General features: G+C 43.4%; 2 protein-coding genes across 2 annotated transcripts; one reads left to right on the top strand and one right to left on the bottom strand.

Annotated features, from left to right (window-relative positions):
* The first annotated feature begins 20,990 nt into the window (after positions 1–20,990).
* Positions 20,991–46,239, top strand: LOC101735075 (high affinity immunoglobulin gamma Fc receptor I). The gene is made up of 5 exons (XM_031891210.1): positions 20,991–21,010; positions 21,334–21,597; positions 26,631–26,888; positions 37,204–37,485; positions 44,594–46,239. The coding sequence occupies exons 1-5, from the start codon at positions 20,998–21,000 to the stop codon at positions 44,713–44,715; spliced, it is 939 nt and encodes a 312-aa protein (XP_031747070.1). The 5' UTR covers positions 20,991–20,997; the 3' UTR covers positions 44,716–46,239.
* On the bottom strand, positions 45,975–52,725 carry LOC108644855 (butyrophilin-like protein 2; the record flags this gene model as incomplete). Its single annotated transcript, XM_031891828.1, has 3 exons — positions 45,975–46,030; positions 50,435–50,695; positions 52,365–52,725. Coding segments are annotated over 3 exons (678 nt in total), but the record flags the coding sequence as incomplete, so codon positions are not given.
* Positions 52,726–54,678: the final 1,953 nt, after the last annotated feature.

Below are 54,678 nucleotides of genomic sequence, written 5' to 3'. Positions count from 1 at the left end.
GCAGACATATCACCAGGCCTGAACCCCATACCATCCAATAGGATTGTTCTTACAATGAACTTTCTAGGTGGAGTTTGTTCTTTATCCCCATCCCACTTAATTTTCACCCAGTTTTTCCTCTTAAATGGGTCATTGTCATAGGACAAGTCAGGGGTTGCAAAGAGCCTTCGCCTTCCCCAAACACTGTTCCCATCCTCCCCTCCTACCTGAAAAGACTCTACCTCAACACTTTGCTGCTGATCTGATTGGCTCTCTGCATGACCACCTTGCTCCCCCTGTAACTCCGCCTCCTGACTCACAGACTCCTCCCCTGTGTTCTCCTGTCCAGGCTGCTGAGCCTCACTCACTCTCATTTCTGTCTGCTCAGCCTCACTCACTCTCATTTCTGCCTGCTCAGCCTCACTCACTCTCACTTCTGCCTGCTCAGCCTCACTCACTCTCACTTCTGCCTGCTCAGCCTCACTCACTCTCACTTCTGTCTGCTCAGCCTCACTCACTCTCACTTCTGCCTGCTCAGCCTCACTCACTCTCACTTCTATTTGCTCAGCCTCACTCACTCTCACCTCCATCTGCTCACACCCATTCCCACCAATGACAGGTTCCAAACTCTCGGCCACTTCATTCCACACACACAAAGAAGTTTCTGTAGCGGTCACTTCCATGTTGCCTTGGGATCGCGGGTCTCCTTCTAAAGCTTTATGGGAGATGTTCTTGCCCACGGTTTGGCTCTGGGCCTTGCGCCGATCCCTGGAATCCTCAGACGTTCTCGTTCAATCCCTGGAATCCTCAGACGGTCTCATAGTTACATAGTTACATAGTTACATAGGGTTGAAAAAAGACCATTGTCCATCAAGTTCAACCCATCCGAGTAAACCCAGCACACAACCTATACTAACCAATCTATACACTCACATACATAAACTATATATATACAACCAGTAATACTAACTGTAGATATTAGTATCACAATAGCCCTGGATATTCTGCTTGTTCTCGCTGCTGCTTTAGGCAATTCAGGAAAGTCCTGATCCGATGAGATCTCATAGGCTGCTTGGGACGAATCCTCCTTACTGGGCTGAAGGCTCGCGCTGGTTTGGGGCAGATTCACCTTGAACCTTCTCTGCTGAGTTTTCTTCCTCTCCTGTGCGACAACCTCCTCCTCACTAAAGGCCACATTCTGCCAGTTTACTCGGTCGCCGCGCTTCGGCCGCCGGGGGGGGCAATGGCTTAGTAAACTCGGCTTCACTCTCAGAAGTGACCGGACTGTTGGAGTTACTGGATCGGGCTTGGCGCTGCCCAACAGCGGGATGAGAATATGCGGCTTTATAACCAGAACGCATTGATTCAAATCTCTGTTTGTTTTGGTAGATTTCTTTCCAAGGACCGACCATTTCATACAGCTGATTTATTTGCTGCTCAATGCCGGCCATTTCCTCACACAGACTCTCCTTCTTTTTCTTATTCAGTTCTTTTTGTTTCCCATCAGACATGTTTATGATGTTTATCAGACACTTTATTGAAATCTTCAATTTTTTCTTTTGATTTTGCAATGTTGCCAGCTCCTTTAAGGCTTCTGCAACCTTTTCTGCAGTGATTGGCTCGCCTTGCCCTTTAATCTTGCCTTTGCATGGAATGGCTCCCTTGCTGTGCTTTCCCACTGCTGATGTCAGTGCTGGCTCCTCCCCCTTCTTTCTCACAGGCTGTTCCCCCTGCACAGTCCTGCCCCCTGGGGCAGGTGTAGCAGCTGCAGCATTAGGTGCATTAGCAGAGGTGAGAAACTCACTTTGACTGACAGGAGTCACATGACTTGCACTGGTGATTGTCATTGCCGCCGCCCCCAATTCCATGTGCAGCAGTGTTTGCCGGCGCCATCTTGGATTCCCCATGCTGAGGCTGCATGGCTGCTGCAACAGTCTGCAAGGTTGGATTCCCAGGCTCTCCCAGCTCCAGAGCAGAGCCATCCCCCTTCCCAGGCGCCACAGACTCCAACTCCATCTGCCCCAGAGGGTCTGTCAGGGAGGGGTGGGTTTGGGGTACAATAAACGCATGTATTTCTGCACCAGGTTTAAACGAATGCATTTCTTTTCCTTGCGATGTTTCCCTCTCACTGTCAGTGCATTCCCTCCCCTCACTCCCTGCTGGGATTTGCCCCTCCTGATGTTGGTTCCCAGTAGCTGCACACACAGGGGCACATTCATGATTCTGCTGCTGTTTCTTACCTTGCTTCCCAGGGGGTAATGCCGGGCTCAGCTTGCCTTCTTCCTGGGGAGGGTTCTCACTGGGAGCCCCACGCCGGCTTCCAAACTCCTGGGCCCGAGCCACTTGCACATTCCTTTGCTTTTGTTTTCTGATCTCTGCCAGACTTTTCTCCTTCTCACTGTCACTGCTGTTCCTTCTCCTCGATCTCGGGGTACCCAGTGAAGAGGAGCGTAACTTTGGCCCTGAACGTTCAGCCCGAAGGCTAGGCCCCAAAGCCTGGGCCTCGCTTTGTCTGGTAGCCCGACCAGCCCTAGCAGGGCCTGGGCTTGTTCTGGACATTGCAGAGCTCTCTGACCCACTCCTTACAATGGGGGGGGGATCAGATAGGATCTGTGTCACTGTGACAGAATGCTCTGTTATACAGATAGCTAGAATCTCAGCCATAAAGCAGGGCAGGACTGCTGCTTACAATGGGGGGATCAGATAGGATCTGTGCCACTGTGACAGAATGCTCTGTTATACAGATAGCTAGAATCTCAGCCATAAAGCAGGGCAGGACTGCTGCTTACAATGGGGGGATCAGATAGGATCTGTGCCACTGTGACAGAATGCTCTGTTATACAAATAGCTAGAATCTCAGCCATAAAGCAGGGCAGGACTGCTGCTTACAATGGGGGGGGGGATCAGATAGGATCTGTGTCACTGTGACAGAATGCTCTATTATACAGATAGCTAGAATCTCAGCCATAAAGCAGGGCAGGACTGCTGCTTACAATGGGGGGGGGGGGGGGGTCAGATAGGATCTGTGCCACTGTGACAGAATGCTCTGTTATACAGATAGCTAGAATCTCAGCCATAAAGCAGGGCAGGACTGCTGCTTACAATGGGGATCAGATAGGATCTGTGCCACTGTGACAGAATGCTCTGTTATACAGATAGCTAGAATCTCAGCCATAAAGCAGGGCAGGACTGCTGCTTACAATGGGGGGATCAGATAGGATCTGTGCCACTGTGACAGAATGCTCTGTTATACAGATAGCTAGAATCTCAGCCATAAAGCAGGGCAGGACTGCTGCTTACAATGGGGGGATCAGATAGGGTCTGTGCCACTGTGACAGAATGCTCTGTTATACAGATAGCTAGAATCTCAGCCATAAAGCAGGGCAGGGCTGCTGCTTACAATGGGGGGGGGGATCAGATAGGATCTGTGCCACTGTGACAGAATGCTCTGTTATACAGATAGCTAGAATCTCAGCCATAAAGCAGGGCAGGACTGCTGCTTACAATGGGGGGATCAGATAGGATCTGTGCCACTGTGACAGAATGCTCTGTTATACAGATAGCTAGAATCTCAGCCATAAAGCAGGGCAGGACTGCTGCTTACAATGGGGGGATCCGATAGGATCTGTGCCACTGTGACAGAATGCTCTGTTATACAGATAGCTAGAATCTCAGCCATAAAGCAGGGCAGGACTGCTGCTTACAATGGGGGGGGATCAGATAGGATCTGTGCCACTGTGACAGAATGCTCTGTTATACAGATAGCTAGAATCTCAGCCATAAAGCAGGGCAGGACTGCTGCTTACAATGGGGGGGATCAGATAGGATCTGTGCCACTGTGACAGAATGTTCTGTTATACAGATAGCTAGAATCTCAGCCATAAAGCAGGGCAGGACTGCTGCTTACAATGGGGGGGATCAGATAGGATCTGTGCCACTGTGACAGAATGCTCTGTTATACAGATAGCTAGAATCTCAGCCATAAAGCAGGGCAGGACTGCTGCTTACAATGGGGGGATCAGATAGGATCTGTGCCACTGTGACAGAATGCTCTGTTATACAGATAGCTAGAATCTCAGCCATAAAGCAGGGCAGGACTGCTGCTTACAATGGGGGGATCAGATAGGATCTGTGCCACTGTGACAGAATGCTCTGTTATACAGATAGCTAGAATCTCAGCCATAAAGCAGGGCAGGACTGCTGCTTACAATGGGGGGGATCAGATAGGATCTGTGCCACTGTGACAGAATGCTCTGTTATACAGATAGCTAGAATCTCAGCCATAAAGCAGGGCAGGACTGCTGCTTACAATGGGGGGATCAGATAGGATCTGTGCCACTGTGACAGAATGCTCTGTTATACAGATAGCTAGAATCTCAGCCATAAAGCAGGGCAGGACTGCTGCTTACAGTAGTTATCACCTACGTGCAAGTTAGGGACAGGTGGGGTGTGAGAGGGGAATGCCTACCTGCTTCCCCTGTTTGAACCTTGAGAATACAGTGCTGTCCAACACAAAATGTGCTCTATTTTTCTCAATATGATTTTTATTGATATTTGGGTAGAAAAAAGATATCAAATAAATCAAGAATTTAACAGTATAAGAAATTTGCATCTTACATGTTGCAGTCAGTCAGATTTATACATTGTGTTTAAACTTAGAAAGAGAAGAGAGAAATTAGGAAATTAAGAGGGGGTGGGGAAGGAGGAGGTTTCCCTCTAGCAAGTTAAAGTATCGATTGCTTGTAGAAGTCCAATTCTTTGAAGGATAGCCAGTGGAACTATGTTGTGCTATAAGTGTTATAATGTTCCAGAGAAGAGAGAGACAGTTCTTCGAACTTGTGTATTTCTTCAATTCTCTTATACCAATCTTGCAGCATTGAGGTTTTGGCTTGTTTCCATCTTTGAGGCATTAATATTTTGGCTGCATTCAATAGTTGCATTTCAAGTGAATTTTTAAAAGTAGACAATGGTTTTTCCATATGGAATAGCAAGACATATTCAGGGGCATTTGCTATTTCAATATTTATGATATGGTATATTGCTTTCCTAACATTTTCCCAGAAAGGTTGAATGAGTGGACACGTCCAAAATATGTGTAGCATTGAGCCTTTTTCTTTGTTGCACCTCCAACAAGTATTGCTGGTGTGTTTATAGATAAGTTTCAATTTGGAGGGGGTATAGTACCATCTTGTAGCTATTTTATCATTTGTTTCTTGGATTCTACAACATCTAGAACTCTTAAATAATGTATTCATTAAATTGTTAAATTGTTCATCTTGAAATTGCATACCTGTGTCTCTGGACCATGATTCCAGAAATGTGGGTTTTATAGATGCGTGTGGTTGTCGCAGAATTTTGTATAATTGTGAGATGGTGTGTTTAAGGGGCAATGACATGATGCTTAAAGTTTCAAAAGGAAACAAAGGCCTACCTAGATTGGATGGGCCAACTAGGCTTTGGTAGTAGTGTTATCTGAGTGTATTTCAGATGATCTATTTTTGAAAACAGTTTGACTGTTTGGAATTTGTGTTTATCAACAAATTCTCCTTTATTTATGCAGTGAATTGTAGATTGTCTTCTATTAGCCAGTGTGACAAGTAGTTTGGTTGTTGTCCAACGGGAAAGGCTGGGTTATTAATTAGTGGCAGGAGGGGAGATGGGAATTGTGTAAGTTTATATTTTAGGCAGTATTTATCCCAGATTGAAAGAGTATTTATCAGTAGTGGATGGTCTAATTCTTCTATATCTCTTATCCAGCCATGGCAGATGTATTAAGTACCTTTAGGTTGCTTGCTGTTCTATCGCAACCCATAGCTTGGTATCGGCGTGGTGGGACCAGTCAATGATGCGTCCAAGTATGGAGGCTAATGGAGTGCACAAAGCCCTGTCCCCTTATTCTGAAACCTGGGTGGGTGCAATAAATAAATCAGTAGGCAAAGCTCTGAAACCCAGAGGTGTTTCTATACAAAAGATGCCTCTTAAGTGACTGTGGTCAAAATGTTCCATCCCTTCAATAATAGAGAAACCAGAAAGGAAGGAAATTGTAATAAATGTTTTATCATGATTTACACATCATTACATATATTGCACTCTATATTCTAACATACAGGCTGAATGATCTGAACAATCTCTGTAAAGCAGTTTGTGAATGGCACTATAAAAAAGATAATATACCTACAGTATATCTGCTGTGCAGTGCTTTACATCCAATGTATATGATTTTGGCTGCATTGCCCAGAAGGGGGTAACTTCCCCAGAAAAAATGCTAACTCAAGTGCTTTCCACTATCTTAAGGGAAATGTATGTTCTGTAGTGTATTTTAATATTCTGCCTTATTAAAGGAACATTGTGTGCCAAACATTTCCTCTGAGAAGTTTTGCTTCAAAATAACTTATTTTATTGTATTGAAAAAGAGTATTTTTATTCTCTAAATACACTTGAATGTTTGCTAAACCCAATACAAAGGGGCTTTCAGTATTTCTTTAAAAGATCTGTTACCCTATTTTGGCTACGGTTGTACTTTTAACCTTTTTAGTGCCATAGGACGTAGATTCTACGTCCTAGGTACCAAGGGACCAAAGTGCCATAGAACGTAGAATCTACGTCCTACAGCACTAACGGGTTTACAAGCGCTGCGCTCGCTTTTAAAGCAGCGCAGCGCTTGTAAAGCCTGCACAACCCCCTAGGCAACGAGCAAGTAAGGTCATACTTACCGATCCGGGTCCCCCAGCGCCGCCGATCCGGGTCCTCAGCCAATGACAGCAGTGGACACGCATTGATGACGTGTCCACTGCTGTCCCTTTAATTGTCGCCGCCCCCGCCGTCGCCTCTTCACTCTGCTGCCACGTGAGACTGCTGGAGCCCCCCTGCTGCCTTCCTGCTGCCTTCCTGCCAGATTGGTCGCCCTGATCGCCTGCCTGCATTGTGTAAGCTGAACTACAACTCTCTAACCACTGTTTATTTTGCTTATTTCTATCTCAACTGTCTAAAATTTTTTTTTTTCCATTTCTTCTTCTATCTTTGTCATTATTACACTTTTACACACATACACACTTATTTACAACTTTCCCAAGCACACACAGACACTTACACACACACTTACACTTTTTTTTTTTTTTTTTTTCTTTCTTTCTTTTCTTTTCTTTCTTTCTTTGCTTTCTCTGGCAGTCTTTTTTTTTTACTAAAACTTTATTTCTGATCTTGCTCTATAATTATCTGATTTATTTGGTTGCATTTTAGTGTTTTTTTTGCATTTTCATAATTGATTTCTGTTTTTGAATTATTCTATTGCACTATAACTTTTGTATTGCTATTGGGTGCTGAATTTGCAGTGACGTTGGTGGATCCAGGGCTCTGACCACCGATTTCATTGCAATAATTGTTCTTCTGTTGGTTTGAGCGGTTTTTATTTGAATTTACTGATTTTATGGTGTTTTATCTTTGCATTGTTCTTTATTGTGTATTTAGTGCCCCAAAAAGGTTGCTTTTGCAGTGACATTGGTGGATCCAGGGCTCTGACCACCGATTTCATTGCAATTATTGTTCTTTGATTGCTTTTAGTGGTTTTATTCCATTTTAACTTCATTTGATTTCAGATGTTCTAGAAAGGTCCAGAGGTGCTAAGATTGTTCTTGTAGTTTCTATTGCCAAGGGTTAGGCTGATGCCACACATGGCGTAGGGCTGATTTTTTCAGCAAGTGGAAAAACGCTTGCCGAAAATTCAGCCCTACGCCTGCTACTTGTGCCTGCACCCGAATGAATGGAATACGCTCGGGTGCAGGCACATGTAGCCGATATACGCATGAAAACACGAGACTTTGCATTCTCACGCGTTTTCATGCGTATATCGGCTACATGTGCCTGCACCCGAGCGTATTCCATTCATTCGGGTGCAGGCAAAAAAAAAGGGGTGCATAGAGTGCAGCCCCAATATTATGCATTTTCAGGTTTGGCGGCCATGTACTTATGTGCACCCATACATATGGGGTATCGTTTTATTCAGGGGAACTTGCAGATTTATGGTTAGTAAGTTTTTGGTAGTTGCCATGGAGATTTTGGGGAGAAATCTAGGTTTGTATCTGGTTTTTCCTTGATTTCTGACCAAAGCGTGACTTCTGCAAGGGACTGCGGCCACAATTTTCCATGTAGAAAGAGAAGAGTGGTGTCTTTGAATAGCTGAAGCTGTGCACTTTTCATAAATATATAGTTTGCGGGGGTTATTTCACAGGTAGGGGGGTGTTTAGACTAAATAACTGCAGGTAGAGCACATAGAGCACAGACCCCCCTTATGCATTGCCCCTGTTTGGGGGCATTTGGTGGCCACGTTTTTATGTGCACCCATACATATGGGGTATCGTTTTATTCAGGGGAACTTGCAAATTGAGGTTTAGTAAGTTTTTGGTAGTTGCCATGGAGATTTTGGGGAGAAATCTAGGTTTGTATCTGGTTTTTCCTTGATTTCTGACCAAAATCTAGGTTTGTATCTGGTTTTTCCTTGATTTCTGACCAAAGCGCTGACTTCTGCAAGGGACTGCGGCCACAATTTTCCATGTAGAAAGAGAAGAGTGGTGTCTCTGAATAGCTGAAGGTGTGCACTTTTCGTAAATATATAGATTGTGGGGGTTATTTCACAGGTAGGGGGGGTTAACACTGAAAAACTGCAGGTAGTGCACATAGAGCGCAGCCCCCAAAATTTCAACTGAAATTGCCCTTATGCATTGCCCCTGTTTTGGGGCATTTGGTGGCCACGTCTTTATGTGCACCCATACATATGGGGTATCGTTTTATTCAGGGGAACTTGCAAATTTAGGTTTAGTAAGTTTTTGGTAGTTGCCATGGAGATTTTGGGGAGAAATCTAGGTTTTTTATCTGGTTTTTCCTTGATTTCTGACCAATGCGCTGACTTCTGCAAGGGACTGCGGCCACAATTTTCCATGTAGAAAGAGAAGAGTGGTGTCTCTGAATAGCTGAAGGTGTGCACTTTTCGTAAATATATGATTGTGGGGGTTATTTCACAGGTAGGGGGGGTTAACACTGAAAAACTGCAGGTAGAGCAAAGCCCCCCCTTATGCATTGCCCCTGTTTGGGGGCATTTGGTGGCCACGTCTTTATGTGCACCCATACATATGGGGTATCGTTTTATTCAGGGGAACTTGCAAATTGAGGTTTAGTAAGTTTTTGGTAGTTGCCATGGAGATTTTGGGGAGAAATCTAGGTTTTTTTATCTGGTTTTTCCTTGATTTCTGACCAAAATCTAGGTTTGTATCTGGTTTTTCCTTGATTTCTGACCAAAGCGCTGACTTCTGCAAGGGACTGCGGCCACAATTTTCCATGTAGAAAGAGAAGAGTGGTGTCTCTGAATAGCTGAAGGTGTGCACTTTTTGGAAATATATAGTTTGCGGGGGTTATTTCACAGGTATGGGGGTGTTTAGACTAAATAACTGCAGGTAGAGCAAAGCCCCCCGTTATGCATTGCCCCTGTTAGGGGGCATTTGGTGGCCACGTCTTTATGTGCACCCATACATATGGGGTATCGTTTTATTCAGGGGAACTTGCAAATTGAGGTTTAGTAAGTTTTTGGTAGTTGCCATGGAGATTTTGGGGAGAAATCTAGGTTTTTTTATCTGGTTTTTCCTTGATTTCTGACCAAAATCTAGGTTTGTATCTGGTTTTTCCTTGATTTCTGACCAAAGCGCTGACTTCTGCAAGGGACTGCGGCCACAATTTTCCATGTAGAAAGAGAAGAGTGGTGTCTCTGAATAGCTGAAGGTGTGCACTTTTCGTAAATATATAGATTGTGGGGGTTATTTCACAGGTAGGGGGGGTTAACACTGAAAAACTGCAGGTAGTGCACATAGAGCGCAGCCCCCAAAATTTCAACTGAAATTGCCCTTATGCATTGCCCCTGTTTTGGGGCATTTGGTGGCCACGTCTTTATGTGCACCCATACATATGGGGTATCGTTTTATTCAGGGGAACTTGCAGATTAATGGTTAGTAAGTTTTTGGTAGTTGCCATGGAGATTTTGGGGAGAAATCTAGGTTTGTATCTGGTTTTTCCTTGATTTCTGACCAAAGCGCTGACTTCTGCAAGGGACTGTGGCCACAATTTTCCATGTAGAAAGAGAAGAGTGGTGTCTCTGAATAGCTGAAGGTGTGCACTTTTTGGAAATATATAGTTTGTGGGGGTTATTTCACAGGTATGGGGGTGTTTAGACTAAATAACTGCAGGTAGAGCACAGCCCCCCCCCTTATGCATTGCCCCTGTTTGGGGGCATTTGGTGGACACGTCTTTATGTGCACCCATACATATGGGGTATCGTTTTATTCAGGGGAACTTGCAAATTGAGGTTTAGTAAGTTTTTGGTAGTTGCCATGAAGATTTTGGGGAGAAATCTAGGTTTTTTATCTGGTTTTTCCTTGATTTCTGACCAAAATCTAGGTTTGTATCTGGTTTTTCCTTAATTTCTGACCAAAGCACTGACTTCTGCAAGGGACTGCGGCCACAATTTTCCATGTAGAAAGAGAAGAGTGGTGTCTCTGAATAGCTGAAGTTGTCTTTTTTAATCAATATACAGTTTATATGGTTTTTTTCACAGGTAAGGGGCAATTTTGTCTGAAAAGCTTTGAGATGTGCACATAAATTGCAGCCCCATTATTATGGATTGCCCCTGTTTTGGGGCATTTGGTGGCCACGTCTTTATGTGTACCCATACATATGGGGTATCGTTTTATTCAGGGGAACTTGCAGATTGATGTTTAGTAAGTTTTTGGTAGTTGCCATGGAGATTTTGGGGAGAAATCTAGGTTTGTATCTGGTTTTTCCTTGATTTCTGACCGATGCGCTTATTCTGCAAGGGACTGCGGCCACAATTTTCCATGTAGAAAGAGGAGAGTGGTGTCTTTGAATAGCTGAAGGTGTGCACTTTTCAGAAATATATAGTTTGTGGGGGTTATTTTACAGGTAGGGGGGGTTAACACTGAAAAACTGCAGGAAGTGCACATAGAGCGCAGCCCCCAAAATTTCAACTGAAATTGCCCTTATGCATTGCCCCTGTTTTGGGGCATTTGGTGGCCACGTCTTTATGTCTACCCATACATATGGGGTATCGTTTTATTCAGGGGAACTTGCAGATTGATGTTTAGTAAGTTTTTGGTAGTTGCCATGGAGATTTTGGGGAGAAATCTAGGTTTGTATCTGGTTTTTCCTTGATTTCTGACCAATGCGCTGACTTCTGCAAGGGACTGTGGCCACAATTTTCCATGTAGAAAGAGAAGAGTGGTGTCTCTGAATAGCTGAAGGTGTGCACTTTTTGGAAATATATAGTTTGCGGGGGTTATTTTACAGGTAGGGGGGGTTAACACTGAAAAACTGCAGGAAGTGCACATAGAGCGCAGCCCCCAAAATTTCAACTGAAATTGCCCTTATGCATTGCCCCTGTTTTGGGGCATTTGGTGGCCACGTCTTTATGTGTACCCATACATATGGGGTATCGTTTTATTCAGGGGAACTTGCAGATTGATGTTTAGTAAGTTTTTGGTAGTTGCCATGGAGATTTTGGGGAGAAATCTAGGTTTGTATCTGGTTTTTCCTTGATTTCTGACCAATGCGCTGACTTCTGCAAGGGACTGTGGCCACAATTTTCCATGTAGAAAGAGAAGAGTGGTGTCTCTGAATAGCTGAAGGTGTGCACTTTTTGGAAATATATAGTTTGCGGGGGTTATTTTACAGGTAGGGGGGTTAACACTGAAAAACTGCAGGAAGTGCACATAGAGCGCAGCCCCCAAAATTTCAACTGAAATTGCCCTTATGCATTGCCCCTGTTTTGGGGCATTTGGTGGCCACGTCTTTATGTGTACCCATACATATGGGGTATCGTTTTATTCAGGGGAACTTGCAGATTGATGTTTAGTAAGTTTTTGGTAGTTGCCATGGAGATTTTGGGGAGAAATCTAGGTTTGTGTCTGTTTTTTCCTTGATTTCTGACCAATGCGCTGACTTCTGCAAGGGACTGCGGCCACAATTTTCCATGTAGAAAGAGGAGAGTGGTGTCTCTGAATAGCTGAAGGTGTGCACTTTTCAGAAATATATAGTTTGTGGGGGTTATTTTACAGGTAGGGGGGGTTAACACTGAAAACCTGCAGGAAGTGCACATAGAGCGCAGCCCCCAAAATTTCAACTGAAATTGCCCTTATGCATTACCCCTGTTTTGGGGCATTTGGTGGCCACGTCTTTATGTGTACCCATACATATGGGGTATCGTTTTATTCAGGGGAACTTGCAGATTGATGTTTAGTAAGTTTTTGGTAGTTGCCATGGAGATTTTGGGGAGAAATCTAGGTTTGTGTCTGTTTTTTCCTTGATTTCTGACCAATGCGCTGACTTCTGCAAGGGACTGCGGCCACAATTTTCCATGTAGAAAGAGGAGAGTGGTGTCTCTGAATAGCTGAAGGTTTGCACTTTTCAGAAATATATAGTTTGTGGGGGTTATTTTACAGGTAGGGGGGGTTAACACTGAAAACCTGCAGGAAGTGCACATAGAGCGCAGCCCCCAAAATATCAACTGAAATTGCCCTTATGCATTGCCCCTGTTTTGGGGCATTTGGTGGCCACGTCTTTATGTGCACCCATACATATGGGGTATTGTTTTATTCAGGGGAACTTGCAGATTGATGTTTAGTAAGTTTTTGGTAGTTGCCATGGAGATTTTGGGGAGAAATCTAGGTTTTTTATCAGTTTTTTCCTCGATTTCTGACCAAAGCGCTGACTTCTGCAAGGGACTGCGGCCACAATTTTCTATGTAGAAAGAGAAGAGTGGTGTCTCTGAATAGCTGAAGGTGTGCACTTTTCAGAAATATATAGTTTGTGGGGGTTATTTCACAAGTAGGGGGGGTTAACACTGAAAAACTGCAGGTAGTGCACATAGAGCACAGCACCCACATTTTTAGCTGTAATTGCCCTTGTGCATTGCCCCTGCTTTGGAGTGTTTGGTGCCCATGTCTTTATGTGCACCCATACATATGGGGCATCATTTATTCAGTAGAAATTTGTCTTTCAAATTTGCCTTTGTTAGAAAATTTTTATGAGATTTTTTTTTGTCAAATCCACATTTGATCATGCGTCCAAGTTTACGTTTTAGAAAAAAAAAAATGTCAAAAAAACTTCCAAATTTCACAATGCACTGACAAAAGGTATTTGGCTTTTGAGTGAAAACTACATTGCACCTAGAAACCTGAAGGTCTGTAGTTTCTAAAGATACCAAACATGAGGGGATATTTTAGATTTACATATAAGTTATGCTGCATCAACTGTTACAAGCGCTTTTCCGCTTTGTTCTGGTGTGATATTGTACAAAGTATTTCTTTAGTTTGGGGGTTACTTCTGGACAGGAACTGTGGGGTACCACCACATATTTGGTATCATTGGACTTGGGAGTATCAGGGCTTTTACAAACAACAAAAAAAAGTGTGTAAAATTAACTTTTCTATGGAAAAAATACTCAAAATATACAGAAATTTTTCATAATTTTTTTTTTTTTTACATAATTCACCCAAAATGCACATCATATCTCCAGAAAAGTTATAAAATTTGGTATGTATGTCGAAGCCCAATTAGTGACGAAAAAAACGATATATAATTTCCCTAGTTTCATGGAGGTTTTCCTACCAAAAAACATTGTTAAAGCGAATGAGTACAAAATGCTTAAAAAACGTCTGGCACTGGGGGGAACCGAAATGACGAATTCGGCTGGCACTTAAAGGGTTAACACGCAATCACCTGCGTGTGGCGCTACAGGAGCCCTGAGCCCCCGCTTATTATGGGGGACAGGTATGATATAAATGAATGGCGTGCCTCCACCCAGGGTAGGTATAGGTAGAACAATATGTCTCCTCCCTGGGAAAACTCTATGGGGTCCTCCTTGGACCCGGACTCCCAGCAACTCCCGGTACCTTGCCCCTCCCTTGGGGTAGCTGTTTACCAGGCAGTTGAGGATCCTCAGTATATGAACAGCCAAGACACTGGTTAAAATGGTGAACCAGATGAACTTGTTTATTGATGCAGGCAGAACATTCAGAGGATGTCATGCAGACGGCTCAAGTCACACACTCTCTCTTTGGGCTACCCCCGGTACTCCCGCCGGATGCTTCCACCTAGGAACTCACCCCGGTCCACGTGTAGGGCCCCTTCACTGGGAGCACTCCCAGGTGCTGACTTGGCTCCTCTTGCTACACACTACAGGCCCTTAACTCCAGCCATGAGTGCTGGGGGGTCTTAACCCCTCTCTCTCCTGTTGGGGCTATCTCTGCCCGTTCTCTCTAGCCTGCCTGTCACTCCTAGAGTGACCTGTTACAGTACCTCCTGTACTAGAACACTAGCCTGTTGCTGACCTCAGAGGGGTCCCAGGCAGAAAGACCTGCTGAACATGGGAGTCATTCCCTATTATACTTTTAGCACAGCGACATCTAGTGGTTGCTGTTAACTTGCAGGGAAACTCCCTTCTCACACATAAACACCTAGGACCACCTTTAGGTGTCCAAATCTCATAAGGCCACCCTCATGGTGCCTGTCTAAAAGGGGAACTAATCCTGGAGGGGCCCAATTCTTTGGGGTCCCTACAGATCCATCAGTTCACTCACAATTACTGCAACTTTCAGACCAAAGGGGTCATTTACCATTGGCAGGGCAGGATGCAAAGAACAATCAATAGGCACAAGCGGCCATGTTTTTCCCACTTTGCACCCTGCCCTACTAATAGCACCCACAGGCACTCTTGCACTCCAGAACGAAGCACAATGAACGCAAATAGTGTCGCCACTTGCCCAGTTTTGAACCAGACAGTCCGTTCTACTTTTTTAATTGTAATTATAATTAAATTTGGAAACTGGGATCTGGTTTTCCCCATACACATGGGCTAATATTATCTGTGTCTTGGTGCAGCAGTTTGTTTCCTGCAGTGACCACTGTTAGATGAGCTGAACCCAGTGTGGTCTCTGTTTCCCTTCAGCCCTGCCTGAGGCACAAGGTGTTGGTATTCAGGGTCTCTCACTGCTTTATTATAAATGTTCCTATTTCTCGCTACCGGCTTCAGCTCATCATGTCTGTCCTGCTACTAATCATCTCTTTCAGTAAGTAACACCCGTTTCCTTTATATATATATATTGTGAGTGCAATAATACTAATATTAAAGGTAAAATAAAATAATATTCAAAACAATAGATAAAAAATATCCATTAGTGTGAGACTGAGGATTACAAATAATACATATATATTTATGTGTGTATATGTGTATTAATGCACCCCCTGTTGTCACTTAAAGCTTAAAATATACCTTATATTTTATAACAGGAGGTATTTTGTACTGTGGTTTTGGTTAGCTGTGACATAAGTGACATTAAGTCCTGTTTAATATAAAGATTTGTTCCTTTTCTTAAAGACCCATGAGCGCAGTATAATTGATGTTTTATACAGTATCCTATTGTCATTTATTCAGTTTTCCAAAACATCCTTATTAAAAAACCTTATTCTATATAACCCCAGGCCGGCACCAACTGATTCACTATATTTATCTCTGAGCTTTAGCAGCCCGAATCAGAAAGTTGTCTCCTTTAATGGAGAATTATGTTCATTACATGAACTAGCCATGCTGATAAATTGTGGTCATTTCCAAACTGGTGAAATGAATTGCGTAAACAAACATAATAATAAAACTACAAATACACTAATATTGTGATGGAAGAGATTGTGTTTCTGCAGAAAAGAGTTCTCAGATCGAATAGCAAACAATGACTGTAAATATATCATTTTCTATTTATTAAAAAACACTGGTTATAAACTTTACAATATATAAGCAGTATATGAACTAAGGGGTTCATTTATCATAGATTGAAATGGGGAATGTAGAAGGATTCCCAGCAGTTTGATGCATTTAAACATTTTCCTGATAAGTATCAGATAAAGTGATACATTTACTAAACCGAATACCTGTGTCAGTGTATCATCTGGTTGAGCAGCCGGGCACCAGTCGGTTCTGTTGGATGGTAGCACTGTAGCAGCACTGAGAACATACCCAAAGTTTTCCTCCTAAATGAGCATCACATGCAGGGAAAACAAAATCATTATTAAGCTTGCTGGAACAATTCAAATAAATTGCTAAATAAGACAACATTTTTTTATGATTTTTATGAGCCCTACTCAGCAGTTCTGATCCCATATTAAAATTAGTTATAACCATTAGTGATGGACGAAAAAAATTGCCAGGCATGGATTCGCAGCGAATATCCACATTTCGCTATTGGCGGATTTTTTTGCAAAACGTGCTTCCAATAAGTGTTTCTCATCAAAAGAATTGTCTCTCATGTCAAAAAGAATTGTCTCTCATCAAAAGAATTGTCTCTCATGTCAAAAAGAATTGTCTCTCATGTCAAAAAGAATTGTCTCTCATCAAAAGAATTGTCTCTCATGTCAAAAAGAATTGTCTCTCATGTCAAAAAGAATTGTCTCTCATGTCAAAAAGAATTGTCTGTCATGTCAAAAAGAATTGTCTCTCATCAAAAGAATTTTCTCTCATGTCAAAAAGAATTGTCTGTCATGTCAAAAAGAATTGTCTCTCATCAAAAGAATTTTCTCTCATGTCAAAAAGAATTGTCTCATCAAAAGAATTGTATCTCATGTCAAAAAGAATTGTCTCTCATGTCAAAAAGAATTGTCTCTCATCAAAAGAATTGTCTCTCATGTCAAAAAGAATTGTCTCTCATCAAAAGAATTGTCTCTCCCATCAAAAGAATTGTCTCTCATGTCAAAAAGAATTGTCTCCCATCAAAAGAATTGTCTCTCATGTCAAAAAGAATTGTCTCCCATCAAAAGAATTGTCTCTCATGTCAAAAAGAATTGTCTCTCATGTCAAAAAGAATTGTCTCTCATCAAAAGAATTTTCTCTCATGTCAAAAAGAATTGTCTCTCATGTCAAAAAGAATTGTCTCTCATGTCAAAAAGAATTGTCTCTCATCAAAAGAATTTTCTCTCATGTCAAAAAGAATTGTCTCTCATGTCAAAAAGAATTGTCTCTCATGTCAAAAAGAATTGTCTCTCATCAAAAGAATTTTCTCTCATGTCAAAAAGAATTGTCTCTCATGTCAAAAAGAATTGTCTCTCATCAAAAGAATTGTCTCTCCCATCAAAAGAATTGTCTCTCCCATCAAAAGAATTGTCTCTCATGTCAAAAAGAATTGTCTCTCATCAAAAAAATTTTCTCTCATGTCAAAAAGAATTGTCTCTCATGTCAAAAAGAATTGTCTCTCATCAAAAGAATTGTCAAAAAATGTGATGAGCGAATCTGTCCCTTTTCAGTTCAGCAAAAGATTTGCAAAACTGCTGAAAAATTTGCGAAAACATATTTTGCAACTTTTTTTGCCACAACCATGATTTATTTTGCCGCAACTTTTGCTGACGTGACTGTAACTTTTTGTAGGCTGGGAATTTAGATATGCAGTAAGTACTTAAAAGACCTTTAGACTTACTTTTAATTTATATTAACCTTTCCTTTTCCTTTAAGCACATTTCACCAGAGCAATTAAATTCATATTCCAGTCCTTGTATCCCTGTCCCAAGTTGGCTTTCACCCGCACAGACCACAGATGAGACAAACTACTCTCTTCCCCCTTCCAGAATCACTTTCTCAGCAAACAATTCTGCCCACATATATCCCTTACCAGAGTCCAACATAATATCACTTTGGGTGTTCCCTGGGAGCAACTGCTCCACACTTCTAGAAACAGTTTTAGCCTTCTTAGCCATACACTAAGGGGGAATTTACAAAAGTGCTGATATTGAGACAAAATAAAAGTGGAGAGAGATTTGTCGGATTTTCCACCTTATTCACAAACATCTATCTCCACTTTTATGAATTTGTCTGTAGCTGTTAGTAAATCTGTCGGTGCCACCAAACCCAGTCCCACAGCTACAGGAGCCTCAGGGGAAGGATTTTACCAGCAGGATTTGGCATTTAATTTGCCATTTGCCATTTCACTTTGGGGCATTTCCTGAAGGTAATTTTAGCCCAGGGAAACTATACATCATTTTTCAGGACAATCTGGGCTTTCTAATGTTTTCTATATTTCTGTGTAATTCCACTTCTGTAACAAGATTTAAGGGTCTAAATACCTTCTTCTCCAGCCCCTACTCATTACTGGGCAGCAGCAATCCGGCCCCCACACCAACATGCCTGGTGAGAAGAGGCCCAACAGGACTAGGGCCCCCCGGGTCTTTATCCAGTGCCCTGTTGGGCCAGTCCAACCCTGTACCCCAATATCCCAGTTTGGGTGCCAGTGTGTATGTGCTGCTTGCTGATCACCAAGATGGCGGCTGGAACAGAAGGGGCACAGCTAAAGGTGGGGGCCAATGCTGTCAGGCAGCTCTGTAGTTCTGGACATGCTATGGGGGCACAGCTAAGTTGGGGCAAATGTCTGTGAAGTGATTAAAGAGGGGGCACTGCTGCTAAAATTAAAAATTTGCCTGGGAGGCTTTACTTTTCCTTTAAAAAATAATTTATACAATATATTCACGCAAAATGTTATTATTGCCTTATTCATTAAGCTAAATATATATATAAGATATAAATTAAACTTTTTCTTTAATTAGTGTTTTATTTGTTTATAAAATGTTAATGAGACTTTTTGCACCTATTGTTCTAGGGTCAGAAACTTCTCCCCTAGCAATAGGCTGCTAATCCCCATTAAAGGAACAGTAACACCAAAAAATGAAAGTGTTTTAAAGTAATGGAAATATAATGAACTGTGGCCCTGCACTGGTAAAACTGGGGTGTTTGCTTCAGGAACACTACTATAGTTTATATAAATAAGCTGCAGTGTAGCCATGGGGGCAGCCATTCAAGCTGGAAAAAAGGAGAAAAGGCACAGGTTACATAGCAGATAACAGATAAGACACCATTGTATTTTACAGGGTTTATCTGTTAGCTGCTATATAACCTGTGCCTTTTCTTCTTTTGAATGGCTGCCCCCATGGCTACACACCAGGGTTTATATAAACTACAGTAGTGTTTCTGAAGCAAACACACAACTTTTACCAGTGCAGGGCAGCAGTACATTATAGTTTAATTTCTTTGAAATATATACATTTTTTGGTGTTACTGTTCCTTTAATATGTTACTGATCCCCCAATGGGGCCCCTACCAGAGGTGTTAAATGGAGACTGGGTGAAACAAAACAGAAGAGCTTTGAATTGGTCTGACAGTTACACTGAGCTTTACTCCATTTTGAAAATGTTGGGGAAAATGTTGGGAAAAAATGTAGTTAAAATGTTATATAAATGTTGTTTAAACAACAAATTCAGGAAAGTGTCTGTAAACTGTCTTTCTTTCACCAAAAACTGCCAAGTGGCACGCGAGTCGGAATTTAGGCGGATTTCTGTTTGTGAATCTGGAGAAAGTGTTTTCCACCACTTTTTCCACCACTTTTACTCCAAAAAAGGGCCATCTCTACTTTTGTGAATTCCCCCTAATAATTTTAAGGTTTGCAGAACAAGTTCCTCTTCTATTTGCGCAACTTGCGCATCTGCATTTTACCAAATTGCAGTCCACAATATGGGCAACGTGAAATCAAACTAAGGAGTGGTAAGTGGGACTTTGGTGCCAAATTGTCTGAATTTCTCATTGGCTGAAGCAACTTTTCCTAGGATGCAGTCATCTGCAACCCATTTTAAAGTGAATCCAGGTACTAAGAACCACAGAAATTCTTGAATCCCCAACCCTTTTACTTTACACTAATGAATGCCATGATGTGCCTTTTTCTTACTGAGTTTAGCGCTTTAGCACCTGTCACATTGCAGAAAATCTTGCACATTGGGCTCCTATATGTAAAGGGTAGAGGGGGAGGTTTAATTAAAACTCTCCTTTACCTGAGCTGCTGGCCAGTAGAGCACTGTTACATTGCTGCTCTCTTCCTCATATGGACCCCTGCTGGAGTATCTTGAGGAAGGAATATCCAAAACATACAAGATGGGTCCAAAGAACTCACCACAGATGGAGGAAGCTTTAGGTGCGCCACCCTGAGCCTTCAGCTAGGGGAGCAGATATCACTGATTTTTGAAGAGCAGGCACTCAGTGAGCATATTCCCAAGCAGAGATAGGACTATGATTAAGTGACTCTGAACACAAAATGTGTATGGTGATGCCTGACCATGGTAAATCAATAAAACTGACTTTTTATGGATATTTCTGCCTGGAGTGCCTGCTCTTTGAAAAATAGTAATAGCTTCAGGAAGGGTGATGTAATTAAACAATAGCTTTAGGTGCTGCAACAATAAAAATTAATAGTGCCAGTGTCTTTTAAACATGAACTTGATCTATTAAACACAAATTAGCTACTTTTTCAGTACAATAAATGGATGAATACATAGATTCGGCAATAATCCATGCAGGAAATGAATGGTTAATCTTAACTGGTGTTAGCCGGTCCAGTGATGCTCCAAGGGAATACCCACTACCATAAGCTCCACCACATTGAAGTCCCTGCTCTGGTTGGTATTTCCTAGGGATCACCTACCCTCCTACTTCATCATGGCTCTTATGCAGTAGCCCTGACCATCTTACACTCCTTGGTAGTGGCACTGCTGCCATTAGGCGAGTTGAGATACTCTCCTCAGGCAGCAGCGACCCTGAAGTTACCAGGGGCAGCAAAAAGCCACTTCTGGTAACTTTAAGAGCTTAATTTCTGGTTTCTAAAAAGCTTTTGCACTCTCTACACTAGCGATGCGCCCCCCTGGACCCCCACCGGTGCAGTAAAGGTAAGCGTGGGGGGGCGGCATCGGAGGAGCCTCTGGTAATTGAAGGGGCAGAAACGCCCCTGCCCCTGGGATGTACTATAACAGGAGCTAGGCTCTCACTAACTGGTCTTATTCATGTGGTCACTGCAGCCCCAAATTTACTTTTATGTTATAATTCAATAAAATTAATACTGTGTTTCAGCTGTAAAATATTCTGTTTTGTTTGCAGCAGTTGCAGCTATGGGAAGTACAGGTAAGATTTTCTGTACATGTTACTAATCCTACTAATTCCTCAGGAATTTAAAACAATTGAATAATTTCATCTTTTTTACTAATGTCCTCTGTTTTGCTGTAATCATTGAAGATGTTCTCTGCTATATCTAATGTAACTTTATAGTGGTAAATTGGTGTGTTTTCATTCTGGGTGATAGCTTGTTATTTATACCTTTATAGCTAAAATATTCTATCTGGCTATAGAATAAAAATAGAGGTGGGTACGTTTGCAATAATTTAGATAAATAGGGGGTAGTGTGCGCACCAAAATGCAATAAACTTGTAAAATCTCTGAGTTTTTAGGGGCTGTTGCTATGAGGCCGGTGGTTTCCTTCTCTCCAAACTGGGCCACAATATCTCGGCATGAAACTATAACTCTCACATGTACCGTGGGTCCTACTGCTCCGCTGAGCCAGAGATATTCCTGGTACAGGGACAATGAGACGATAAATGGAGAGGAACGGAGCTTTATAATTGGGAAAGCAGAAGAGAAGGACAGTGGGAATTACCAGTGCCAGGCTGGTACCAGTGAGAGAAGTGACCCAGTCAGACTCAACGTTACAAATGGTGAGTTTTCTGACTTCTTGGTTTCTTCTAATATGTCATCTTATTTTACAGGTATATAAGAAAGTAGTGGTATAAATATAATCAACTAGTTTGAACCTATACTCCAGGGTTCAAAATTAGATCTCCATGATCTCTATTGACCCAAACACAACTTAAGTTTTTAAAAAGTAAACATAATTTTAAGCAACTTTGCAATATACATTAAATTAAGAAAATATGCAGCCTTTTCATGATTTTTAATGTAAAAATATGATTTTTGGAACAGTTACCTAATTCTGGCCCCCTGTTTTCCTGCTGATCTGGCTGACTATGCTCAGCCTGCCTTCAGTCTGCCTTCTCCCAATCCCATAATTCCCTGCACACATGATATCAATGAGAAAAGGAACATCACAGTGCATTGTGGGTTATGTAGTTCCTGCATGCTGTCTGTAAGCTGCGGAGCTTAGGGGTTTCTGTGTTGTGTGGTGCTCTTTAAGAAATTTTGACTCAGAAGCCATAGTTGCCTTTAAAATGTGATACTGGTTTCTACAACAAAAAAATAAGATTTAGGTTACCCATAAGCACTCTATCAATAAAGAGACACAAAGGACACAAAATTGGTTATCAACCACCGGTTTATTTCACAAAACTATGCTGTAAAACAATCTTTTCAACAAATCTGTTCCTCTGTATATACTGTGAAATCTTTAATAAAAGTTTTAAAAAGCAAAAAAAAAAAAATTAAGATTAGGTACATATCCAGTTTTTAAACAATTTAGGTTACACAGATTTCCCAACTTAATTTGACTTTTTTCGAGAGGGTTATCTTATTCTTGCTTATAAACATGGCCTTGATACATCTAGCTACTTCTTTGCCTTTGAGTGTCCCTACAATATCAGATGTCAGAAGTAGTAATGAGCAAATATTTTTGTAAAAGCATGGATTGGCAGCACAATTCTACATTTCACCATTCTCAAATTATTTCTTGAAACTTTGTCACAGCAAAAATTCATAGAGTGAGGAAAAGTCTTGGTTGCATCAAAAAAGTCATGGTCACGTGAAATAAGTTGTGGGTGTGTCAAATAAGTTGTGAGTGTCAAAAAATCTCTAGGGCACCGTAATTCGAAATCCAGTGTTGAGAACACGTCAGGATAAATTCAGTGCCAGTTCCATGCATGTATGTATATCTTTATTTATAAAGTGCTACTTATGTACGCAGCGCTGTACAGTACAATACATTAATACAAACAGGGGGTTATTACGATAGTAGAGAAATACAAATAAATACAAGATACAGTTGCAATAAGTTAAGAGTCAAAGACACAAGAGGATGGAGGTCCCTGCCCCGTAGAGCTTACAATCTATATGGGAGGGTAAGAGTCACAGACACAAGAGGATGGAGGTCCCTGCCCCGTAGAGCTTACAATCTATATGGGAGGGTAAGAGTCAAAGACACAAGAGGATGGAGGTCCCTGCCCCGTAGAGCTTACAATCTATATGGGAGAGTAAGAGTCAAAGACACAAGAGGATGGAGGTCCCTGCCCTGTAGAGCTTACAATCTATATGGGAGGGTAAGAGTCAAAGACACAAGAGGATGGAGGTCCCTGCCCCGTAGAGCTTACAATCTATATGGGAGGGTAAGAGCCAAAGGCACAAGAGGATGGAGGTCCCTGCCCCGTAGAGCTTACAATCTATATGGGAGGGTAAGAGTCAAAGGCACAAGAGGATGGAGGTCCCTGCCCCGTAGAGCTTACAATCTATATGGGAGGGTAAGAGCCAAAGGCACAAGAGGATGAAGGTCCCTGCCCCATGGGCGTCCACAGAAGGGGGCAAGAGGGGGCACTTGCCCCCCCCTGGAAAAGTAGCAAAAAAAACAAAAACCTTACTCCGTTTCTGCACTGTCCCCTCAAGCCCGTTTTTGCTGTGCTCCGATTGGATCTTTCTTCTTGTGGATTCTCCAATCAGAGCACAACTTCCTTGACAGACAGTAAAATTGACCAATCAGAGCACAGATGCACACAGGGATCGGGAGATTTTGCAAACTGGAAACAGAAATAAAGACTGAAAAGAAGAATCTGCCCCTGTAACTTTACCTAAGAACCAACTCTCAACTTTTGCTGCAGTTTTCATCCCACAGGTACTATACACAGGTACTATACACAGGCACTATACCCAGGCACTATACCCAGGCACTATACACAGGTACTATACACAGGTACTATACCCAGGCACTATACCCAGGCACTATACCCAGGCACTATACCCGGGCACTATACACGGGCACTATACCCAGGCACTATGCCCGGGCACTATACACGGGCACTATACACAGGCACTATACCCAGGCACTATACACGGGCACTATACACAGGTACTATACAGTTCTAAAGAATCACTAGCTGACATTAAATTGTTTTTTGCCTGACCTGACATCTATAATAATTTATAATCTATCCCCTACCCTAACACATGGAGGGTAAGTTAACTCTTTCCCTCTGAAAAAGCTCATTGTGTGTTTGTATATTTGTTGTTGTTTTTTGCACTTACTATTTTTTTTTTTTTTGTCATTGTTTTGTTCATTTCTAGTTAGTTACAGTGGGGCCAATGCTGTGTATCAGTGCCAGTGTTATAGTGCCAGGGCCTGAATATCTGCCATCTGTACCCACTGCTCCTCATGGCATATAATGTGCTGGGTTTGTAAATACGGACTGCGTCTCACTGTATATAATGGGGAGTCAGTACCCACTGCCTTTCTTGCTATAAAACTAACATAAACACATCTAAAGGGGTGGTTCACTTTTAAGTTAACCTTTAGTATGTTATAAAATGGCCTATTCCTAGCAACTTTGCAATTGGTCTTCCTAATTAATTTTTTTGAATAATTTGCCTTTCTCTTCTGCCTCTATACAGATTTCAAATGGGGGCCAAAAAATATTGCTCTGTGAGGCTACAATTTTATTATTATTATAATTTTGTATTACTTATTTTTCCAAGTAGGCCCCTTAACTATTCATATTCCCATCTCTTGTTTAAATCACTACCTGGTTGCTAGGGTAAATAAGACCCTAGCAACCAGATAGCTGCTGAAATACCAAATGGAGAGCTGCTGAACAAAAAGCTAAATAACTGAAAAACCATTAAAAATAAAAGTGAATTCGAATGCGAACTACCCCTTTAAGCTAACTAATCACAAACACAAATGTTTGCAGATCCCCTAACAGAAATGCACATATGAATACTTTTACTACTAATACTAAACATTTTAGGGTAAAAAAAAAAAAGCACCCCCACCCGCACTTTTGTACAGTATCCCTGGGAGTCAGTGGGAACGGCAAGAGGTAGTTGGGAGGTTAACTTTTTACGTCAGCAGCGAATCCACTAAGTGTCACATTAGCTGTAGGTCAGTCTGTGTATGGGCCATCTTTAGCCTCCCCTAGTATCATCCTGCAAAAAAAAAAATATATATATATATATATTTGTCTGTTGCAGGATGATGCTAGCTTACTTGCCCCCCCTTGGAAAATTTTCTGCAGATGCCCATGCCTGCCCCGTAGAGCTTACATTCTATATGGGAGGGTAAGAGTCAAAGACACAAGAGGATGGAGGTCCCTGCCCTGTAGAGCTTACAATCTATATGGGAGGGTAAGAGTCAAAGGCACAAGAGGATGGGGGTCCCTGCCCCGTAGAGCTTACAATCTATATGGGAGGGTAAGATTCAAAGATACAAGAGGATGGGGGTCCCTGCCCCGTAGAGCTTACAATCTATATGGGAGGGTAAGAGTTAAAGGCACAAGAGGATGGAGGTCCCTGCCCCGTAGAGCTTACAATCTATATGGGAGGGTAAGAGTCAAAGACACAAGAGGATGGGGGTCCCTGCCCCGTAGAGCTTACAATCTATATGGGAGGGTAAGAGTCAAAGGCACAAGAGGATGGAGGTCCCTGCCCCGTAGAGCTTACAATCTATATGGGAGGGTAAGAGTCAAAGACACAAGAGGATGGAGGTCCCTGCCCCGTAGAGCTTACAATCTATATGGGAGGGTAAGAGTCAAAGGCACAAGAGGATGGAGGTCCCTGCCCCGTAGAGCTTACAATCTATATGGGAGGGTAAGAGTCAAAGACACAAGAGGATGGAGGCCCCTGCCCCGTAGAGCTTACAATCTATATGGGAGGGTAAGATTCAAAGACACAAGAGGATGGAGGTCCCTGCCCTGTAGAGCTTACAATCTATATGGGAGGGTAACTTACAGTCACAAATAGGCAAATATAAGTGCTGTAGGTCACTGTGGGTGACACTACAATATAAGTGCCAGTTCCCAGATTAGGTGCTGGGCGAGTGCTCCAAAAGGTAGTCTTTAAGTTTAGTTTTAACCCTTTCCCTGCCAAGCACGTAGGTACTACGGTGTTTTAAAAAAGGCAGTTTCCTGCCGACACCGTAGTACCTACGTTTTCTTTCCCTATTAGCTATAGCTTTGCCATGTGTAACTTTGGTGTACAAAAATAACTTTACCTATTTTGAATTCATCAGAATGTGTACTTTCCAAAAATATATGGTTTTCTGGGGGTCCCTGTGTAGTTTGGGGGTCTTACTGCATATAATAGGCTGTCAGGGGGCTCTGTGTGCAAAAGCTGAGCTGGCAGGCGAGAAATCCTTATGCACTATTTTCATTTTGGGGTCAGTACATACCGCAGACTTTGGTATATCTATGCATATTGGGCATCAAACTGTTCAGTAGGCCTCTGGTGTTCCTATTTGGGGTGAGCTGCCTTTGTACGCAAGAAATTGTGTGAGATAAATGCAGCAAACTGCAATATTTGTATGCGATTTTCTCAAATGTCATAAAAACCACTAACTTTAGGAAAGCTTTGCAGATGGGTACTTTGGTGTAGAAAGGACTCGGAACAAATTGGAAATCTATGATTTAATCTATACACAGGTACAAGTAGGGGGGTTATATAGGGAAACCCTGTATTAGATACAATCCATTCTTGCCATGCAGAGACTCTACCAGTCCCATTGTATCATATATTTATGTACCTTGTTTCTTCATTCCAGATCGTGTGATTCTGCAGGCGCCCCCAAGTGTTTATGAAGGGGACCCCCTGACTCTGAGATGTTACAATCCTTATACTAAAGCACAAAATGTAACGTTCTATAAAGATAATGTAACCATATCGTCCTCCCTTACTGACACTCTGACTTTGGTTGGAAGCATGGCCATGAATGGTACCTACACATGTATAAAGTACCTGCAGCGCCACGCTATTCGTTACTCTCCTTATACATCTGCTGAAATAGTTATAACCATCCAAGGTAAATTTCTGTGTTTATCGTTATTTTCTGGTTAATTTATAAACAGATTTTTTCCATGGTTTGCTTCTTGGTCAAGTAGTCATTTTTAGGGGGCAGCTAAAACCTGAATTTTTCTCATTTATATTTTTAAGAAACCACAAATAAACTCATTTTAATGGATGTAGGTCATTTTTCAAAACATCCAAACTGAAAAAGCACGAACAGGAAAAAGTCGCGAAAACCGTGACTCTTTCAACTTCGCATGATAACTGCAACTTTTTTGTATTGTCACACAAAAGCCAGTATAAAGTCAGTGGGGCTCATTTATCAACGCAGCGCAGTAGTAGTTGCAGACGCAGAACTTTTGCGATGCGCAGAAGCATATTTATCAGTATATTGCAAACACGGTCGCTTACCGTTTCATGTGTTAATTTTAATGCAAACGGATGCGCCACGCACAAATCCGCTTATGACACCGCAAAATTGTGCACATAAGGTCGCAAACAGTATCATAAATTATGTGCATAGATGGCGCAAGGTCACGGGCAAAGGGGCGGCGCATTTCTAGCACATGTATGGATGCAAAAAATGTTAATGTTATTAATTTTTTTTTAATGTTATTTTGCACAGTGCGACAATGATTGTGCATTGTTGCGCCTCTCTTTGCACCTAACTTTGCTTTATGATTGTTATAATATTGTGTAGCCTATGTTGAACTGAAATGCATTTTAGTTAACATCTAATTATCCTCCTATCCTAAAAAATATTTTTCTGCCTCAGTCAGTGTAAACCCCAGAACTTCTCTCTGTCTCATTCTGTAAGAAGTAATAAATGAAGTTGTTAAAGGGAAACTTAACCCTTAGCTAACCGTGAGCACCTAAACTCCCTTCCCACAGTATAGCATTACCCCCCATTAATTAAATCTAGGACCCAGGAAGTAACCAAAAGTGCAATATGTCCTGGGAGGGGGGGAGGAAGATACCAGGGGTGGTTGCCTGACAGAGTATTGTGTGCTATTGTGTTATATTGTGCTGTTTGTTTTTGGCAGTAAGATTTATGGCCCCTGTAATTATCACCTAAAGCAGTGCTCTCCAACTTCTGTGGTACAGCATAAACCTACCATACTGTGTGCCATACTCTGCCTGCCCTATGTCACATGTGTGTGCCATACTCTGCCTGCCCTATGTTGCCTGTGTGCCCCATACTCTGCCTGCCCTATGTTGCATGTGTGCCATACTCTGCCTGCCCTATGCTGCCTGTGTGTGCCATACTCTGCCTGCCCTATGCTGCCTGTGTGTGCTATACTCTGCCTTCCCTACCCTGCCTGTGTGTGCCATACTCTGCCTGCCCTATGCTGCCTGTTTGCCATACTCAGCCTGCCCTATGCTGCCTGTGTGTGCCAGACTCTGTCTGCACTATGCTGCCTGTGTATGCCATACTCTGCTTGCCCTACCCTGCCTGTGTGTACCATACTCTCTCTGTCCTACCATGCCTGTTTGTGCCATACACACAGGCAGCATAGGGCAGGCAGAGTATGGCACACAGGCATGGTAGGGCAGAGAGAGTATGGCACACACAGGCAGGGTAGGGCAGGCAGAGTATGGCACACAAGCAGCATAGGGCAGGCAGAGCATGGCACACACAGGCAGGGTAGGGAAAGCAGAGTATGGCACACACAGGCAGCATAGGGCAGGCAGAGTATGGCACACACAGGCAGCATAGAGTGACACAATGCTGGCACTGCTCCTACAGTCTGCACAATAACTATATATTAAAAAATCTTTTAATTGCAGTACCACCTCAGTATATGTTCTTTTTGTAGTGTGCCGGGTTTATTTGTGGGTTTCTACTGCTCCTACTGCTCTGAGGTGTGAACAGGGGAACAATGTGGGGGATTACAGCCTGAGCCTGAGGTGTGAACAATTCAGAGGGTGAACAATGTAGAGATTAAAAATTGTGAACAACACAGGGGATTACATTATTAAACAATACAGAGGGATTACAGCCTGAATCTGAGGTGTGAGTAATGCAGGTGGGCAGTTAATCCCAGTACTGATACAATTTAAAGCTTACACAAAGGTAAGCCATCAAAGCAGTGAGACAGGTGGGGGGCCACACAGAGGGGGGTTGCGGGCTGCCAGTTGGACAGCACTGACTTAAAGTATAGACCCCTCCTACCCCACTCAGGGTGCTCTATCAGAAATGTAATCTACAGGAGCTGAACATCCAGAAATTGAAAAAAAATTAAAGCTGTTAATATAAAAAAAAAAATGAAATAAAGATGACAACATAAATGACGTCTGCATTCAATTATTAAAAAACATATTCCAGTACTTCATCAAACTGATCAATTCATAATAGTCACACACACTTTCAGGGTGAAATTTATGTTATAAAGTTCTGTATTTTTATAAAAAAAATATAAATCAGATATGTAAGAAATTACACTAAGTAACCCATAGCAAACAAAAATATGTTTGCTTTTAAAACAGGTGAGCAGAAAATTATAACTATTAATTTATTGATATCATTTACTGGTACTTGGCAACCTTACTACTCCCTTTTATTACATAACCCCCATGGGTGTATCATTGTCTATTAATAACAGTACTAATGTATGTATGTATAACTTTATTTTATAACTACTAATGTATGTATGTATAACTTTATCTTTACTAATAAAGACATATGCCCCTTTTATGTTACTCAACTATAAATACTGTGACACTTGAACCTACAGGGGGATCTGGTTCAGTGTCTTAGGGCCGCTTCCCACAGTCTTTTAGGGTAAACATAGCAGTCACAGAGGTTGCTCTCTTAAAGGCAAGTGCCAGCAGTTTATTTTGTTACAAAACTTCAGTAACAAACACAAAATAAGAAACAGGAAAATAAACCCTTGCACCAGAGCGCTGGCTAAATACAATTGGCAGCCTAACTACAGTTGGGTGGCTTTTCCAACTCCAACTTAATAGAAGCAAACAAAATCAGAAATCATAAGTACCTTTCCCATGCAGCGCAGCTCCTGCTACCTGTGTAGTGGGGAAGAGACTCTCCCTCCCCCCACTGGAGTCTTTTTAAAAGGCTCTCAGCTGCAGCAATCACCTTGCTGCTAAGGTCTGTATTAAAGGGCTGGGTTTGTGATTAATTATTCCATGTTCCAGGGTACCAACTATGCAAAACCCTGGGAGAAACATATCGTCCATCTACAACTAACCCAGCCATTTTATTACACATCCCCCCACCCAGCTCTGCCCTAGAGGGGTGAGCGACCATGGACATTAAGGAATATAACCTTGAGAGCCCATCAGCATTGCCTTGTTTAATTCCAGCCCTGTGTTCTACAGTGAAACTGAAGGGTTGCAAACTCAGGAACCACCTAGTAACCCTTGCATTTTTCTCTTTGTTTTGGCTCATCCAAGTAAGCGGGGCATGGTCTGTAATGAGCCTGAACTGTCTACCCAAGAGATAATATCTTAGGGATTCTAGAGCCCATTTTATGGCTAAACATTCTTTTTCTACAATTGAATAATTCCTCTCCTGGGAATTAAGTTTCCTACTCAAGTAGTAAACTGGGTGCTCCTCACCATTAATCTCCTGTGACAGAACAGCTCCTAAGCCGACATCTGAGGCATCTGTTTGCACAATAAATCCCTTCCTAAAATCAGGTGCCACCAAAACTGGATGGGCACAGAGGGCTTCTTTTAATTTGACAAAAGCTTCTTCAGCTTCTGTTGACCACCGTACCACTACAGGGGCTTTTGCTTTAGTAAGGTCAGTTAAAGGGCTGGCAATAGTAGCAAAGTCAGGTATGAACCTTCTGTAGTAGCTAGTTAAGCCCAGAAATGTCCTGACTTGTTTCTTGGTGGAAGGCCTTGGCCAATTTTGAATAGATTCCACCTTTGTGACTTGTGGTTTAACTAGTCCCCTTCCTATTGAGAACCCCAAGTATTTGGCCTCTTCAAGCCCAATAGTACACTTTGCGGGATTGGCAGTTAAACCAGCATTTCTAATTGAGTCCACCACAGCCTGAACTTTTGCTAGGTGTGATTCCCAATCTGTGCTATGAATGACTATATCGTCAAGGTAGGCAGCAGCATAACGACCATGGGGCTTTAGAATTTGGTCCATCATTCTTTGAAAAGTTGCTGGGGCCCCATGTAGCCCAAAAGGTAGGACCTTATATTGGAACAGCCCATCTGGGGTGGAAAATGCAGTTTTTTCCCTTGCTTGTTTTGTAAGAGGCACCTGCCAATAACCTTTTGTCAGGTCAATAGTTGTGAGGTATCTTGCTTTGCCTAACCGCTCTATCAGTTCGTCAACCCTGGGCATGGGATAAGCATCAAATTTAGATATAGCATTTACCTTGCGGTAATCATTGCAGAACCTTATTTCCCCATTGGGTTTTGGGACAAGGACAATGGGACTACTCCATTCACTTTGGGATTCTTCAATCACATCAAGCTCCAGCATTTTCTTTATCTCTCTACTAACAACCTCTCTACGAGCTTCTGGTATTCTGTATGGTTTAAGATGTACCCTGTTACCCGATTCTGTAATAACGTCATGTTCAATTATTTTAGTTCGCCCTGGCATAGCGGAGAAAACATCCTTGTTACGGTTAACAAATTCTCTGACCTCACGCTTTTGGGGAGTTGACAGGGTGTCTGCTATATTAACCTCTGGTACTTCTTTCATATCAATCGGAGAGTCTGGAGACTGTGTTGCCATTAAGACTTCCCTGTCTTTCCATGGCTTTAGCAGGTTAACATGATATATCTGTTCAGGCTTCCTTCTACCTGGTTGCCGTATTTTATAGTTAACCACGCCAACTCTTTCAATTACCTCATAAGGGCCCTGCCAGGTTGCTAGAAATTTATTCTCTACAGTAGGGACTAAAACAAGTACTCTGTCCCCTTGCTGAAATACACGCAGCCTAGCATTTCTATTGTATGAGTTTCTTTGAGCTTCCTGTGCTTTTAGCATGTGCTCACGTACAATAGGTATAATGGCCTCAATCCTATCTTGCATCTGAGCCACATGTTCTATCACACTACGGTGAGGGGTAGTTTCATGCTCCCAGGTTTCTTTAACTGTGTCCAGCAACCCTCTGGGGTGCCGACCATACAACAATTCAAACGGGGAAAAACCTGTTGAGGATTGGGGAACTTCCCTGATTGCAAACATTAGGTAAGGCAGCAAGAAGTCCCAATTTTTCCCATCCTTATCAATCACTCTACGGAGCATGGTTTTTAAGGTTTTATTAAACCTTTCGACAAGACCATCTGACTGCGGGTGGTATACAGATGTCCTGAGATGCTTTATTTGCAACAATTTGCACAACTCTTTTGTAACCCTGGACATAAATGGTGTCCCTTGGTCTGTCAGAATTTCCCTGGGGATACCCACCCTACTAAACATGAACATTAGTTCTTTCGCTATACTCTTTGCTGTAGTATTGCGTAGGGGAATAGCCTCAGGGTAACGTGTGGCATAGTCCACAACAACTAGAATGTATTGGTGACCCCTAGCAGACTTTATAAGTGGACCGACCAGGTCCATTGCTATCCTATCAAACGGTACATCAATTATTGGCAAAGGCACAAGTGGGCTCCTTTATGCTTTCTGGGGAGCAGTACGCTGGCAGTCAGGGCATGAGGAACAATAGTTGCTAATGGCAGCAAACACCCCGGGCCAGTAAAATCGCCTTAAAACGCGTTCTTTTGTTTTCTCCACCCCTAAATGCCCTCCTAATACGTGACTGTGTGCAAGCCTTAGCACAGTATTACGGAAGGCCTGGGGAACCAACAACTGTTTATGTATGTCATCACCTCTCTTTTCTACACGATATAGAAGGTCATTAGACACTTCAAAATAAGGATAAGAAAGGGAGCCATCTGGGTTATTTCTAACACCATTTGTCACCTGAACATTACGCCTAGGTTCCAGCAAAGTGGGATCTTCCCACTGTGCACTCTTATAATTAACGGGGCTGACTTCTAAGTCAGCTAATTCCCTCTCAGGCTCATCAGAGGTGCGGGGCTCTGTATCACTGCTTGTATTGTCCCCTACCAAAACCTGAAGCGGGGTTGGGGCCTTGCAGCCTACCTCACTACGTAATACCTCATCAGACTGCACATCAGCAAAGGGAAATGCATATTCAAGGTCATTTGTACCCCTTAAGGACTCTTGTGACTTATAGGTGACAAAAGCCCATAAATTCAGAAAATAAGGAAAATCTCTCCCCAAAACCACTTCGTATGCCAGCTGGGGAACCACTCCGACTTGGTAATCCATAGACCCAGATGGGGTAGACAGGGTGACCTGGGCGGTAGGATAATCCTGTCTATCTCCATGTACACAGACAACACCCACTTGTTTTGCATGATTAATTTTACTTTGAGGCACAAGGGACCTGGTTACTAGGGTTACCATACTCCCTGAGTCAAGTAATGCTTGTACCTCTTTCCCATTTACTTTTATGGTGTCTAGTGCCAAGCTGTTCCCCATCGTCCTTTAACTTTGAACCAGTCTTACCAGACCTAGTGTGACTTAGGATCTTGGTACCAGAGAACCGCTCTGCTCTCGGTGGGTTACTAAGTTCTCCAGCAGCAATGTATCTTTCGACCAAGGCGACCAACTGGTCAACATTCTGGGGGTCACTTTGACTTACCCACCGTCGTAGTGAAGCTGGTAAAGCCCTCAGGAAGCGATCCATTACAAGCAACTCTACAATATGGATGGCAGAGTTGATGTCAGGCTGTAACCACTTCCTAGCCAAATGTATCAGGTCAAACATCTGCGATCGGGCAGCCTTGTCTGGAACAAAAGACCAAGAGTGGAATCTTTGGGCCCGGACTGCAGCTGTCACTCCCAGACGTGCAAGAATTTCTGCCTTCAATTTATTGTAGTTGCTGGCCTCTGCAGGTTCCAGATCATAATATGCCTTCTGGGGTTCTCCACTTAGGAAAGGCGCTAGTAAACTTGCCCATTCTCCGGCTGGCCATCCTTCCCTCTCAGCGGTGCGTTCAAAGGCTAGTAGGTATGCCTCAACATCATCAGTGGCTGCCATCTTTTGCAGGTAATGACTTGCCCGTATCAGCTTATTCGCTTGCTGTGTGGCCACAGGGTTTGCATTGACCTTTTCTGATAAGGCCTGGATTTCCTGTTGCACCATTTGTACAGCCGCCTGCTGTTCCTCACGGGCCTCTGCCTGTACTTCTGCCAATTGTCGCACTAACGTTTCAGTGCTTTCCTTCTGGATTTTGGCAAGGGTAGCAACACTTTCTCCATGTTGTACAACCAGCTGCTGCAAAGCTGCAACACTCTGAGCAGCTTGTCTGTTTGTTTCTTGCTGCACTGCAGTGGACTGAATGAGAGCTTTTATAACATCCTCCATCTTGGCAACAACAGTACTTTTACCCTCAGACTTGAGTGTGGTGCCCGCATCCTCCACCACGTGTGACACTTGAACCTACAGGGGGATCTGGTTCAGTGTCTTAGGGCCGCTTCCCACAGTCTTTTAGGGTAAACATAGCAGTCACAGAGGTTGCTCTCTTAAAGGCAAGTGCCAGCAGTTTATTTTGTTACAAAACTTCAGTAACAAACACAAAATAAGAAACAGGAAAATAAACCCTTGCACCAGAGCGCTGGCTAAATACAATTGGCAGCCTAACTACAGTTGGGTGGCTTTTCCAACTCCAACTTAATAGAAGCAAACAAAATCAGAAATCATAAGTACCTTTCCCATGCAGCGCAGCTCCTGCTGCCTGTGTAGTGGGGAAGAGACTCTCCCTCCCCCCACTGGAGTCTTTTTAAAAGGCTCTCAGCTGCAGCAATCACCTTGCTGCTAAGGTCTGTATTAAAGGGCTGGGTTTGTGATTAATTATTCCATGTTCCAGGGTACCAACAATGCAAAACCCTGGGAGAAACATATCGTCCATCTACAACTAACCCAGCCATTTTATTACAATACACTTGATCTAATCATTAAAATGGATGAAATAATGAATAGTAATATTTAAAAAAAATAAAAAATTACGCATTATGTGCAAATATATCTAACATTATTAATATGAGAGAACAATGGTGTTGATCTAAGAAATCCATAACAACTACATGCTTCCTAACAAAACAACCTAGTCAGTTGTTGTTTAAATTAAAAAAAAAGATATGAAAGACTCAATCACATTAACATTTCATATCAAGGGCAACTGCGTTTATAAAAATAACAAAGTTGAAAAAATAGAAAATGTTATTAAAACATTATAAAAAAATTAACAATTATAGTTTATTAACAATTAGAATTAAGAAATCATACATTTTAGAGCCATTAACATCGTTTTAGTAATGACATACATAAAATAATTACAATAAATATTGCACTAAGTTCATTTTAGCGCAAATCTGCGAATATACTAGCGCAAATGGTGAAGAACGTGCAGTCAAATATATGCCACAAATGAACTGGCGTAAAAATTTTAATGCAGCTACACCTGCGCAAATTTGCATATATATACACGCGCAAATAGCGTGCATACATGCGCAAAGGGCGCACTTGCGCAAAAATCTTGAAATTAGAATACACTCCTGGCCGCACCCTCCAAAAAAATTGAAATATTTGCAACATTATTGCCCAGTATTTGCGACATGCGCATTAAAAGAACTGCCGTAAAAAACGCAATGTAACGCATATGCAATTGTGTGTGTGCAAAAAATGGCGAATAATCATGTGCACTGCGCTGCATTAATAAATGAGCCCCAGTGACTTTTTTGGGTTTTCAGCGACCAAAAGCCCAACCTGAAAAAGTTTAGTAAATGCCCCCTTAAGTTTACTGTGCACAAATTAGATTTGATGCTCAATATGCATAGGATTATCAAAGTGTGTAGCATGTAGAGACCCTAAAATGAAAATACAGTACATAAAGTAATATTGTCTGTATGTCTGTAGATGAGCTCATTGAAACAACCCTCTAGATCAGTGTTGTTCAACTTCTTTGATAACGAGGGCCAGAATTTCTCTAGCATGCATAGTGGAGGGCTGCAAATGGAAGCCAGTTTTGACCACTCCCCTTTTTAAACCACACCCACTTCAAACCACACCCATGTTGTCACAAGACTATGCCCACATTAATGGTGGTAGCGCAGAAAAAACCCATATTAAGACACACCCTCAAATCCATATGCCTCCTCCTCCCCCATGGATAGCACAGCAACCCCCAGCATATAATTACACACCTTAGGGGCCATTTAATGGCTATTTCCAACTGCTAACAAACTCCCAGAACAAACCCCTGCCAGGTTCACCTCCCACAGGCAGCTTAGGGTAGGCAGAGTATGACATACACAGGCAGTACTCTGCCTGCCCTATGCTGCCTGTGTGTGCCATACTCTGCCTGCCCTATGCTGCCTATGTGTGCCATACTCTGCCTGCCCTATGCTTCCTATGTGCCATACTCTGCCTGCCCTTAGCTGCCTGTGTGTGCCATACTCTTCCTGCCCTATGCTTCTTTTGTGCCATACTCTGCCTGCCCTTAGCTGTCTGTGTGCCATACTCTGCCTGCCATATGCTTCCTATGTGCCATACTCTGCCTGCCCTTAGCTGCCTGTGTGCCATACTCTGCCTGCCCTTAGCCGCCTGTGTGTGCCATACTCTGCCTGCCCTTAGCTGCCTGTGTGTGCCATACTCTGCCTGCCCTATGCTGCCTGTGTGTGCCATACTCTACCTGCCCTATGCTGCCTGTGTGTGCCATACTCTGCCTGCCCTATGCTGCCTGTGTGTGCCATACTCTGTCTGCCCTTAGCTGCCTGTGTGTGCCATACTCTGCCTGCCCTATGCTGCCTGTGTGTGCCATACTCTGCCTGCCCTATGCTGCCTGTGTGTGCCATACTCTGCCTGCCCTTAGCTGCCTGTGTGTGCCATACTCTGCCTGCCCTATGCTGCCTGTGTATGCCATACTCTGCCTGCCCTATGCTGCCTGTGTGTGCCATACTCTGCCTGCCCTTAGCTGCCTGTGTGTGCCATACTCTGCCTGCCCTATGCTGCCTGTGTATGCCATACTCTGCCTGCCCTATGCTGCCTGTGTATGCCATACTCTGTCTGCCCTATGCTGCCTGTGTGTGCCATACTCTGCCTGCCCTTAGCTGCCTGTGTGTGCCATACTCTGTCTGCTCTTAGCTGCCTGTGTGTGCCATACAGAGGGGGGTTGTGGCCGCCAGTTGGACAGCACTGCCCTAGATTATGCAGGGAACTTTGCACTTTGTTAGATACCTATCAGTAGAGTGAGCTTGCCTAATTGATTTTGGAATTTACTATTATTTAGATTGTCTTCTGTTCCAGAGCTGTTTCCCAGGCCAGAGATCAGAGCGGCTAATGATTCGGTACAGGAGGGAGATGTACTGACCCTATCCTGCCATACGGCCCTTAATCCAGCCAGAGGCGCTACACAGCTACAGTTTGCTTTCTACAGAAATGGGCACAATGTGCAGGGATTCAGTTCTTCCAGTAATTACACCATCCAATCAGCTCGGCCTCAGGACTCTGGGAATTATACCTGTGATACAGCAGCTCCATCAGTCAGTGTGACGAAGGGGAGCCCAGGCTTATCCATCCACATACACGGTGAATATGAAAAGACAGGCTCAAAAGAATGTGTCTAAAATCCCTTTCCTACATACAAACACCAACAAAAGATCCTCTGCACCCATTACCATTATATATAGGAGATTAAGACATTCTGTGCATTAAGCTACCAAGCAATGCCCTCCCCTTTAGGTAAAACAGGGATTGTCCTACACTCACTCACCCCTGGTCTGGCCAGTCCTACACTCACTCACCCCTGGTCTGGCCAGTCCTACACTCACTCACCCCCGGTCTGGCCTGTCCTACACTCACTCACCCCTGGTCTGGCCAGTCCTACACTCACTCATCCCCGGTCTGGCCAGTCCTACACTCACTCACCCCTGGTTTGGCCAGTCCTACACTCACTCACCCCTGGTCTGGCCTGTCCTACACTCACTCACCCCTGGTCTGGCCTGTCCTACACTCACTCACCCCTGGTCTGGCCTGTCCCACACTCACTCACCCCTGGTCTGGCCAGTCCTACACTCACTCACCCCCGGTCTGGCCAGTCCTACACTCACTCACCCCTGGTCTGGCCTGTCCTACACTCACTCACCCCTGGTCTGGCCTGTCCTACACTCACTCACCCCCGGTCTGGCCTGTCCTACACTCACTCACCCCTGGTCTGGCCTGTCCTACACTCACTCACCCCTGGTCTGGCCTGTCCTACACTCACTCACCCCCGGTCTGGCCAGTCCTACACTCATTCACCCCCGGTCTGGCCTGTCCTACACTCACTCACCCCCGGTCTGGCCTGTCCTACACTCACTCACCCCTGGTCTGGCCTGTTCTACACTCACTCACCCCTGGTCTGGCCTGTCCTACACTCACTCACCCCTGGTCTGGCCAGTCCTACACTCACTCACCCCCGGCCTGTCCTGTCCTACACTCACTCACCCTCGGTCTGGCCTGTCCTACACTCACTCACCCCCGGTCTGGCCTGTCCTACACTCACTCACCCTCGGTCTGGTCTGTCCTACACTCACTCACCCTCGGTCTGGCCAGTCCTACCCTCACTCACCCCTGGTCTGGCCTGTCCTACACTCACTCACCCCTGGTCTGGCCAGTCCTACACTCACTCACCCCCGGCCTGTCCTGTCCTACACTCACTCACCCTCGGTCTGGCCTGTCCTACACTCACTCACCCCCGGTCTGGCCAGTCCTACACTCACTCACCCTCGGTCTGGCCTGTCCTACACTCACTCACCCTCGGTCTGGCCAGTCCTACCCTCACTCACCCCCCGGTCTTGCCAGTCCTACCCTCACTCACCCCCGGTCTGGCCTGTCCTACACTCACTCACCCTCGGTCTGGCCTGTCCTACACTCACTCACCCCCGGTCTGGCCAGTCCTACACTTACTCACCCCCGGTCTGGCCAGTCCTACACTCACTCACCCCCGGTCTGGCCTGTCCTACACTCACTTACCCCCGGTCTGGCCAGTCCTACACTCACTCACCCCCGGTCTGGCCAGTCCTACACTCACTCACCCCCGGTCTGGCCTGTGCTACACTCACTCACCCCTGGTCTGGCCAGTCCTACACTCACTCACCCCCGGTCTGGCCAGTCCTACACTCACTCACCCCCGGTCTGGCCAGTCCTACACTCACTCACCCCCGGTCTGGCCAGTCCTACACTCACTCACCCCCGGTCTGGCCAGTCCTACACTCACTCACCCCCGGTCTGGCCAGTCCTACACTCACTCACCCCCGGTCTGGCCAGTCCTACACTCACTCCCCGTCTGGCCAGTCCTACACTCACTCACCCCCGGTCTGGCCAGTCCTACACTCACTCACCCCCGGTCTGGCCAGTCCTACACTCACTCACCCCCGGTCTGGCCTGTCCTACACTCACTCACCCCCGGTCTGGCCTGTCCTACACTCACTCACCCCCGGTCTGGCCTGTCCTACACTCACTCACCCCCGGTCTGGCCAGTCCTACACTCACTCACCCCCGGTCTGGCCTGTCCTACACTCACTCACCCCCGGTCTGGCCAGTCCTACACTCACTCACCCCCGGTCTGGCCAGTCCTACACTCACTCACCCCCGGTCTGGCCAGTCCTACACTCACTCACCCCCGGTCTGGCCAGTCCTACACTCACTCACCCCCGGTCTGGCCAGTCCTACACTCACTCCCCGTCTGGCCAGTCCTACACTCACTCACCCCCGGTCTGGCCAGTCCTACACTCACTCACCCCCGGTCTGGCCAGTCCTACACTCACTCACCCCCGGTCTGGCCTGTCCTACACTCACTCACCCCCGGCCTGTCCTGTCCTACACTCACTCACCCTCGGTCTGGCCTGTCCTACACTCACTCACCCCCGGTCTGGCCTGTCCTACACTCACTCACCCTCGGTCTGGTCTGTCCTACACTCACTCACCCTCGGTCTGGCCAGTCCTACCCTCACTCACCCCTGGTCTGGCCTGTCCTACACTCACTCACCCCTGGTCTGGCCAGTCCTACACTCACTCACCCCCGGCCTGTCCTGTCCTACACTCACTCACCCTCGGTCTGGCCTGTCCTACACTCACTCACCCCCGGTCTGGCCAGTCCTACACTCACTCACCCTCGGTCTGGCCTGTCCTACACTCACTCACCCTCGGTCTGGCCAGTCCTACCCTCACTCACCCCCCGGTCTTGCCAGTCCTACCCTCACTCACCCCCGGTCTGGCCTGTCCTACACTCACTCACCCTCGGTCTGGCCTGTCCTACACTCACTCACCCCCGGTCTGGCCAGTCCTACACTTACTCACCCCCGGTCTGGCCAGTCCTACACTCACTCACCCCCGGTCTGGCCTGTCCTACACTCACTTACCCCCGGTCTGGCCAGTCCTACACTCACTCACCCCCGGTCTGGCCAGTCCTACACTCACTCACCCCCGGTCTGGCCTGTGCTACACTCACTCACCCCTGGTCTGGCCAGTCCTACACTCACTCACCCCCGGTCTGGCCAGTCCTACACTCACTCACCCCCGGTCTGGCCAGTCCTACACTCACTCACCCCCGGTCTGGCCAGTCCTACACTCACTCACCCCCGGTCTGGCCAGTCCTACACTCACTCACCCCCGGTCTGGCCAGTCCTACACTCACTCACCCCCGGTCTGGCCAGTCCTACACTCACTCCCCGTCTGGCCAGTCCTACACTCACTCACCCCCGGTCTGGCCAGTCCTACACTCACTCACCCCCGGTCTGGCCAGTCCTACACTCACTCACCCCCGGTCTGGCCTGTCCTACACTCACTCACCCCCGGTCTGGCCAGTCCTACACTCACTCACCCCCGGTCTGGCCAGTCCTACACTCACTCACTCCCCGTCTGGCCTGTCCTACCCTCGCTCACCCCCGGTCTGGCCAGTCCTACACTCACTCACCCCCGGTCTGGCCAGTCCTACACTCACTCACCCCCGGTCTGGCCAGTCCTACACTCACTCACTCCCCGTCTGGCCTGTCCTACACTCACTCACCCCCGGTCTGGCCAGTCCTACACTCACTCACCCCCGGTCTGGCCAGTCCTACACTCACTCACTCCCCGTCTGGCCTGTCCTACACTCACTCACCCCCGGTCTGGCCAGTCCTACACTCACTCACCCCCGGCCTGGCCAGTCCTACACTCACTCACCCCCGGTCTGGCCAGTCCTACACTCACTCACCCCCGGTCTGGCCAGTCCTACACTCTCTCACCCCCGGTCTGGCCAGTCCTACACTCACTCACCCCCGGTCTGGCCTGTCCTACACTCACTCACCTCCGGTCTGGCCTGTCCTACACTCACTCACCCCCGGTCTGGCCTGTCCTACACTCACTCACCCCCAGGTCTGGCCAGTCCTACACTTACTTTTATCTGAATTATTAACAATTCTACTGCTTCATTATACATTATTGAAACCTTCAATATTTTACCAATCTGCATAGATAAGACATTATAACAACTTACAAATGCTAATCTCTTTCCTGATTTTGACCTATTTTTACTTTTTGGTGCACAGTGATTTTTACCTTTCCTTCTCTTTTAATACACAACTGCTATTTGTTGTGTATGTGATGGTCTAGTGAGGTTACTATAAACCGACTCCTTTTGATGGTCCTTGACAAGTCAATGGGGGTTCCGGGGGTGTTTGGGTGACAAGAGTTCCGGGAAACATTAATTGTAGAATATAATTGATTGTCAGGGGGCCGGAAGCTATGTGACATTACAATTTATGGATTTAGCCATTCTTTTTCTAGTCTACATGGTATGGTTGAGGTTAGGTAGCATGGAGACGAAGAGTTGCCCTTGAGTTTAGGAGTGATATTCCATCTAGCTAGGGCTCTTTTTGCCTCTTTTACTGAGGCTAGGGTAGTTGAAATGCCATTTCTCCTGACAATTAATTTAACTGGATATCCCCAATGATAGGGTAAGTTGTGTTGGCATAGCAACTTTGTTGTGTCCGTAAAGGCTTCCCGTTTAGATAGGGTTGCCAGTGATAAGTTGGTGTAGATTTCTAACTGTTGGTTCTTGTCTGGTCAGCCCTCTTTTTTCCAGACTAAGGACAGTAATTTGTCTTTGGTTTTATAAAACACAAAACAAACCTTCATGAATCCTTCATGTTAGAAACTTCTAGTGTGCTGCTGAAAGTTGCTTCCACAGGCTGTTGCTCTTTTTTCTTAATTCTCTTTTGGGCCATCGCATACAGTGTAAGTTCAGCTGGGTATGAATGCTGTGGCAATGGTAATTGTGCACCCTGAATGCTGGTGTGTTTCCCTTTATATCGGAGCAAGTAGATCAAGCATACAACTTGGTGTACCGGCAAGCTCTGCCCCCCTCCAGACACCATTATTTGAGTGTTAAATCCTGCCTCTAGGTGGTGCAGGAGTGCAATGACTTTCAATCAAAACACAATAGAAAATGCCATAGACCGTGCGCCACTTGGTGGCAAATTTTGGTATTTTTTCCCTGTGTTAAAGGAAAACTATACCCCAGAATGAATACTTAACCAACAGATGGTTTATATTATGTTAAGTGACCTATTTAAGAATCTAAGTATCTTTGAGCTTGTGTGCTATTTGAGCTGTAATAGGCTGTATGGGCCGCAACTGGCAACTCCCTTCAACTCCCAGGACCTTGCTGCCCCTTGAGTGAGTGCTTACCCGGTTGTTGTGGATCTGCCTGGAGAGGAATTGACCAGGAGACTGGAAGTTGCTGCTCAACAAAATAAGCTTCTTTATTTAATCCAAACAGTATTCAGTAATATGATATGCAGGTTCAGGTATCTTTCCCCTTTATCCAAACCTAATCCAGACCTAATCTAGCCACTGAATGTACCTGAACTCCGGCCAGTAATGCCGGGAGGTAATAACCTCACTGATCTCCTCGGAGGGGCTTCAGGCTGCCCAACTAAATACACTATCTATCCTTTCACTCCTAGGGGCATATTTATCAAAATGTGAGTTTAGAGCTTAATACATAAAAACCCACCCACGTTCTATTCATTCCTATAGGATTTTTAGAAGCATGTTTATCAAATTTCGAACACTGACTTTCACCGATTGATAAATAAGCTTCTAAAAATCCCATAGGAATGAATAGAACGTGGGTGGGTTTTTATGTATTAAGCTCTAAACTCACATTTTGATAAATCTGCCCCCTAGAGTGACTATTACATGTCTAACTAATTTATCTAACTGGCTCCTGTAGCTAACCTCTGAAAGGGAAAGTCCAAGGAAGAAAGCCCTTATGGTTTGTGAGTCATCCCCTTTTATATTGCAGAACACCTCCACCTAGTGGTTACTGCTGAATTACAAAGGAAACCCTCCTTTAACTTGGAAAGAATAATTATAGTACACACACAGTTAGGACCACCCTTAGGTGGGCATATCCCACAAGGCCACCCTCTGGTGCCTGTCTAAAGGGGAACCCAGTCTAAGGGGCCCAAATCTTTGGGTCCCTACATATATATCAGTAAATATTGCCCTTTTACAGCCTTTCCCTTGAGCTGCCATTTAGTGATGGGCTGTGTGCTCCCTCAGAGATCAGCTGACAGGAAGTGATGCAGCTCTAACTGTAACAGGAAGCAGTGTGAGAGCAAAAGGCAGAACTCTGCCCATTCATTGGCTGATGGGGCCTAGCATGTATGTGTGCCTTGGCTTGTTTGTGTGCCCTGCAATCCTATGATCCCAGGGGGCGGCCCTTAGTACTTAAAATGGCAGTTTTCTATTTAGGATTACCCAATGGCACATACTACTAAAAAAGTATATTTATATGAAAATGGTTTATTTAGATGAAGCAGGGATTTACATATGAGCTGTTTATGCAATATATTTTTTTATAGAGACCTACATTGTTTGGGGGTATAGTTTCCCTTTAAGTGGAAGAGACATAACACAACAACATGGTAGAGGAACTTGGCTGTATCTGTGTATGACACCAGGAGGGATATGTTGGGGCAGGGGGGAAAGGGTGCCGGTCAGATTTGTTAATCTGCACCGGATATCTCTGAATATTTTGTTGCCAGGGAGGCCTGGACCAGAGTAGTTATGCCACTGCAAGATGGGTACTATTTTTTTTCTTTTTATCCTGGTGCCAAGCTCTTTAATAAGCACATACTTCAAAGCAGGCTGGTTACACTGGAGTCAAAATTATTTCTACATATATTTTCTCCATCATTTGGCCTATTGCAGCTATTTCTCATAGTACATGATGTATGACATCTTTTTTAAACTTTAATTTCCTAAGTATAGTTCATTGCATTGCCCATGCTAACTAGCCTGGCTGTATCTCTCCTCTGAGACAAGCTTCATGAGTCTAAACTCTTGCTCTCTCCTAATTCCTTAGTGTTCCCAGGGTATCCCTAACCTTGGGCAGCATTAGGTTTGTAGGGACTATGCTACAGTAATACATAGAAAACTACAGTTTGCCCTCAAATACACAAACAACATTCACACTACACACAACAGACCTCAGCCCCACAACATACTATAGAACACAGGACACACACAACATTTTTAAAAGATGTCCAAACAATGGAATGGTGCATTCAAATGTACAGTGTTTGTGTAGATGCCAGGCCTCTGGTGTTTATTATGGCCCCATTACAGAGAGAGATACAAGTCTAACCTGCTTATTGTTGCCTTGCAGGAGGAACCCTGAGAGACAGACGTTACACCATAGAGAATACCATAAGGCTTGCCCTGGCTGTGTGTATACTCCTCTCTGGCTCATTGCTCTCTTACTGCCATATCAAGAGACAAGTCAACTAAACTTTAATGGCTGTTATCATTCCACATATTTTCCTTTTTAACACCCATGTTTGCATTTTCATGCACAATATATTGGTTCTATGCTGTTTTCCATTACATAATGCACCCCATGTTTACAAAATGATATATTTGGGATAACTCTGGCTTGGTTGTCTATTCCTTTTCTTTTGACACTTTCAGGCTTATAAAGCATATGGTCATTTTTCAGAGATAATCCAAATATTTGCAGTCAGATCTGCAAGGATTTGTGCCTAATACAAAATGGGCATGCTTCTTTAGCTTGTCTTTCAACAGACACAAACTGTAGCTCCATCCTATACATTTTTGGTAAACTGAGACAAAACACAGTTAGTAATAAAGCAAACATTGCTGAATGCAAAATCTGTCAGCTTCAGAATCAGGTGCCAACATCATCATCATCATCATCATACCCAAAACCTTACTACCCCATATGTCCATCAAAGCAATGTGTAACCAAAGCTGAAGAACCCTCTCTGTGTCTCTAATGTTTATTATAAGAGACGGTAAGGGAAGTAAGAGGAGATTTGTAAGGTAAAATGAAAACCAGGGCAAGATTAATCACAAAGGCCAGCAGAATGAAGGGACTGGAGGTGATCAACAGTGTAAAATACAGATAAAAGATCCAGAAGTAGCAGTGAGAAGTGTTTTTGGCTTGGTATCCCTATGCATATTGTTCATCAAAATCTTCAGAAGACACCAACAAATCATATTCATAGTGTTCTACCTAATGATATGTTGGTGATATATTCAGGAATTTTCTCAAAACTACTACCCATAGCAAACTTTAACCTTTAGGAAGTATGGAGTAGAAAGAACTATTTACCCATTCATGATCCATCTCAATGAGTACTTTCTGAAAACAAATGGTTTTCTGGGGTCAGCATACTTTTTGTCGCTTTTCCCATGTATAAAATGCAGTAAAGTTGTTGATTTTGCCATTGCTAAAATGACAGCCATCAAAATGCATATGCACTACTCTACTACTACTCATTTTGACGGTCTCTACATTCCACATTATTATTCTATGCATATTAAAAATGAAACTGTTCAGAAGACCCGGCTGTTGATGTTATTTTTTGAGCTAAACAGGACATGTCAGGTCCTTGCAAGGTAGGTAGATTCCAAGAGCACAGGTAACCCCTCTGCATAATGGACTCCAATATATGTATACTGGGAATCTTACCCTTATCTGTCTCACAAGGCCCAAACATGGAGTATTGCCAGTTTCCCTGTTTAGCTCAAGAAGTAACTACAACCAGAGACTTGATGATGATGATAAAGCGGTGTACTGCCCCTTTAAGAATAAAAGTAAAATAGCTATTGAGGCTTAAATGAGACCATCCAAACCTCTGAAAAATAAGAATAATATTCAAGTTTGTGTACAAAAATATATGGTTTTATTATAAAAGGGGATTATTTCTTTAACACAGAATGATTTTACAGCACAGTATACAAAACATTTCTGGAGATCCTTATGATAAATAAAAAGATCATCAAAGCTTTGCACTGAATTCATCTTTTTGATCAAAATAACTCCTGTGTAAATGTGGATTTCCTTCATCACATGGGTATCTGTTATTACATAGGACGTTCCCAGGCACAATGATTCTGATACGGGTCAACTCTAACATTCGTTAACAAGTCTCATTAATCTCATACATAAAGCATATTTCTCATACATTCTTGTATTACATCTCTCCAATGGATGACAAGTACTGCCTGTAATGGTAGAAGAAAAAGTTAGCCGAGACCAATGAATTCCTAAAGCCAAAAGGATGGGTTGGTCTCTATAGAAAGAAATATCTGTATATATAGGACATTTAAAGAACCTACATTTGCAGTCACAAACCTAAAAGAAAACATACCTTGGACAAGATATTGGACAAGATGGGGTACTTTTTATTTCTAAATGACACTGTTACACAGTAAATAATTCCCTCTGCCATTTAACATTTTATTCTTGAACCAACAAATGTATTTGTAGCTGTAATATTGGTGTGTAGGCGCCATCTCAGTGCCTTGTGCCTGAGTCTGAGCTTTCAGCCAGCGCTACACATTAGAACTGCTTTCAGCTAACCTATTGTTTCTCCTACTCCCATGTAACTGGAGGAGTCCCAAGCCGGACTTGGATTTCTTACTATTGAGTGCTATTCTGATACCTACTGGGAGCTGCTATCTTGCTCCCTTCCCATTGTTCTGCTGATCGGCTGCTGGGGGTGAGGGGGGGGATATCACTCCAACTTGCAGCGCAGCAGTAAAGTGTGCCTGAGTCTGAGCTTTCAGAAGGAGCCAGCGCTACACATTAGAACTGCTTTCAGCTAACCTATTGTTTCTCCTACTCCCATGTAACTGGAGGAGTCCCAAGCCGGACTTGGATTTCTTACTATTGAGTGCTATTCTGATACCTACTGGGAGCTGCTATCTTGCTCCCTTCCTATTGTTCCACTGATTGGCTGCTGGGGGGGGGGGGATATCACTCCAGCTTGCAGCGCAGCAGTAAAGTGTGCCTGAGTCTGAGCTTTCAGAAGGAGCCGGCGCTACACATTAGAACTGCTTTCAGCTAACCTATTGTTTCTCCTACTCCCATGTAACTGGAGGAGTCCCAAGCCGGACTTGGATTTCTTACTATTGAGTGCTATTCTGATACCTACTGGGAGCTGCTATCGTGCTCCCTTCCCATTGTTCTGCTGATTGGCTGCTGGGGTTGAGGGGGGGATATCACTCCAACTTGCAGCGCAGCAGTAAAGTGTGCCTGAGTCTGAGCTTTCAGCCAGCACTACACATTAGAACTGCTTTCAGCTAACCTATTGTTTCTCCTACTCCCATGTAACTGGAGGAGTCCCAAGCCGGACTTGGATTTCTTACTATTGAGTGCTATTCTGATACCTACTGGGAGCTGCTATCTTGCTCCCTTCCCATTGTTCTGCTGATCGGCTGCTGGGGGTGGGGGGGGGGATATCACTCCAACTTGCAGCGCAGCAGTAAAGTGTGACTGAAGTTTATCAGAGCACAGGTCACATGGCTGTGGCACCCTGGGAATATGGCTAGCCGGGCTGGGCTTCATTCTCCCCACTTACACTGGGAGGTTTGTATAATACACCAATGACTTTAAGCACAGATGATGAATTTGAGGAGGGGGCAGGGCATTACCATTAAAAAACTGATGGTAGAGATTAATCTAAACTATACACATTGGATACTGAACAAACTAATGTTTTCAGACACTGAAGGAATGTGTATCTGTTGCAATTTCACCTGATGGATATGGCTGGATGTGGCCTAGGATGTAAAGCATTTCACATATGCTACATCTCTCTTAGATACTCACCATACAAATCGCTGAAAGAGTGGCATAGGTCATAGTAATAAAACTAAATGATTCTTTAAATCTTCTTTCTGTAGTAAAAAAAATATATATATATATTTTAGTCCCAAGAACTTAACACGTGTATCTGTCAAGTGTGACCCATTCATATAACTTACTATAACTATCCCCCTATCACACAGGGAAATACTGCAGTGATACATATATATATATATATATATATATATATATATACAGTGGTGTGAAAAACTATTTGCCCCCTTCCTGATTTCTTATTCTTTTGCATGTTTGTCACACTTAAATGTTTCTGCTCATCAAACACATTTAACTATTAGTCAAAGATAACAGTTTTTAAATGAAGGTTTACGTTATTAAGGGAGAAAAAAACTCCAAATCTACATGGCCCTGTGTGAAAAAGTGATTGCCCCCCTTGTTAAAAAATAACTTAACTGTGGTTTATCAATTTCAATTTTCAATTTCAATATCAATTTCTGTAGTCACCCCCAGGCCTGATTACTGCCACACCTGTTTCAATCAAGAAATCACTTAAATAGGAGCTACCTGACACAGAGAAGTAGACCAAAAGCACCTCAAAAGCTACACATCATGCCAAGATCCAAAGAAATTGAGGAACAAATGAGAACAAAAGTAATTGAGATCTATCAGTCTGGTAAAGGTTATAAAGCCATTTCTAAAGCTTTGGGACTCCAGCGAACCACAGTGAGAGCCATTATCCACAAATGGCAAAAACATGGAACAGTGGTGAACCTTCCCAGGAGTGGCCGGCCGACCAAAATTACCCCAAGAGCGCAGAGAAAACTCATCCGAGAGGCCACAAAAGACCCCAGGACAACATCTAAAGAACTGCAGGCCTCACTTGCCTCAATTAAGGTCAGTGTTCACGATTCCACCATAAGAAAGAGACTGGGCAAAAACGGCCTGCATGGCAGATTTCCAAGGCGCAAACCACTTTTAAGCAAAAAGAACATTAAGGCTCGTCTCGATTTTGCTAAAAAACATCTCAATGATTGCCAAGACTTTTGAGAAAATACCTTGTGGACCGACGAGAGAAAAGTTGAACTTTTTGGAAGGTCCGTGTCCCGTTACATCTGGCGTAAAAGTAACACAGCATTTCAGAAAAAGAACATCATACCAACAGTAAAATATGGTGGTGGTAGTGTGATGGTCTGGGGTTGTTTTGCTGCTTCAGGACCTGGAAGGCTTGCTGTGATAGATGGAACCATGAATTCTACTGTCTACCAAAAAATCCTGAAGGAGAATGTCCGGCCATCTGTTCGTCAACTCAAGCTGAAGCGATCTTGGGTGCTGCAGGAGGACAATGACCCAAAACACACCAGCAAATCCACCTCTGAATGGCTGAAGAAAAACAAAATGAAGACTTTGGAGTGGCCTAGTCAAAGTCCTGACCTGAATCCTATTGAGATGTTGTGGCATGACCTTAAAAAGGCGGTTCATGCTAGAAAACCCTCAAATAAAGCTGAATTACAACAATTCTGCAAAGATGAGTGGGCCAAAATTCCTCCAGAGCGCTGTAAAAGACTCGTTGCAAGTTATCGCAAACGCTTGATTGCAGTTATTGCTGCTAAGGGTGGCCCAACCAGTTATTAGGTTCAGGGGGCAATTACTTTTTCACACAGGGCCATGTAGGTTTGGATTTTTTTTCTCCCTAAATAATAAAAACCCTCATTTAAAAACTGCATTTTGTGTTTACTTGTGTTATCTTTGACTAATAGTTAAATGTGTTTGATGATCAGAAACATTTTGTGTGACAAACATGCAAAAGAATAAGAAATCAGGAAGGGGGCAAATAGTTTTTCACACCACTGTATATATATATATATATATATTCATATATATTTTATTATATTTACAAAAACTTGACTGGCTGCAAGTTTGGCTATGTGGCTCTGAATTATTAGGCTGTATCTATGCTATTAAACCAGTGGTTCTGGGTGCATAACTGGCCGTAGGGATATTTAGCCCTGATTTGCATATCTCCGCCTATAATTCTTTAATTAGTAATGAGTGAATCTGTCCCATTTCGCGTCACCATAAAATTGTCGAAACGGAAAGAAAATTGGCTAAATGGCGAAAAATTTGCGAAACACATTTGTCGCTCAATTTTTTTTGGTTGCCCGGCCAATTTTGCCGCGTCCGCGCCCAATTTGACATGCCACAAAAAATTTTTATGCGTGGCAAATTTTCACTAAAGTTTTGCAAAACAATTTGCCAATGGCAAAATGCTATCACTACTCATCATAGTCTTATCACAAATTTGCAGAGTAGTTTATCAACCACAATTGATTAAACAAAATAGGACCAATAAAGCAAAATCAGATGATTGTTACTGACCTGTGATCTGCCAAGAACTTTTTTTGCTCTGATTTAGCGAATTGGAGACAGTGCAGGTGATGTATGAAGCATTCGGTAAACTGATAATACTAATGATGTGATAGAGATTATTTTCTTCTCTGAACACGTTTTCCATTGATGGGATTATATTGTTCCCCTCATTATCTGTCCATAGCAGGTAGGGCTTAGGGTGCCAGCCATGGGACTCACAATACACAGTGTCGTCAGTAATTGCGGAAATAACCGGCACAGTTCCAACGGCTAAAATCAGAGAAATATAATTAGAGGTGCAGTTGTACTGCCTGTTACCCATAACTCCCAGCAATAACTCCATACAGGCCACACTGCTTTATTCTCCCATTTTCTTAGGACTGGCAGAAACCAACTGAAAAATCTGTATATAAAATACTAGAGAGACAGTGTGTGGTCCTCTCCATGGTCACATGTTGACTCTTCAACTCCCCATGATTTTTTTTGGTGTAACCACAGTTGGGCATCACCAGCCTTGTCCAATATATCACTGTGAGTGGTTGTATTATATTACTGTAAAATGGTAGTGCATTAATCCCTTACAATCTGAACTCTTTGTTGGCAATTACTAATATACAAACATTTCACCAGAATACATGCACAGTTACAAATGCTTATTAGTAGGCAATAGGGATGGGGGGGTCCTGCTCGTGAGAGCTTACAGTCTTCCGTTTTCTGTGCCAAAGCACTAATATAGAACCCCATTAGTTCTGAGAGATTAGCAGTTTACAGGTCCTGAAATTCAAAGATTTAGACAATTATAGACACTTAAGGTCCCCATACACTGTAAGATTCGCTCGCTTGGCGACCAAGCGAGCGGATCTTCCCCCGATATCCCCACCTACGGGTGAGCGATATCGGGGAGCTTGTAGTAAAAAAAAAAAATATATATTGCGGCAATGGGGCAGTCGGTTCGGGGACCGCATCAACGAGCCGATACGGTCCCCGATCCGACCGGATTTTCCAACCTGCCCGATCGAGATCTGGCCGATTTGAGGCCAGATATCGGTCGGGCAGGCTCGTCGGTAGTGCCCATACACGGGCCGATTAGCTGCCGAATCTGTCCAAGGGACCCATATCGGCAGCTATAGTCGGCCCGTGTATGGGGACCTTTAGCCGTCACAAAGAGAGGGCAGTGTTAGCAAGCAAGCTCTTATCACTCAGTGGCATGAAAGAACTGGACTCCTGCAAAATGAAAAATATCTACTAATACATTTAAGTTTGACTTTTTGGTTTATCGCAGCAGCTTTTTGTACGTTGTTGCCTGGGCAAGAGAATTAATTCCTAGTGTTAAAAGCAATGCAGAGGTAGCATTACATTAGGGGGGAGTGGTTCTGGTTCTAAATTGAGTTCCTGTATTAAAGTTGCTATCACAGTATTGGTCAAGGCCACACCATAGCCTGTGGCGTATTTTTGCCAATTTTTTCGGACGTCCGCACGACTTTTTCGGACGTTTGCATGAAAAAATCGGAAAGGTTTTACCTCTGTTTACAATTGTTTGGTACGAAAATTTTGTGACTTTTGGATCGCCATTGCGATATTATCGTGACTAATACGATTTTTTCGTAAGCATTTTCGTGATATTTGCGATCTTCCGAAATTTTCATTTCCAATCCGATTTTTTCCCATTCGGATTCGTGGATTAGTAAATGTGCCCCTTAGTCTTACACCTCAAGTGGTCTCCAGTAGCTGCATTTCCATGACACGACCAAGCTGCAAAACGTTTCCAAACTTATATCTGACTATTGCCTCAAAGCTGGCATTTTACAGTATCTTATCCCTCACATATCATTAGGTACCAAGATAAATCACCATAAATATGAATAGCGAGGGTCCACCAAATAGTTTGATGCATATAATGCCCAGGGCTGACACTGTATGACTATTATGTAATACATACCATTAACAAGTAGCTGTACTGTTGCAATATCATGATGGTCACTGGACTCAACATAACAATAGTAATTCCCAGAATCCTCAGCTGTGACGTTACGGATCATCAAAAGGAAAATTCCCCTAGTGATGTTCTCTTTTAGCAGTTCTGTTCTGTTAGCAAACTGTGGCATCTGGGCTGTGTAATCATCTTTCCCATTAATATAAAGATGAACATAGGGCTGGTACATAGGCTTAAGCCAACGGATTTCCATCTTCTCTGCGTTCATCTCAGGAGTCAGAGTACAAGGTAACAGCACATCTGACCCAAGTGCCACAGATACTGATGGTGTTGATGAAACCTGAAACCTGACTGTTAAATATAAATACAATTATCTTATATTTATTACATAACCAAAATAAAATCATATTCTCTTATCTCTGAGAATAAAGATCAGTATTAGAGTATGTATACTTCTGTGACACATCAAATAAACCCAATAGGACTGTTCTGCCCCAATAAGGGGTAATTATATCTTAGTTGGGATCAAGTACAGGTACTGTTTTATTATTACAGAGAAAAGGGAATCATTTAACCATGAAATAAACCCAATAGGGCTGTTCTGCCCCAATAAGGGGTAATTATATCTTAGTTGGGATCAAGTACAGGTACTGTTTTATTATTACAGAGAAAAGGGAATCATTTAACCATTAAATAAACCCAATAGGGCTGTTCTGCCCCCCAATAAGGGGTAATTATATCTTAGTTGGGATCAAGTACAGGTACTGTTTTATTATTACAGAGAAAAGGGAATCATTTAACCATTAAATAAACCCAATAGGATTGTTCTGCCCCAATAAGGGGTAATTATATCTTAGTTGGGATCAAGTACAGGTACTGTTTTATTATTACAGAGAAAAGGGAATCATTTAACCATTAAATAAACCCAATAGGGCTGTTCTGCCCCCAATAAGGGGTAATTATATCTTAGTTGGGATCAAGTACAGGTACTGTTTTATTATTACAGAGAAAAGGGAATCATTTAACCATTAAATAAACCCAATAGGGCTGTTCTGCCCCCAATAAGGGGTAATTATATCTTAGTTGGGATCAAGTACAGGTACTGTTTTATTATTACAGAGAAAAGGGAATCATTTAACCATTAAATAAACCCAATAGGGCTGTTCTGCCCCAATAAGGGGTAATTATATCTTAGTTGGGATCAAGTACAGGTACTGTTTTATTATTACAGAGAAAAGGGAATCATTTAACCATTAAATAAACCCAATAGGGCTGTTCTGCCCCCAATAAGGGGTAATTATATCTTAGTTGGGATCAAGTACAGGTACTGTTTTATTATTACAGAGAAAAGGGAATCATTTAACCATTAAATAAACCCAATAGGGCTGTTCTGCCCCCCAATAAGGGGTAATTATATCTTAGTTGGGATCAAGTACAGGTACTGTTTTATTATTACAGAGAAAAGGGAATCATTTAACCATGAAATAAACCCAATAGGGCTGTTCTGCCCCAATAAGGGGTAATTATATCTTAGTTGGGATCAAGTACAGGTACTGTTTTATTATTACAGAGAAAAGGGAATAATTTAACCATTAAATAAATCCAATAGGGCTGTTCTGCCCCCAATAAGGGGTAATTATATCTTAGTTGGGATCAAGTACAGGTACTGTTTTATTATTACAGAGAAAAGGGAATCATTTAACCATTAAATAAATCCAATAGGGCTGTTCTGCCCCAATAAGGGGTAATTATATCTTAGTTGGGATCAAGTACAGGTACTGTTTTATTATTACAGAGAAAAGGGAATCATTTAACCATGAAATAAACCCAATAGGGCTGTTCTGCCCCAATAAGGGGTAATTATATCTTAGTTGGGATCAAGTACAGGTACTGTTTTATTATTACAGAGAAAAGGGAATCATTTAACCATGAAATAAACCCAATAGGGCTGTTCTGCCCCAATAAGGGGTAATTATATCTTAGTTGGGATCAAGTACAGGTACTGTTTTATTATTACAGAGAAAAGGGAATCATTTAACCATTAAATAAACCCAATAGGGCTGTTCTGCCCCAATAAGGGGTAATTATATCTTAGTTGGGATCAAGTACAGGTACTGTTTTATTATTACAGAGAAAAGGGAATAATTTAACCATTAAATAAATCCAATAGGGCTGTTCTGCCCCCAATAAGGGGTAATTATATCTTAGTTGGGATCAAGTACAGGTACTGTTTTATTATTACAGAGAAAAGGGAATCATTTAACCATTAAATAAATCCAATAGGGCTGTTCTGCCCCAATAAGGGGTAATTATATCTTAG

This window comes from Xenopus tropicalis, chromosome 8 (assembly GCF_000004195.4).
Source record: "Xenopus tropicalis strain Nigerian chromosome 8, UCB_Xtro_10.0, whole genome shotgun sequence".
Taxonomy (NCBI): Eukaryota; Metazoa; Chordata; class Amphibia; order Anura; family Pipidae; genus Xenopus; species Xenopus tropicalis.
The sequence above is the reverse complement of the archived record's forward strand: the minus strand, read 5'-3'. Positions and strand labels throughout refer to the sequence as shown.

Coding starts and splice junctions, on each gene's coding strand:
- LOC101735075 (XM_031891210.1), top strand. Junction 21,598..26,630: donor CAGACTCAACGTTACAAATG/GTGAGTTTTCTG, acceptor TCTTCATTCCAG/ATCGTGTGATTCTGCAGGCG. Junction 37,486..44,593: donor CTTATCCATCCACATACACG/GTGAATATGAAA, acceptor GTTGCCTTGCAG/GAGGAACCCTGAGAGACAGA.